At 39.6% G+C, this 72089-nt stretch overlaps 1 long non-coding RNA gene across 4 annotated transcripts; it reads right to left on the bottom strand.

The window, feature by feature from the left end:
• Positions 1-26662: 26662 nt before the first annotated feature.
• Positions 26663-70207, bottom strand: LOC116273390. 4 transcript variants are annotated; one of them, XR_004181736.1, is made up of 8 exons: positions 70086-70207; positions 66467-66515; positions 65845-65946; positions 61422-61516; positions 58137-58274; positions 52597-52648; positions 51431-51462; positions 26663-27125 (listed from the first exon to the last, which is right to left on the bottom strand). It is a non-coding gene; the product is annotated as an uncharacterized LOC116273390 (long non-coding RNA). The 4 variants fall into 4 exon arrangements; XR_004181734.1 differs by lacking the exon at positions 26663-27125 and having other exon boundaries at positions 51039-51462; XR_004181733.1 differs by lacking the exons at positions 51431-51462; positions 52597-52648 and having other exon boundaries at positions 70086-70202.
• Between the last annotated feature and the right edge of the window lie 1882 nt (positions 70208-72089).

The following is a 72089-nucleotide window of genomic DNA, read 5'->3' as shown; positions in this document are numbered from 1 at the left end:
CATCACTCCAAAAAATTCCCCCATGCTATTTTGTAGTCAGTGCTTCCCACCATTCTCAGCTTCTATTAACCAGTAAACTGTTGTCTGTCCCTCGAGTTTTACCTTTTCTGGAATGTCTTATAAATGAACTATGTGACCTTTGGCTTTTTTTTTTTTCACTAGCATAACGCATTTGAGATTCATTTGTGTTACTGTATATATCAGTAGTTTGTTCCCAATATAAGTTTGAATGTTTGTCTTCTCCAAATCCATGTTGAAATGTGATCCCCAATATTGGAGGCAGAGCCTACTAGGAGGTGTTTGGGTCGTAGAAACAGATCCCTCATGAATGTGTTGGTGCCCTCCCTACAATAATGAGTGAGTTCTTGCTCTACTAGTTACCACAATGTCTGATTGTTAAAAAGTCTGACACCTCCCTCTCTCCTCTCTCTCTTGTTCCCTCTTTCACCAGGTGACATGCCTCTTTCTATTATCAGTACACGTTTCCTGAGGCCTCACTAGAAGCCAAGCAGATGTTGGTGCCATACATCTTGTAGAGTTTGCAGAATTGTGAGCCAAATAAACCTCTTTTCTCCATAAGTTACCCAATCTCAGGTATTCCATTATAGCAATGCAAAGCAGACTAACACAATTTCTTTTTATTGTTGAGTTTTATTGTCTATTGTATGGATGTACCATGGTTTGTTTATTTGTTCCACAACTGAGGGATATTTTTTTCTCCCAGTTTCCAGCAATTACAGATAAAGCCTCTATAAACATTCATATATAGATTTTCATGTGAACATTCCCAGATATTTTTATGTTCACCAAGACTGAGAATGAATACTCTTATCAAATGCTCACTTCAGCTTTGAAATCTTCTTTAATTACAGTCCTTCCAAGTTTCACATCCCAGATGATCAACTTTTTTCTTTGCTTCTCTTTTCTCTATGTCCTCCTTCTTTCTATTTAGATGCTTATTTTGATGGTACTTAAGTAAAACAACCAATTAGTTTGATTCCAGTATCGCTAGTAAGCAGTCTAGTTAGTTTGAATTTGGAATTCTATTCCATTGTAGAAGGAAGGAGTCCCTTTCTCTTTCTCCACTTACCTTACAGTTCTTCAGAAAATAGAATTATGAATCTAATTGTGTGAGTTTCTAAGATGCTATCTGGGTTGCACCTCTCTCTTCTCCTTTATCAAACTGTATGTTAGAAGTAATGTCAAAATGACTTAGGAATCTAGGGCTCATCAGATCAAACTATGCAATGTCAGATCCCAGTCATGTTTTCTTGGCAAGGGAGCTCCTGGAAAGCTCATGGTAATTTCAGAGTATCCCAGATAAATCTCCCAAGACTGGGAATGATCTTAAAGTTCAGGTTATTGCTGGACTCTGAGATGTCTAGGGATGGGATTCTCAGATGACAGATGGAAGATAGAAATAGAGAGAGAGAGATAATTCATATGAATGGGAATGTATATATATTTGCAGGCTTCTCCCTGGTTCTCTTTCCTCCCAAACTGACTACTAAACACATCCCACAAACATACAAAGGTTGATTATCTCTGTAAATCTGAATCTTTTTCCAACTGATCTTACCTATCCTTCCATGTGACTAATCACTATCCAATCAGCATCTGGTAGACCATCATTAAACAGACATCTGGTTGACCTTGCTCATTATAGTGACTGTGTCTAAAATCCTGAATTCAGAGGTAGTTATTATACCAACTGGCCTGCTAGGCCTGGGAAAGACCATTCTTCAAGACTGCCCACCATTAGAAGGGCAATGACATGAAATAATAGTCCTACATCCAATGTGCCACTTCATCTCATTATAATTATCATCATTATTATTATTTAATGAATGAAAGCAAAAGAACAATAACATAAATGACTTTAATCCTTGTTGGAAAACAAACAAAAGAATAGAAAGTGAGAAATTTAATGAGCCAGCCACTTACCCATGTTATAGAAAACAGTGTAAACCACCAGTTTGATAGGAAATCTGGTGTGCTAAGTCCTGCGTGCTACCATCCTGCTCACTGATTTTAACTTAAATATTGTTGGTCAACCTTATGAGCCAGAAATTGAACCTGGGACTTTTGTCTGGCTTGCTAGCCAACCTATATTGGAGTAACCAAGTCAGTGCACACGATATGAAGTCAAACGCCTTGGATTTGAATCCCAGATCCAACTTAGTAGGCATATACTCCTCTCCATATTAGTTAACTTTTCAACCTCAGTTTATAAAATAAGTGAAAAAGTCACTTGTCATTATACAGTTGAGAAATATATCTCAACTCTTTGAATATATATCCCAACTGTGGAGTGGATAAGTACTTATTTTATTGTGGGAAATACTTGAAAAAGAGAAGCGGGGAACAAGTGTTATGGTTGCAGCAAACCAGTGGACAGAGTCTTTGGCGTTGGTCCCATTATGGAACAGAAAATTCATGATCAGACTTAGGTGGTGTGCAGCTCAGTTCAGATGGAGAAAGTAGAGGTAACAAAAGCACCACAGACAGATTCTGTGACTTCAAGTGGCAACATCACTTATAGCTATGTATCAAACTTGTATATGGCACCACTTTAAGAGCTCTTGATTTTGATGGTCTTAAGGTTACTGCTGATTTGATTTGAGCCAGTGCCTCGTGCCAACAAATATAGGTCCCTGTTGACCCCAGACTTAGGAATCGTCGCATCAGTGTGTTCCAAGTACTCATGAATTTCCATTAACAAAAGCAGCATCCTCTTTCAAAACCCAAGAGTCAAGACCTGGAGACTATCAATATTCCCAGTGGAAATAATCTTTCCATTTATCAACCTAAACTCCAGGATCGGGAATGTAGCTTTGACAGTTCTTTCAACAAAGCAGAAAGGAAGGATAAAAGATGACTGAGAACAGGATTAGAAAGATACAATGTAGTTGGTGCCCTCATAACATGCCTCTGAATATTAAAGCTGACAAGTAGATTTTGAGTCTTTTATTAAAGACATTAGTGAGGAAACATTCCCCATCTTACAATCTGTTCTGTTTTCAAGTTCCAGAAAAAAATAGCACAATATTTTCTCTAGTGTTTCTAGCCCCCTATATCTCCAAAGATAAATTCAAACTATTTTTGAGTAGGATGAAAGGTTCTGTTGGAGAGCATCTCCAAACATACATATTTCTCTCTCTTTTTTTTTTTTTTTAAATGTCACTTCCTCCATCTGACTCTTAGTTTGGAAGAAATGCCCCTCCTATATACTACCATAATTTACCCCATTAAACTATTTTAGGCATTTACATTTATCGCACTGTATTAGGGTTGCCTATTTACTTGTCTGTATCTCCCTCAAAGGCAGGCCATGACTCTTGCAGTGATACACTTGGTGCCTGCTCAAGGCTTCACACATAGTAGGTATTCAAAAAATATATGTTGAATAAAAGATTACTAATATTTTAAATTATTCATGCAAAAACTTTTCAGGTTAGGAACTGAAGCTGTGTTTGTTTTGCCGATGAGCTGAGAAAACAGTTCTTGGCAGAAAACCATGAAATGGCCTTATACCCGAGCTAGTGCCACACGCAAGACAGGAAGGCCTGGTATGAGATTGCTACAGCAATGGGTGAGAGATGATGAGGTCTGTGAACCACATGTCAGTGAGGGTAGAAAAGAAGAAATAGATTGAGATATTTAAAAGGTAGAATTGAAAGGATGTGGTGATGCTGTAGTATCATTACCGGATTTAGTTTACTGCTCATTCTGGAACCAGCATTCATTGAATGCAGTGTTCTAGTCACATTCATTTTCCCTGGGCCAACTAAACACAGCGTCTTGACACATAATAAAACTCAATGAATGTTGAAATGAATAAATTAATGAATAAAGAAACATTCTATTAAGTTCACCAATCCAATTTCTATCCCGCAGATAGGTCTTAAATCTGTCTCTTCTCACACCATCTCCCGTTCAGTAATTCAGTTGAGACCCTCATCATCTTCCTCTTGGAATTTGACAACGGTCTCCCAAGTGGTAGAAGCTTTATGGTGCTTTTAAGACATCTCCCTTCACCTCTGGAAACAGCATAATACCGTGGTAAGAGACAGACTTGGATTTAAATCCTGCATCAAAAATTCACTGACCGTGTGACCTCAAATGGTTTAATCTCTCTGGACCTCAGTGTCCTCCTGGGTAAAATGGACATATCAGTAATTGCCTCCACAGAGTTGTTCTAAGGATTTAATGAGATTATGCATATAAATAATTGGCATATTGCCTGTGAAATAGATATTCAGTAGGTGTGGATATGCCCTTCTCCTCCAGGATGAAAACCACCACATGTATAGATGGGTCAATAAAACTTTTCTGTGTCCTTTGAAGAACAGACGTGTGCCTGATTCACCATCCTCCTGCATTTGTGTGAGACGTGTCTCTACCTGCTGCAGGCCCCTGGCCTGGCTTTCACCTGAATAAATGAATGTAAAGTTTAGGCTCCGAATCTTAGACTACTTGGGCTGCTATAACAAAACACCTAGTACCAAAAAGTAGGTAGTTTACAAACAACAGAAATTTATTTCTAACTGTTCCAGAGGCTAGGAAGTCCAAGATCAAGAAACTAACAGATTTGGTGTCTGGTGAGGGCCCATTCTCTGGTTCATAGATGGTGCCTTCTCACTGTGTCTGCATGGCAGAAGGGCAAACAACTCTCTTGGCTCATTTTATAAGGACACTAATACCATTCATGAAGCTCAGTTCTCATGACCTAATGACCTCCCTAAAGATCCCACTTTCTAATACTATCACCTTGGCAGATAGGATTTTAACATATGCATTTTATGGGGACATAAACATTCAAACCACAGCATCCCACCATAAGCTTACCTGCCAACCTGGCCTTTAGTCATTCATTCCTTCATTTAACCATTTCTTCAACAAGTGAATGGACAAATATCTGTGGAGAACATGAGCAAGGCTGTGAGGGCACAGTTCCTTACCTTCACAGAGCTTTCAGTCTAGTGCAAGATACACAGAAGTAAGTAGAAATTTGCAATATCATGTCCTAATGCTATTATGGGGGAAATATAGGAAACTATGGAAGCAGGCAAAAGGGCAACTACCTAGGGTCGAAAGACCAAAGGGAGCATCCCTGAGCATTGTGATCAGATGGGAGGGGTAAGTAAGATGTCACCATTTGAAGAAGCAGGTGGGAGGAAGAGAGGAGAAAAGGGAACTCCATATGCCAAAGTGCAGAGCTGAGAGAAATGATGTGTGCAAGGAGATGGAAGGACTTCATAGTAGGTGGAGACTACAGAGCACTCCTTCAATGGAATATTGAAAGAAATGGATTCTTGTCAGTTGCTTTAAGCATGGAGCTGAAAGCCCATCTATGAGGATCTTTATGCTATGCCTATACTCTCCTGTGACGATGGGTAAAGTTTTGTGTGGAGTTATGGGCAGACTGCAGAGATCACCGGCTCATCCGTCTTGGCTGCCTCATGTCTGTGAAAGAAAAAAAGACCATTCAAAAACTTAGAAATCTTACATATACAATTCATTCTAAACTGTGTTGGCAAGACTCTGCATCAACAATGAACATGGCTTGGCCTTGTGAACAGGTCAGAGGGTCAGAGGGTGCCAAGCTCTCACTGGCGATCTATCCGCTAGAAGGCCTGCCCCTCTGAGTGCTCAGTGCATGGTCATGTTCCTGCCTACAGTGGCTTGGGTTAGTACAATAGACCTCCATTTTTAAAAAAATTAAACTGAGACACAACACTTGCATATTAGCCACATTTTTGTTTTTCTTATTTTACTTATTACCTGTTATCTGTAACTAAACCAAAACAGCATAACCACTCCACATATAACATGTATCAGTTGATATAAATTAAGGTTGTATTATTCATTTAATTACAGCTGTCTTAATGATAAGTAAATGGTGGAAAGTGTAAGTGTATTTGTGGTTTCCCTCTAAGTAATGTATATCACCTCATTAGTTCAACATGAATTCATCTACCATAAATTGAGTGCTTACTCTGTATAAAATGTGCTGCCAAACACAGGAGTGAATGTTCCATGGCATTTGACCTCAAAGAATATACAGTCTGGAGGGAGAGATGAACACATGCATAACTAGCCAATTTCCAAGTCATTCTGTGGTCACACCAACCTGCTTGTGGTTGGATTCCCAAATTACACCTCTGGGCCTTTCTGTCTCTCTTCTGTCACCTCAGAACCATCTCTGTGCCCTGCTTCCAGGCCTGCCCTAACATTTCTGCAGCCCAAGGCAAGAGCATAAATGGAAGCACACCTATCAAACATGCATACATTTAAGAGTTATAAATCAAGCCAACAAACTGTAATGTAAAATGCATTCTATCTTCCTGTGTGACAAATACATCTTCATAATGACCTGAAGGCCAAGCTCAGATTTAGAATTTTCAGGCTCCTTGGGTTTTTCCATGCTGGAACTTACTGGTGTAGAATATGCCAGTCCACCCCACTTCTCTCTGCTCCCTGGCTTTCTCCAATTCAACAAAGGCTTTTGGGTATAGATATATGGACCACTTAATCTAAGCCCCACCCACACCTCCCAACATCACCCCACAGCTTGGGCCTAGAGGACACACACTATCAGCACATTCTGGCCTTTAAGAGCATGGACTTGCGGAAAAGGCCAGTGCAGGCCTGGAAGGGAGTCTGGGGATGTTTGGGTAGGGAACTCTGGGGCACTGGGTGGTTGGAACCGGGTCTAGAAAGTGGAAACATAAGGTGATGCAGAGCTAGAGAAAGGCCACAGCAGGATCCTGAAAGCATGGGGTACTCTTCTTGGTCCATCTAAGGACAGTACTGCCAACCCCATTCTTTACTTGTGTGGTGAACTTGGGCTTATTCCTCAAGATCTAATGCAAATATTTCCTCCTGGCTAAATTCCTATCTTTGTGACATCACAGTCACTATACCTTACACATCCCTTTTGACTGAGGGTTCTGGAAAGCAGGGACTATTTCTTTTTTTTTCATCACATTTTTGCCTCCAGCACCTACACAGGGGTTAACATTGGAAGAGCTCAATAAACTTCTCTTGAATGAATGCATGAATGTAATCCCAAATAGTGATGTGGAATTGTAATGAAAGATGTCAAATGACCAGGAGGCTCCAGGAGGTCTTCCAAAAGGAGGTGTTATTGGAGCTGAGCTTAGAATGAATGAATAAGATTCTGGGAAAAAATATTCAAGGAAGGAAGTTAAAAACAGAAGGAAAGACATTTTCCATATACACATATACAACTCAAAATAAAGTGTGCAGACCAAGCATTTAATTCAGATATCTACCTAATATACATGGAGGATATAATCATTTACAGCTTGGCTTAAGGTTTTTATTCTGTTTTGCTTAAGTATGTTTTCAAAATCTATGCATTGCAAAAGTAGTTCTGGCTCTTTTAAGATCAAGGATGTTCTGCCAGACTGATGAGGCGGGGAAAACGGCTGGAAGCCTGCTAAATTGTTAGAAAGGAGATTAATGTTATGTAAATGTAAGTAATTAATCAGCAAGCACCTAGAAGCCAAATACCTGATGTGAAGAGACATTCTTTGAGAGGGGAAAATTGCTCTCCTCTGATTAAAAATGGACTATCAGACAGCATTCAGATTCATCTTTTGCTTCTAACTTTTCCCAAGCTGTCTGAAGTTGAATGTAATCTTCCCCCGCTCCTCAACATAAAGAAACAAAAGAGGAGCTGCAAGACTTGAGCTGAGAACTAGTTGAAGCGATGGCTAAAGAAAGAGGATAGAGAACAGCAATACCAACTGAGCTCTCCAGGGAGCTCAGGGTTTTGAACTGATGTCAGGCAATCATGTTACAACTGAAAGTACAGGACATTCAAAATTATAAAAACAATGATTTTGCAAACATCTCTTACCTGTTGCCTGCCTCAGTATTCAGCCTCTGGTCTTCTGAAACAAACCTTCCTATGTGATGGGCACCAGTCCAGGTGGCGGAGGAGAGCTGCCCCCATCTTCACCCTCATTACAGAGGTGTGAACATGCCCAGGCCTGGAATCTTAGAGCAGCTCATCCTCCCCGCCTCAGGAATTGAGTCAGAAATGGGCTGAATTGAGTCTTCCTAGTGGCTTTACTTGGGAAATATACTATTTCTTAGAATTGTTAGCTGGTTAAGTCCCATATGCTTGTAGCTACTATTGACATCTTTCCCGACATGAGCAGAGGGCCTTAAGAACTCTAACACAGAAGAAAGCAGATTCAAAAGATGGAGCAAGAACAATAGATCCTGAAAACATTGTTTGTGATCCTGTTGTGTTTGCCTGGGACCTGTCAACCCACATATTCCACCCTAAGTCCCCTCTATTTACTCAAACAAATTTGCATTTCTGTTGCCTGTAATAGCAACTGTTCAAATTAATAGAACACAGAGATTTCCAGTGGTTACTCAGATTCCTAAAGTAGATGATTATTTCTTGTCCTGAAAACGATATTTTCTATAGACTGCCTTTATGTGTTTAATAAAATTTATCCAAACCTATTATGTTCCTGTAACCATACAGGTCTTAGATAATAAAAAGATGAATAAAACTTAATTTATGTCTTAATAGAGAACACAATTAGTCAAAAAAAAATCAGTCTAGGAGGATAAAGACTCTTAAAAATAAAATTTAGGTTGGATATATTCCATTAATAAATATCTAGGCCTTAATTTTAATCACATAAATTTTAAAGTATTTCAAGTGACTGTGGTTATTATTCAAAGCCAGAAGACACACAGGCTTTGTATGAAAAGTTTTTTGTTAGCTTAAATGTATCTGTTTCTTTTGTGACACATAAAATGACTGAATATATTTTAAGCTTACAATAAAAATACAAACTATTTATAAAATAAAAACATAGAACATTACATATAAAAATATATGAAAATGCAGCCAGAGCAGTTACCAAAGATAAATTTTTTTGCTGTAAATACTGTCATTATTAAAGAAAACAATTACTATGGATTAATTAAGAAATTAGAAAATAAGTATAAAGACACAAGACAAATGTAAATAATAAGATCAGAAGCTAATATACTTAAAAATAGAGGGAAAGGCCGGGCACGGTGGCTCATGCCTGTAATCCCAGCACTTTGGGAGGCCGAGGCGGGTGGATCACGAGGTCAGGAGATCGAGACCATCCTGGCTAACACGGTGAAACATCAGCTCTACTAAAAATACAAAAAATTAGCTGGGCATGGTGGCAGGCGCCTGTGGTCCCAGCTACTCAGGAGGCTGAGGCAGGAGAATGGCGTGAACCCGGGAGGCGGAGCTTGCAGTGAGCCAAAATCGCACCACTGCACTCCAGCCTGGGTGACAGCGAGATTCTGTCTCAAAAAAAAAAAAAAAAATAGAGGGAAAAAGCAGAACTGAGATATTCAGGACAAATTCTCTGCATATAAGCAATAGAATATACAAATATGACAAGTCTAATCAAAAAGAAAAGTGAAAACACGAAAATCAAAATTAGAAGACATTCAAAAATTATAAAAGAAGATTATGCATAACTTCACTCAATTTGAATATCTCAATGAAACTCATGAATCTCTGGGACAAAATAATTACTTCAAACTGAATCAAGGATAAGTAGAAACTGAAACATACCTAATATGGTTTCTGGCAGAGGGCAGGCATTCAACAACTGGAGTGCATGAACAGAGAGGAATTGGAACAGGTGTCAAAGTACAACTTGTAAATGATTTTTCACGAGAAGTCAATTCAGACTTTCAAGGGCTTAACATCTACCACACTATTCGAATTGTTTCAGAGTTCAGAAAATGACAGTAAGGTGTACAATCTATTTTATGAAACCAGCATTATCTGGAACAAAACCATAGACAGCAAAAAAAGAAAATTACAAACAAATCTTACCTATGAATATATATTAAAGCGTATGAATATATTTTCATCTGTTTGTGATGATATCTCACAAAAGTGGATAATTGGATTTCCACAAATCTAGAGGCTCTGTTTGAATTGTCTGATTTTAAACTAAGACTTTTGGGTATAAAGAGCATTTGTTCTGGGTGTTCCAAGAATGCATCTCAAAGACATGAGCAGTGATTTTCTACATAAGCCAAGATGGGTGGGGGTGCATATGTGAATGTCAGGAGAAAAATCCTGTGGAGAGTACAATGACAGGCAGAGAGGAGCAAGATGCACACACACACAGGAAAACAGACAACATAATGGTGATGTCAAGAAATACTCCAAGTCAGAACTCATAGGGGAATCTTTCCAAACTGCAGACCCTAATTATGTTCAAACTGCTTCTCACATGGTCATTTCTATGTGAAATTATTTATTCATATAGAAGAATTTATTTACCATGGTTAACATTTCTCCTTAGCAATGATGGCAGTATAAAAAAGTAGACTGATTACTAAGAGAACAATTCAAATATAAAAATTATAATACTTAGAAATAAGCATAGTTAGAATTGTGTAGAACCTTTGTGAGTAACATTTAAAACAAAAACAAAGAAACAAAAAGACTTTGAATTAAAAGTCCAACATTTAACTGAATGAAAAAGATTTAATTTTTTAAAATTTACAATTTTCACCAAATTATATCTATTATACTTTTTAGTCAAAATTCTAAAGGGAGATTTTAGGAATTTGACATATATACTCAGACTTTCCTGAATGAATAAAAGGGCAAGAATGTCCAATAATATTTTGGAAAAGAAGACTAATAAAATTATTTGTCTTACAAGATAATAAAAATTATTTTGAAAATAATTATTTTTATTTTATGTATTTAAAAAACATTTAATTTACCAATAATCTGTGTGCACTCACTACAGAGAAGATCACTCAAACTTATTTTGGTTGAAAAGAATAACAAATTATGCATTTTTATATTTATACCAATATGATTGCTCGAAGTGGTATGTTCCTTGATTTATTAAAAAAAGAAAAAAAAAGACCAATCAATAAGTCTTGAAAATGTGTTTAAATTTTCACATCTTATATTGTATAACAGCTACACAGTCATTGTTTATTTATTTATTTATTTATTTTTATTTTTATTGTTTCTGAGACGGAGTCTCGCTCTGTCGCCCAGGCTGGAGTGCAGTGGCGCAATCTCGGCTTACTGCAAGCTCCGCCTTCTGGGTTCACGCCATTCTCCTGCCTCAGCCTCCTAAGTAGCTGGGACTACAGGCGCCCGCCACCTCGCCCGGCTAATTTTTTTTTATTTCTTTAGTGGAGACGGGGTTTCACCGTGTTAGCCAGGATGGTCTGGATCTCCTGACCTCGTGATCCACCCGCCTCGGCCTTCCAAAGTGCTGGGATTACAGGCGTAAGCCCCCGCGTCCGGCTCACAGTCATTGTTCTAAGATTTTTTCTTCCGATCTATTTTTTAAACCATAGAACAACAAACACCATGTATAAAAAATGTGGTTTTTTCCCCAGAAACAAAGTGCAAACCGAAACCATAGCCATGATTTTATTTTCTTTCTTAGTCACCAAATTACCCAATTTGCCCCAGTAATTTAAGGAAGTATTGGCAGCTCCCTCGTGGCTGGTAAGAACTTGAAGAGGGGACAGATTTATCAGATAAATGTAAATTGTCAGATACTCTTTCCACATGACCTCAAGATTAGTTTTGCCTGCTGGTAAGGGTTGCGCTTTTTGTTCAACTGCATTGAAGAGTCCATTTAGAAAACTTCAAAACTCTTTATTTCTGCCCGAGGATGCTGCCCTACTGACTGCCCCTCTGGAGATGATGCAAAAAATCTCCACTTCTTTTTAAGTATGGGGAATGATTTACCCAAGCAGAGCAATAAAGCGTGTTCAGAAGTAACTAAACTCAGCATGCCCTGTAGTTACTGCTTGGTTCTGCTATTTCAAACCTATAATTAGATACGTTATTAGGTTTTGCTAAGCTTTAATGACCTCCATTCTGTTTATGACAAATGCTGGAGAGCCACCCCCTGGGGGAATCCTATGGGGCAAATGCTGATGACTTGATGAGGGCTCACTTTATTTATTTAGTCTTGAGACACAATTTCCTCATTTTCAGATTGTTAAACATTCCAGCATGTCAGCATAACGTATGTGCATCATGCATGGTATGTGTGTGGTGGATAGTGTGGGTGGAGTATGTATTGGCAGCATGGGGAGTCATCAAAATTAATCACTAAATGTGTAAGGACTGGATTGGAAGTCATAGCCCTTTGGGTAATGCTCTCCGTGGCTGTACTTTTGATTCTCAAGAGGTGGTTAATGAAAAGTTGGGCAAAGTTGTATTTAGTTATGGTTATTCAGTAAGTAGATAAGCATTTATCGTGTAAGTAATACAAAATGACAGTTCAAAACCTATTTGGGAAGATAACACGACATAAACAAAACAGATAAGGATGAAGCAGGCAATGGAGAGCTCTTCAGGAAAGACTTCCCTGATCTTTCCAGGCAGAATCAAGCCCTTATCCAAGCCCCATTACTATACTCAGTGCATTGCAATAATTATTTGTTTACACATTTGCCTCATTCACATATAAGGTAAGTTCTCTGGGGACAGAAACTATTCTTATTGTTATTCCATTCTTAGTGCCTTACACGGTCCTGACATGAGACAGGGGCTCAGAAAATGGGACTGACCATGTGATTAATGAACATAGTACAAGGTCACCTCTATACTGGAGGAAAGATCCCAATGGTTGTTGGTAGAGAGAGTCAGTAAAGGAAGCCTTCAAGGGTGGCCTGAGATGCATAAGGAAGACTTTATACCCACTCTAGATGCAACCACACTGACTAAAGGATTGGTATAAACACAGGACACTTTCAGTTGCATGGGGTTATTAGAGGGTATCAGAAAAGGTGTCCTTGTCTTCCCCAAAAGAGGATTTCATTAATTGGCCTTAAACTCTTCTGGAGTAAGATAACTCTGTTGAAACTGAAACACCTTTGAGAGACTAAAGGCATCAACATCTTATAAATCATCACTATATCAGATGATATAGTTTCTGGAACATTTTTTCTGCTTAAATGGAGGACGGAGGACTAGGAATGACACACGGTATTCTGTATGAGGAAGTAGGTCTGGGCAGGATCCTCAGCACAACCAGAAGTGGCCTAAGAACATCACCTGGAAGTAGATTTCTAGAAGTAGTAGAAGGCAGCAAGTGAACCCCCAGCACAAGCTCAATACTTTGCCATTTTGTTTTGAGCTAATCCTTTTTACTGAATATACGGATGCAGGAAAGTAGGCTGCCTTTTGCATTATCCCTACTTTCTGTGTTTCCCTGTGTGAATGGAAAAGTGAACTGGAAGTTACAGCAGAGGAGGGCAGAACCTGGAATATTTTTATCTAACTTGAATAAGAAGTGTTCGGAGAATAAAGGATGATTTGCAGCTCCCGATAGCTACAGGGAATAATGGGTCTTAACTGTATAACAAAGAGAAGGAATCAAAGCACAAATTTGGAATTTTATTGTCAAATTTCTGAAAAACATTTGTTTAAATATGAAATTTTATTACCATTAATGGTTCTACTTAAGGCAGAAAAATTAGTCTATGGACAAGGTTGCAAGCCTCCATAGGTTATGAGTGTAAGTGGCTGCTAGAGGAGAGGAGAACTCAGGGAAAATTAGGATCTAAAAGTAGAAGGCACAGAGAATGGGGTCCAAAGCTTTCAAGCCCAGTAGAATCTGGGTGGAAGAGGGTGAATAAAAGAAGGGAAGAATCATGAGAAAAGTTAACACAGACTGCAATGAGACTTTTCACGAGGTGCCACAGGAGGGCTAATAATTTGGCACCCTTCAAACTGATATGTTTTCATTAGCTTTCCCTGATGTAAAATAACCCACTCAGACTGAACTGAGTAGCCATTGATAATATATTAGCAAATTATATTTAAGTTTATATATACATATGTCTAATTTCATTGTGCAGTCAAATAACCATTTTTTCTCAGTTATGACTGTTAAGGAAACCAATGACAGTGCTTGTCAAAACATCATAGAGTGGAGAGCAAATTACAAGTTTCAGCACCTTTCTTCAAAAGTCTGTCCTTGTGATGTGATAACCATTGAAAAAGCGAAGCAGATAGGAAACTCTTCTTTTGGATAAGAAAAGCATATTTCTATGAGATTTTGAAATGCAAAATACACACGATAGAATATTCTCCAGCTTCCCTCAAGGCTTGCTTTCCCAGCCCGTCTTTTCTTGTTTGCTTCTCCTGTGTTGATTACAGCTCCTTGTTGATTATTAATTTCTGGTTCTCTTTCTGATTAAGCGCTCCACGTTTGGTGATTCTTCTCATTCCAATTGTTCCTTAGCGTCTTCAGCCCATCTCAATTTTTTTTATTCTGATGAATTTGGTCTCCCCTTTACAGCTTATTACCATTCTTCTCTTACAGTTTCTAAAGGTTCTTACACACCGTCTTTCCATTTTCAGGGCCATTAAATTTTAAGTCTTTATTTGGTAAATCAATGCTCATACTCATAAACGATTCTAAAGATTGCCTTATTGTATTCTTCATTGGCTCATCATTTTCAGTGCTTAATAATGAACAGGCATGGGTTTGCCCGTGAGTGCTGAGGCCTTGAATGATTATTGGCTGGAGTGATCACATGAAACCACACTCAAACTTTGTGGAAGCATACCAAAGCACTTTTTACATATAAACATTTATTCAATTCTTAGTGAAGAAGAAAACAACCTAATTTACTACTAATAAAAGTGTTATACTCCATGTTTTATGTTACAATTAAGGAATGTATTACATGTTGTTTTTCAGACCAGACAGTTTCTGAGTAAAGCATATTAAACCAGTTAAAATTATGGCTAATTCAGCTTATTGCCTTTTTCAGGCAATCAGCTTTTTGTTATGCATCACTTAGTTTCAGAATTGTAGCTCGCCTGACCTCTGGCTTCACTGGTCTTGGAGGTAGCGTTTGTCCTTGGGATGCACCATGAAACTTACACAACTGCATTACAGAAATGGCCAACAAATAGAGATGGTGCTGGTGAGGAGCATGCTCCCAAAAATTTCCATGAGGGTTGGTGGAGAGAGGTTCCAATTTATATTTCACTACTGAGAAGACTGAATTAATTGACACCATTATTCAGATCTGCATCAGTAATATTTTTTAAAAAGATATTACCTGCCAAAGTATTGCTTAAGTGAATCAACCCATTCACCTAAAATATAAATTTTAATCAAGTCCCCACTAAAAACATTAATCTCAAGCCACCTACCTCTACCTTTCTAAGCCCACTTTTGCTTGACTCTGATTCTGAAAAGACTAAAAATTTCAGTAATTCCAACATCTTTTGTAAAAAGATTTTATTAAAGCATTTTAAAATTTATCTACTTTTCCTTTCTGACTCCCAGATCAGCAACCCTTTGATCCTGACCCAAATGTGAGTCAGTTGATTCCAAATAAGGCTGAAAACTCTTGGAAAAGTAAAAATGCAAACATTTTTTTTTTCTTTAGCCCAGACAGGAATTAGAAACTGCTGCCTGCATCCATTTTAAACTAAATTTAAGAAATAAACAACTTAGCCACCCCAGTGATTGTTGACAAGGGACCAGTTACATCCTACTCCCACATTTTCCCTGCTTAGGCTGCCTAACCACTAGGTTTTGTGAATTAAAGAGGGAAAGAAACAAGAGAGATTGAGTTCATTATTGAAAAGGAAGCTATGGGCAGATCTGTTTGGTATCTACTTTCTAAAGATAGCAAAGTTAAGTTCCACTACGGAAATGATGAACTGCGGATGGAGATGGAGGTTGGGTAGAGTTAATGTGGTCCTGCTCTTGGTGCGTGCTTGGTTAGAGAGCATTGTGGTACCCTTAGCATGAACTGGATCCTGTGCTAACACCTCATTTGCAGGCAGTGCTATAATGCCAAGGTTGCAAACCTGGTGGTTTGAGGCCTGTGTCTAGCCCATCAGACTTATTTGTTTGACCTTCACAGTCTTAAATAAAAATTAAGCCAACATTTAAAGATGAGACAATTACATTTTAAATCTCCTATTTCTGCCTTTTTTTTAAAAAAAAAAAAAAAAAAAAAAAAAAAAAAAAAGAAAAGGCAACAAACTCCAATTTCCCAGAGCTGAGTAGCAGCTGTCCAGCCTCCAGTAGGGCCCAGTCTCACCATTTACAGCTCTTCCTTTGATATTGAGTTTCCTTTGCCATTTAGCATCATGTTTTTTTGCTGCTGCTTTTCTCCGTAATCATTAAAAAATTATATCTCAAAAGTCAGAAAATGAAAGGCAGATTGAGAACTTTTTCCCCCAAGGTAAATGAGAGAACATGTTTTCTTGTGGAAGTGAAAAATATATCCATTTGCTTAATAAACAAACAAGTTAGGTCTGTGTCAAAAGAAGACAGCTTAAGGTTCCCAGCTATGCTACCCATTTATGTTACCCTCGTGGCTCATGTGGGTGTTGGAGTTTGTAACCCCTGAATTATTACATTCTCTACATCAGTGATTCTCAACGAAGGGGTACAGAGGAATATCACAGTCAACCAGGTGGCTTCTTCAAACTACACGTCCTTCCACGTGGATGATTCTGGGATGCCTGCCCCTCTGGAGGCCCTATCTGATTACAATTGTTGTCTAGGAAATTCTGATGTAATTATCTAGTAGAGAACTCCTCATTCATATTCAACTCCTTATTCATATTCTGGTCTTTAGATGAGATTTATTGAAAAGCATCTTGATGTCTTTATTTCAATTCTTCTCCCCTGTTTCCTCCCAAAGTAAGATCGCTGACAACCCTGGCATTCAGGTATCATACTGACCACCCATAGGGTATGTGTATAAATGGTGGGAAGCTGCCAAGAAGCCCCCTCTGATTGTGAAGTTCTCGTTTCAAATGGTGTGTGGTAATCAGAGTTGGAGTAAAAACTGCCTGACACCTTTGAAACTGCAGTAGGATGGTTAGCAAAAACTCAGGATATCTATAAACGGGTGGCCAGCCAATTTGAAAACCTGGGGAGTTTATTAAAATATTGGTGTCCAGGCCTCCTTACATTGTTTTTAATTAATAATTCTGGAGTAGATGTTGAGAGACTGAACATACAAATGGACAATGGCCAGAGCTACATAAAAATAGAATTCTGACCCGCAACCTCTATAGCAACCAATCCAGGAAAACAAACCATAACCTCTGTAGCAATCAGCCCAAAATGGCCAGGATTTAGTTAGCTTCCCTAATGTATGTCTTCCTTCCAACTTAGGACCAACTGGAGAAAGCCAAATATGTACCCCTAACCAATCGCATGGGATGCTCTGCTTTTAGTCAGATCATCTATGGCATGCCCCTGCCAACACCCTCCAGTCAGGGCACACTTGAACCCTTCCCTTTTTCTCACTATAAAGCTTTTACACTTCCCTGCCTGACTTTGTGTTACTGCCAAATGCAAGTGATAGTGGCTGGCTTCCTTGCTGTAATGAGCTCTGAATAAATAGCTTTCGCTTGTTCCTATTTGGGTAGTCTTCACTTATTTTCAAAGGTTCCAGGAATCAGTACATTTAGCAGCCTCCCCAGACAATGCCATTGCACAACAACATTGAAGAGTCACTGCTATAGACCACTCCTGTGTTTCCCAAATTTTTCAAGAATCACCGTATGTGTGCATATGTGTGTGGGGAGTAAATACAGATTCTGTGTCTCACCCCAAGCTCCAACTGAAATAGAATTTCTGGGAAGTGGCCTAGGGGTTTTTTCCTTCAACTTTTTAAGTTCAGGGGTACATGTGCAGGATGTGCAGGTTTGTTACATAGGTAAATGTGTGCCACCGTGGTTTGCTGCACAGATCAACCCGTCACCTAGATATTAAGCCCAGCATAGGATATTAAAAAAATAATAATAATAAGCCTCTTCCTCCAGGTTGTTCTCATTATTAAGGATATTTGGGAGACTCTGGTCCATGGTGCTCTCCATAGGCTTGTGTCAGGTCACAATATAAAGCACCTAGAACGTTTGTTTTAAATAGAGACTTCTAAGTTCTACCCTAATGTTGTAAGTCTAGGCTCTCCTAGTGATTCCAATAAGTCGCATGTTCTGGGAGGCCATACTCTACTTACATGATTCGCAAATGGTACGTTCATGCATATCCCCTGGGAATCTTTTAAGAAGGCAGATTTTGATTCAGAAAGTCTAGGTAGGGCTGAGATTCTGCATTTCTAACAAGCTCCCACATGCCACTTCTGCTGCTGGTCTGCTAACTAGGCTTGGAGTAGTTAGCATCGGCTGCGTAGTAGAACCACATGAGGAAACAACCTCAGGTGTCAGACCCAGTGGTCTCCCTCAGCCAAGATTTGGAAGCCTAGTTCATCTACACACCGCTCAGCCACGTGACTGGAACAGTGTTTTCACAGGAATGGCAGCACAAGTGATCTGAACAGAGCTCTGGTGAAATCAGCACTGACCTGTGCCTGACATCGTATATTCCTCAGCATGGCTTTGTGGTTCTTACAGTTTCCTGTGGGCGTGAAAATGCTCGGAAGTCCACTAAATGAGCTTTGCAGTGGTTGTTCCATAGGATTCCTGTTAAACTGCTTTGCCTTCAGCCGTGGGGAGATTTTGCTGAGGGGTAGGTGTAATGGTGAATATTCCAGCTGCCCAGCAGCTGGGAAATAGTTAGCTGAGCAAGATTCATCTTCAATGACAAAGGGGATTTCCACAAGGTAAATTTTTCTAACCTCAGACATGAGTGTGATTGGATGCTCCCAACTTAAAAAAGAAAAAAAAGAAAAAAAAAAAAAAAAAAAAAAAAAAAAGGTGCACAAAAAAAACCTGGCGGTCAGATTGGTTTATGTTTAATCTTTTGTCCCTAGGCTTTCACGACCAATTACAGGAGTAAGGTACACGACAGTGATGTTGCTGATGAGAAGGCAAATCTGGATGGGTTATAATCACAATCCACCCTTCACCAGATGGCTTCCTCTGTTGCCAGGCATTTGATGAGCCATTTCATGAAGTCTGTTGTGGGGTTAATGCCTGAAAGTCTGTGGATTTGAATGGACCAATGTGAAAGTGCTTAATAGATCCTTGGATGCCTGGCTCATTTTTACTTAGATGATAAATAAGCTGGTACATAATACAATCTAAGAGAGCTTTTCCAGAATAAAACTCCCTCACACCTGAGGATTATGTAGCTTTCAAATGACCATGCATGACACCGGAAAGGAGCAAATTTGTGATAATAGGCCTGGAACCATTTTACCATGAGTCCAGGGACACATGTTTTTAAAAATCATCTTTCCAAAATGTGTTACATCATAATAGATCAACTGCAAGGTCTCATAGCTGATAAACACCACAGTCTGCCTGTGCTCTGTAATTATCTAGAGCAAAACATTCTGTTTAGTGAATGGCCTTTGTTTTCTTTTCTATTTTCTTTTTATTTTCTTTTATGTTTTCGGAGACAGAGCCTTACTCTGTCATCCAGGCTGGAGCACAGAAGCACAATCTCAGCTCACTACAATCTCCCTCTCCCGGGTTCAAGAGCTTCTCATACCTCAGCCTCCCAAGTAGCTGGCACACTCCACCATGCCCGGCTAATATATTTTTTTCTTTTATGCATTTTAGTAGAAACGGAGTTTCGCCATGTTGCCTAGGCTGGTCTCAAATTCCTGAGCTCAGTTAATCTGCCTGCCTGAGCCTCACAAAGTGTTAGGATTACAGGCGCGAGGCACCGTGCCCGGTGGCCTTTGTTTTCAACCACATTGAAATAACGTATAAATAAAAGGTATCTCTAAGAACTATTCAGATATCTGAAGCCTGGATCATGTTAGAAGAGGCCAGGATAAGCTGGAGGCTGTCTGTAATTATCATGATGTGCTACCTAATTCTCAGGCAGAGGTTGGGAGGTTGGCAGGGAGAAGGCGGCAGAATGTACACGTGGAAAAAAAGTCTTTATCATCCACAAACCAGTGCGTGTTTGGTTTCTGAGAGACAAGATCTCTTTCAAATATTGATATCCAGAGGCTGGTCTAGTGGTCATGAATCACTGGACATGAGTCATTTCTCTCTCTATAGATATATATTTGTAAAAAATATACCAGGTACCTTTAACAACAAACTTGATGTGTGTTCAATGCTTTTCTGAACAGAGAGTTCTCAAAATAAACTAAGTAGCAGATTACCTTATATCGATGTTTAGCAGATGGTGATACAGAAACTGCAGACCAACCAAAAGAAAACAAATTTATAATAAAGTATTGCACCAGAAGATGGTAGTAGACTAATATTGCTTTCTTTATCTCGTCTCACCACTGTATTTTAATACCCAAGAATATATAGAACAAGAAAGAAAAACTGGCAAAAGTACTGAATTCAGAGATGCAAGAAACCTGCACGACACAGTCTGGAGAATTTTTAATGACTGCCTCGCCATTAGATTGAGAAACACATTGAACTGCAGATACCCTGCCTTACCTCATCCCCACCACCTGCTCCAGCAGACACACCCCGAGAGTGTGTCACTTGCCACACAAAGGGGACTTTCTTCTGAGCAGTCAGGGCCCTGTCACTCCCCCCACCTACCACACAGCAGCATCTCTATTTCCATTCAGGCACAACTTTAAAAAAAAAAAGACCCAGATGAGAGATCTGGCTGTGGCACACTGCGTTCCGGAATATGTTCCATGAAGGTTCATGTGCCACATCCATACAACAAGTAGCTGATACACCTCCATCATCAGAGAACTTGTGAGGCAGAAAGCGGGGAAGGCCCATCTGAGTCCAGCAGAGCTCCTCTGGGGGACATCAGGTCAGGCCCCAGTATCTGGGCCAGGTGCAGTACTCATCAAAATTGCCTCTCAGTCCAGGTTGGAAGAGGGAAGCTGCAGCACCCCGTGTGGCTAGAAACAGGGGAACGATATCACCTACAATTCTCGAGATGATAAATCTCAGGATAGCTCTCCATAAAGCATTAGTTAACTAAAAAAAAATATAAAATAAGCAAACATGGGTTCTAAGAAAAAAAATTCAGGTAAGACAATGATTTGAAGGCTCAGAAAGAGCACATCTTTGAAAGTTACTTGCTACATAGGAAATAGAATTTTAAAATAAAATGCATCTGGTTGACTCTTCATTGACAAAGCGGAAGCTCCCAGGGATGAGAGGTCGAACACTAAATTACACCTCTTTATACCACGTCAACTTGAACACTGTGGGAACCCAGAGGCCCCTGCTGGGTCCCTGTGAGTCAGATCTGTCTACCTGGGAGGCTGATGCAGTGACATGAAGATCTGGCAACTGGAGTGGACAGAGCCTTCAGGGAAATCAGCACTGACAGCAGTGGGAAGCCAGGGTGAGGAAAAGCAAAATAAAAGAGGTGGGGGTGGTCACACTGGAAGCAATTTCTCTTTTTTTCTTTCTTTTTTTTTTTTTTTTTTTTTTTGAGACAGAATCTTGCTCTACAGCCCAGGCCAGGCTGGAGTGCAGTGGCGCGATCTCGGCTCACTGCAAGCTCTGCCTCCCAGCTTCATGCCATTCTCCTGCCTCAGTCTCCTGAATAGTTAGGACTACAAGCACCCGCCACCACGCCCAGCTAATGTTTTGTATTTTTAGTAGAGACGGGGTTTCACCGTGTTAACCAGGATGGTCTTGATCTCCTGACCTCGTGATCCACCCACCTCGGCCTCCCAAAGTGCTGGGATCATAGGCATGAGCCACTACGCTCGGCTGCAATTTCCTTTCTTGTCACCTCATACTTGTCATGCTTTTGACACATTTTTACATAGAATATTAAACTTCCTGAATTTATTTGTATATGGTTTCCTATGCATGGATTCTTTATGCTACTACTTTGGAATATAGTGTGGCATTTCCTCAAACCTTCTCGTGTTTTGCTCAAGCATGGGTTTAAGAGCAAATAAACACATACACTCATTTCTGCTGTTGTGGGTGAGACAATAGTGTCACCATGTATTTATTATGCGTTAAGCATTGTCCTAGGCTTTTCAAATTAAGATACACATGTAATTCTTATAACAACCCACAAGATGGGTGTGATAATCCTTCCTTTGTGGACTGGGCAGCTGGCTCCCAGGAGGGTAATGTAACTTGCTCAAGGCCACACGGGGAAGGCAGGATTTGAACTCAGGTCCACTTGCCCTGTCTGCCATAGCCATACTCTCAAAACAGCATACTCACAGAAGTCACTACTTGTGACTTCCAAGTCACAAGTGGGGAAAGGTAAGGGTAGTTCAGAGACTGGAAAGAGGCTTAAGGCTATAGCTCTTTTAATATTTATAAAGTTTTGGGTCTACAGGTGTACTGGTTAAATATCACTTCTGGCCTGCAGGAAGACCTTGCAAGAAAGAAACAAGCCCTTGTCCAACTTCCCTATCTTATGGTTAAATTAGTCTCTTAGGTAGAATGGCAGTCTTTAGTTATTTCCCTTAATAGCTCCCTTCCCTTATTCCCTTGGGTCAGTTTGCAGCATCCAGTTGACTCTGGACTCTGAAAGTCACTCTTTTGGTCACACATTCCGTTGGCTGAAGATTGTCAGTCAATTACTAACCAATTGTCATCATTAACCTGTTAGTGAAAAGAGGAAGAACCTGTTTTCAACCAGGCAAAGGGAGGAAGAACCTTAGATAATATTAAAGAAAACATTTCACCCCTACTTTTCAGTCTCTGCTACAAAAAAAGACTTTACAAAAATTATTACCCAAACCACTGATAAGTCACCTCAGCCACAAAATGTGCTTTCAAATGATTTTCTAAGCAAATTAAATCCACCTTCAAAGGGCAAAAATCTGGCATAGTTTAAATATTCAATAGAATGCAATGTAGGTTTTGGGAAGCAATTCAAAGTCAGACAGTCCAAAACCGAGTCTGAGCAATGATGGTGAGGTTGGAATAAATGCAAAATCATTCAAAGTGACCACTTTCAAATACAACATTCTTTTGAATACAAAAATTCTGGTATGTTTGTTAAAAACTTAGTGTAATTTTCTTATTGTTCCATTGCCTGAAAACTATCAGTATGTTTCCAATAAATATTGTCTTACGCCTAAATTAGACAGAAGTTGGCTTATGTTACTAAAAGTCAGAGACTACTAATTAATTTAAAAAATTGGAGCCTGAAGTGTTCAAATAACAGATTTTAAAAGATGACCTTAAATACAAAACTTGGCTGGCTCAAGATATGGAGGCGTAGACTGTGGTCTATTCTGGCTCAGATACATTTATGCACTACAGGAAAAAAAAAAAAAAAAACCCAGCTAAACTGTTACCTGTTTATTGGCATTGAGATGATATGCCTACATGGAACTGCAGGGGATTTGGCAGAAAATTTCTGATTCTTAATGGATATTGACTACTTGTGGCTTTCAGCAGGAGTGATATTCAAAATACCTTCAACAACTCATACGGCTCTCAATCCACCAATCAGGATGTATGTGGGATGAGCAGCTGGGCCCTGAGGCCCTGACTGGCTCACACCAGCCCCTTAATTGCTAATTGTGATGTCCTCAGGAGGTCCTGGGGAAGGGCCAGGGCAGTGGGGAAGGGTAGAGGGTAGTTTAGATACTGGAAAGAAGCTTAAGGCTGTAGGTTTTTTAATATTTATAAACAGTTTTGGGCCTACAGGCGTACTAGTTACGTATCACTTCTGGCCTGCAGGAAGACCTTGCAAGAAAGAAACAAGCCCTTGTCCAACTTAACCCATGTAATAGAAGCAGAAAGAGAGCAGAATGCAGCTGATCTTTCTCCTGTGACCAGCAATCCAGGACCTGTGAGGGTAGGAGTTAAATTCTGTTTGTGAGTAAAAGCAAGGCGATAGTGGGAACAGAGCATCTGTAAGACAGGGGGATGGGAGTGTCCTCAGAAGTGGGCGAAGCCTGACCAGTCCCCTGTCCCCCTTCCCACACATGAGGCTGTTGCTGTGTCTTTATTTTCTGATACTTTCTGTAAGAGTGGGAGCTTGGTTCTGCCTCCCACCAGGGCTCACTGCTTCATCCTGCACCATAGCAGTGCCAGGCTGAGGTCTGGTCCAGTGGACAGAGCCCCCAGACCTGTTGCTAAGAGATGAAAACTGCAAAGGAATGAGTAAGATCTGGAGTTAAGGATCATGATTTTAAAAATTTATTGCTTTGGTTACTAGCTGTAAGTTTTCCCAGGAATTGAATAGACTGGCAGTTTAGTAGGTTTTAAGGAAGTTAAAGTGACAAAGAAAACCCAGCTTAGAAAGAAGCAGCCCATAATACTCCACTTCTGAAACAATTCCCAGGCTCCAAAATCATGTCAACAGGAAGGGCATTGCTAAAGCAGCTCCCTGATGAGGAAATATCCTTACATGTTTCTCAGTCATGGTCTTGGAGGTCAACAAGTAGGGAAAATTCTCCCAGCAGGAGAATCAGGGCAGCCAGACCAGCCAATCAAGCGCAGATGCAGAGGATCTGCAATAGACCGGGAGAGAACATCTCATATGTTTTCATGTTCCCCCTTTACAGATGAGAGTTCCTGTTGTGGTTTTCCTGTTTTCCCTTCACTATTGGTTATTCACTGTGCTGGGGATGGTTAGATTGACCAATTAGCCATAAATTGACAGACTATAAGAAGCTGTATCTGTACATGCTCATCAGCCAGCATCCGGGTCTCAGGCTAGATGAGGCTACCCCTTTTAGGGGTGGTGGGGCATGCATATATGATTTCACATGGGGTATCTGTGTTACACTAGGAATTCTAGAATTGTGGGTATGGAAAAAAAGACAGTGAGTGTAAGCCCTGGCAGCCATGAAGTGGAATGTAAGAGATTATGGTAGCTGCACTTATCTGCCTAAGAAACATTCCTTCCGCCTTCTAGTAAGAGCTTCACCTCTCACCAGGCCTGGCCAATCATGAGCCTCCATTGCCTAGGGAAGTGATTTCTTCTGGCATGGGCATGTGACTCATGCAGACTCTGGGAGAAATACACTTTCCCAGCTGATTGTGGCTTGGTGACCACACCAGTGACCATGGTTTCCACCCTGTGGAGAAGAGACGAGAACTGGACAAGGACAATACTAGTGGTACCGAATCCCCAATTTCAAATCCCAAGGTCCGAATTCCTAGTTTCCGCAATTTTTTCAACGTTTTTGTAAGCTACCTCTGCATCGTTCTTTACACACACACACACGCACACACACTCTATATATACTTACATAGAATTCTATGTGTAATTCTATGTATAGTTCATATATATGAATATGTAAGTACAGTTGACCTTTGAACAATACAGGGGTTGGGGCACCAACTTTCTGCACAGTCAAGAATTTATATATAACTTTTGACTCCCCCAAAAGTTAATAGCCTACTGTTGATTAAAAGCCTTATCAATAACATAAACAGTCATTAACACATATATTGTATATTTTATGTATTACATACTGTATTCTTACAGTAAAGTAAGCTAGAAAAAATAAAATGTTAATAATAAAAACCATAAGGAACGGAAAATTTATTTCCTATTTATTAACTGAAAGTGGTTCATCAGCATAAAGGTCTTCATCCTTGCTGTCTTTACCTTGAGTAGGCTGAGGAAGAGGAGGGAGAAGGTTTGGTCCTGCTGTCTGAGGGTTGGCAGAGGTAGAAGAACATTCATGAATAAGTGGACCTGCACAGTTCAAACCCATGTTGTTCAAGGGTCACTAGACACATATATTATACATATAATTCTGTGTGTGTGTGTGTGTGTGTGTGTGTGTAAAATACAGTGGTTCTTCCTTATTTGTGGTTTTGCTTTTCATGGTTTTAGTTACCCATGGTCAGATAAAGTTTGAAAATATTAAATGGAAAATTCCAGAAATAAACAATTCATGAGGTTTAAATTGTGCACCATTCTGAATAGCACCATAAAACCTCTCGCCACGGTGCTTTGTCTGGCCCCAGACATGAATCACCCCTGTGTCCACTGTATCTACCCTGTATACACCACCTGCCTATTAGTCACCTGATGTCTATTTTGGTTATCACATGGAAAAAACAGTGTATGTAGAATCTGGTACTAAACATGATTTCAGGCAATCAATAGGAGTTCTAGGTGTTTCCCCACAGATAAGGGGGGACCACTGTATAGGAAATTAGTTTCCTTCACTTGAAACCAAAAATGTACTATATAATATAGCCTAGAAGCTATAACTAGTTATAGAATGATCAAAATGATTCATAAAAATGTACAGTTCCCCTATAACATGTGTTATTTAAATCAATATAGCACTGCATTTAAAAAAGTTTACATAGGATGTCATGAGAGACTAAAAGTTGTTATAATGCATGTAACATTATTATATGTAAAAAGTAGGCAATTTTTTTTTTTGAGACAGAGTCTCACTCCATCACCCAGGCTGAAGTGCAATGGCACGATCTTGGCTCACTGTAACCTCCCACTCCTGGGCTCAAGTGATTCTCCTGCCTCAGCCTCCCAAGTACCTGAGATTACAGGTGCGCAGCACCACACCCAACTAACTTTTGTATTTTTTGTAGAGATGGGATTTCGTCATGTTGGCCAGGTTGGTCTCGAACTCCTGACCTCAAGGCATCTACCTGCCTTAGCCTCCCAAAGTGCTGGGATTACAGACATGAGCCACCACATCTGGCCAAAAGTAGGCAAATATTTTAAAACTTATTTATCAATGTATTCAATGTACTTTCACATCTCATTTAGTTTTCACCAAAAAAAGGAATATAACACAAATCAGCTGGTGATGGTAATAGCAATGATGTTAAGCACCATGCATACATTGTCGCTGAAAGATGACTCGGCATTGTAATGACTTGTTTCCCAGTTTACAAATAAGGGAACAGAGGTTCAGAGAGGTTCAATGACTTTACCAAGTCTTCAGTTACTGAATGGCAGGGCCAGGCCTGAAGACTGCATTTGATGTTTCCTAAATGTGTGTGCATTACCCTCGACCACACTATTTCCTCTTTAAACACTGGAATCCCTTTTTACAAATAAGTAGCAAAGGCAATTAGCTGATGATGTATTTTGCCCAGAATTTTAGAGAAACAGGGAGATGTGGAAAGAGGTGGAAAAGGGGCTAAGATGGAATGCAGAGCAGTAGGAAAGATTACACGTTGTCTAGGATAACATCAGCTGTATAGTGGTCCAGCTTTTCAGTTTACCACGTCCTTCTGTGTTGTCTCAACACCAAGGCATCTGAGAAAAGACGGCAAACAGCAAAGAGGATTCACTCTAGAGTTAAGGGAAAGTAAACCTAAAGAATAAACACAGCAAGCACTATATTATACTATCTTTGAAGTAGTTTCTCGGGACCCAAATGGCAGGACAAGGTGGCACAACCAGTGTGACCTAGGTCAATCAAGGGCAGCTGTCTCTTGTCATTAGTGGGAACACTGCATTGATTAGTGCCACTAAATGCTCAAGGGACTGGAGGACCACCTGTGTGGCCTGCGGGCTGCTATTGATTATATGCTGGTGATGTCCTGGGCTGCAGAGCAAGGAAAGGCTGCAGGGAGGCTGAGGGAGGAGGGCAACGTCCCCTCTCATTGACAGCAGGCACAGTAGCCTGATAACCAGAGATGCAGGCTGCAAGCTGCAAATTTTTCTTTGCTGTTTTCTTTACTCACACTGGCTCTGCTCCCTGTTGCTGCTCAAAGCGAATCTGGGAAGTAATATATTCATGTATTTACCACCTGATCCCACCCCAAGGCCTGCAAAGTCAGGGTCCTCAACATAAGGAGACCTCCCCCTTTCTTCTGGATTACATCCAGAGTGTTATTAAGGCTTTTGGCATGTCTCCTAAATCTTGCTTTTCCAAACAAGAACAAGACGCACTTGGGCTAATTATTTTTACCTAATGAAAAGTGTCTGCTTGAACTAGGCTGATTTCCCCCAGGGGTTCAGGTCTTTCTAGGAAATAAAGGAAAATCTTGACATTTTTCTCTTTTCAGCGGCTGGAGCCATATTTATTTTGTGGTTGACACAAAGGGATTCTTGCTTGAGGACACATTTCTAGCTCCAACCTTGTTATTAGCCATACCCTTTGGAGAATGTGTAACACATAACTGGGAAGGGAGTGGAAATACTAATTCAATAAGCTGAGCTCATAAAACATGGCCAAGTCAGAAATAAGAAGGAACATGAAGTGTCAGGCTCCTGACAGGGTTAGGGAGAGCAACTAGCGAGCCAGAGGGAAATCGCATTTCAGGCTGGACTGGCCACCTCATGTCTCTTGGCATCCTCTGGGTATCAAGGCTGCATCCTAAAAAAGTAGTGGCTTTAATAAGAATGGGTGAACCGATTTGGTTAAAAAAAAATTCAGTGGCCTCAACTTCCAGCTCAAAATGGCATTTGGGCAGCAGTTCCTCTATGGCTCCTTCAAACTTTGCCATAAATAATGCAATAAGGAAATGTAAAGAAATACACAACACCGGCTGGCCGCGATGGCTCACGCCTGTAATCCCAGCACTTTGGGAGTCTGAGGCAGGTGGATCACGAGGTCAGCAGATCGAGACCATCCTGGCTAACACGATGAAACCCCATTTCTACTAAAAGTACCAAAAATTATCTGGGCCTGGTGGCAGGCGCCTGTAGTCCCTGCTACTCGGGAGGCTGAGGCAGGAGAATGGCGTGAACCCAGGAGGCAGAGCTTGCAGTGACCCGAGATTGCAGCACTGCTCTCCAGCCTGGGTGACAGAGCGAGATTCTGTCTCAAAAAAAAAAAAAAAAAGAAATACACACCACCAAAGTAACAGGCAGACTAATGCCAGAATGTTAGTGGAAGTTTTGCAGATTATAAGGGAAATGCCACTGAATTAATGTTTAAAACAAAGCAAAAACAGAAAAGACTTCACTTAGTTATACAGACACACCCTGAAAATAGAAAAGCAGACTCTTTGTCCTATGTTCACTCTCTGTCCCCAGTCTCTGTAACCCATAGGTGTGGATTTTGAGGTAGCCTGAGCACTTTTGCCCTCTTGTCCCTCCCACCCTTTATTCTTCCACCATCATGATAAACTTTCATAGTCTGCAATTTCTAGAACATAAACAGAAATAGCAGGTGGGGCTGGGCTGGCTCAGATAATTCTGAGACGTACGGCCCGTTTTTCAAGAACCTGTGACACTCTGGCTCATCTGTGTTCTTGATGTAGCCCCATAGGTCTAGAGCCAGCAACCCAAGGAGTATGACTTGAAGAAGACACCACTTTGGTCCAGAAAGGACTGCTATAATGATATCAGATCACTCTTTTATTGAAATTTTTAAATGTGTTAATGTAGGGGACGTGGCTTGTGTATTTTCTTTTGTGTGTGTGTTATAGTTTTCAGGTTTCAGTAGCAGAAATTATCCTATCTTAATATAATGAAGTAAGTAGCTTTTATCTTAGTATATTTTCAGGAGATTTTATATATGGTATGGGAATTGCCTGTTCCTTAAAGGATTGAATGGATTTTAAAAATTACAATTATTTGGCTCAGAGCATTTTTGGGGTATAATTCTCAAACTTAAAAAATTTTTTCTGTCATTACTACTCAATACAATTCAAGTTCTACTATTTCTTAGCCAGTTATCATCATTTATATTTTAAATAACCCGACTCATCAAGATTTTAAAGTTTATGACTATAGAATTGATACACAATATGTCCTGCCTGCCTGAATTGTTTGGGAACGGTTCTTGGATTAACATGTTCCTCAGCAGTGGACACACACCTCCAATAAATATCCACTTGGTCTAAGTTGACGTATAGAATCCTCTGGATCAAGACTTTATCCTTAAAAATATCTGATGTCTTGAAATCCATTGAGCATAAATCCAGAAGCAAGTTCCTGTCACTTTCAGTTCAGCAGGCAGGCAGAAAATTCTTTTCTTTTTATTGAAAGTTAATTTTCTATGGTTTCCATTTCCTCATCATTCCTGGGTATTGGTTTTTCTGACGCTGCTCTGCCTGGACATTAACATGTAAAGTGACCTCTCATTTTACAATTCAAAGCCCCTGCGAACATCGAGTATAAGGTATGAGGGAACCAGTAAGGAAGTGGTGGAGGCCGTGCCCTCTGATGATGCAAACTCTCACCCGGTTATCTGCCTGCTTGCGTCCTCTTCGTGCTGTATAACAGGGTCCTCTGTTTTGTGGGAGATAAGAACTCAATATGGAATGTTATTGGCCATTTGAGGTAGCAAAAACTGCTGCACCTCTTGTTAAGGAGTTAGTCAACCTATAAAGGCTGTGGGTCTGCACAGGGATTACAAATGAGAAACAGCTAAAACTAAGGTGTCCAACCTAGATAGGAAGATAAAGGAGTAGGTTGGGCAAAACAGGAGTTGTTTCTATGGAGACCGCTCTGAACAGTGCACTCGCTGTGGTGGGAGCGTGCTTTGAAAATATGTCAGGCTGAAGTCAGAATAGAAATCACTCAGCACCAGCTCCACTCCAGTTCCCAATCAGCACTTTGAGGAATGATGAGTCCCCTAAGAAAATGATAGGAAATCCTTCAATGCAAAGAATTCCAACAGCTTCCTTCAGCCCCCAGCTGGTGATGGGAAGTTGTCACGTAAATGGAGGAACTGTCTCCATTTATAGAAAAACTCTCTCCATTTATGTGGCACCACTCCTCAACTCCAGCCACTCCTCAACTCCTTTGTTGCTTCTTCCCCATCTCCCGGCTTCCAAATATCCCAGTATCCCTAGCCTGCTTCTTCCCCATCTCCCCGGCTTCCAAATATCCCAGTATCCCTAGCCTCGTGTCTCATATCTCTTTTTTCTATATATTCTCACGCACTAGGTGATCTCATCCAGGCCCAGAGCTTCAAAGACATTTATACATCAATGATTCCCCAATTTTTCTTTCTCTCCCCATCCTCCCCTCTGAACTCAGTTCTTTTATACCCAACTACTTACTTGAAATCTTTACTTTGATATCTAATATCTATCTCAAAATTAATATGTGCAAAATTGAGTATGTGCAAAAATAATTCTTCATTTCCTTGCCCAAAGTGTGTTCTTCCTCCAATCTTCCCTATGTCAGGAAATGACAACTCTTTTAAGAATTGCTTAACATAAAAAGCTGTCTTAGTTCACTTGGTGATTCTTTTGTCTGGTATTATTTGCATATTTTTCAATTACCTCTTACATGACAACTTTTAGAGTATATATTTTTAATAGACAGGAAAGATAATAAGTCTTTCCTCTGTCTCAGTTGATAAACCACATGTCTTCACACAGAGATATACTCTCTGTTGGTAGTATCAGTACAGATATTGTTTCTCCTTCTCTACCCGTGTATTTCCAGTACTTCTGAGTACCATGGTACATATTTATATTACCATATGACCTTTGACTCTTTGTCCTCCTCTTATTACTCTAGACAATTTAGCATAGTTTAAAGGAGTAGTATTATTCCTGGAGGCTCTTCCTACACAGGATTGGTGACACAAGAAGCATCTGCAAGCTACATACATGTATCGCAACATATTCAACTGGGATGTGTCCTCAACACAGGTTTTTTTTATACAGATCCCAAGCACTTTATGCCACTCCAGTGCCACCCAACATGAAGGGAAGATGGATGGAGGGGCAGGTGGAGAAGAAAGAAACAGTTGTCTTCACTGATTGCACCCGAGATTTGCTCTTTGTGAGCACACAGCTGGGCCCATCCCCGGGCTTTGTGAGAGGCCCTGAACATAAGCCTCATTAGCTTCTCAGTTGCACCCAGCTCTTGTAAATCAGTAGTATACTGGCCTTCAAGACTGTGCTCTCAAACAAAGATTTGCAAGTCTGTTTAACAACCCCAAAGTCAAGAAAATGACCGTTAGTTGTCTTTGTGTTGGCTTCCTCTGGTTATCATTTGAAAATAATGTTATCCTTCATGCTTGAAAAGGGAGGTAAGGTAGAGTACAGAGCAGAGAAAAACAAACTATTAATATTTCAACATATATTTCTGGTTTAGGAAGTATTGATTTTTGCTTCCAGGCACCAGAAAGATTAACCGGAATACCTGGTCAAATGAGAGGGCTCTGGTAGCAGTCAGGGTCCCCTTGACTATAAATAGAAAGGAATTTAGTATAGGAAATTAGGCACTTCCAAGTTTCTGGAAGAGTTAGAGAAGCAGGGTCTAGGGTGGTCTCCAGAAATGACTTTTGGAAGAAAACTGACTAAAAGCATAGGGACTTTTTCTATAATTAGAATGTTGGCGGATGAGGAAGCTAGTGTACCCCTGTTGGCTCCAGGATCACACATCACTCCATGTCTAACTGGGGGTCAAGAAGCCACCACCGGGGGAGCTGGTTCCAGAGCCATCACATGCTGACTAGAACCACATCCACAAAAAAGATGCCTCGCATTTTGCCACTTCCCTCCTTGCAGAACTTGATTCTACATTCAGGTCTCACACGAGTGCCTCTGGTTATCTTGGTGCAAGGAAGTCTGGGATATATAGTTTTCAGCTTTCCATACTCTGTAATAGAGAAAGGCACACCAGGAGGAGGTTGTAAGAGATGTTCATTCCTTGATCTACCATTTAGCTGCCGGAACTATGGACATTAGTCAACCTTCTGGGAGCAAAGTTTCTACTCAATCCAGCTCCTGTTCCAGCAAGATACCCCGGGCCACATGTAAGAGGAACAGCCACCATGGGCTTAGTGTCTGTGAATTTATATCCTGAGCTGCCTACCTTAACCACCAAATCCCACTGCTTCTGCCATCCACACCCTTGCCTCATCCCTTCTGTTTGGCATGTAGTTCATCCAACCCTGGCCCTTCTCCCAGGTAAGCATATGTCTTCTGTGGCTTGATGGAATTTCCGCAGATGGCCTACACAGCCCTAGGACTGTCCCTTCCCATGAGGGGTCCTGAAAGTATGTGTCTTCTTCCACTTCCATCCAATTTTTCTCACTTTCTAGGGTGTGACTTATTTACAGTCAAACTCCAATGCTGGGAACAATTTAGTTTTTCAATTCTTCAACAGCAAGCTTGAAAAAAAGTCTCATTTTGGTGCACCTTCACAAAATGCTGCTATCCTACAAGGATCCTAATATCAATATGTATCGTGAAGATACAACAGGACAGATGTGGGTCACATTGGTGGTTCACACTGTAAGAATCATTTTTCTCAACAAAAAGTGCATCTTGGCTACAAAACATTTTGTGGGGTCATGACCCCGTTAATTTCTTTAAATGAAATTTCAATTCAGGTAATTATATTATGCTAAATGATGTCAGACCAGTATTAAATAAGCCTGTGGAAATAATCATCCTTCGATCACGGAGAAATTGAAAGCTGCATTTTATTCACGACTGAGCACAAATAACATGTCTAGACTTCATTGTTTAGTAAAAAATGATGCATAAATTAACTCTTCCCCTTAGTTCTATTCAGACATGCCATTTTAATTCCTCTTAATATACTCATTCATAGATTTAGTACCAACCTGTATAAAAGACACTAGTCTTCATCTAGTAATAATTTTAGCAAAGATCCCTTTGAATCTACATGTATAGATCATATTTTCCTTCCTTTCGATGCAACACTAAATTAAACTCAGTATGTTGCTCAGACATGTGTTGGGAGAAATAGACAAAGGTTATACTGATACATGTGATTACCTGGTGTTTTCTAGGGCATGATCCTATATTATCACCCTCCACCACCTGGCCTCAGCAATCAGTGAGAGGGCTGTGTTCCTATGAGCAGTTTCACATCCTCTTCCTGCCTTTCACACTGGCCATACAGGGAACCCCTGTGGCTGTCCCCAGATACTGCAGGCTGCTGCCTCCTGCACACCTACTATTGGCCAGATCGCTCTGCCCCCTGGTCCCTGATGCCTGACTGTGTCCTTGGGTGAGATGCACCTGAGAAACTGTAGCAGTGCCGCTTGGAACGAGGACATCCCAGTTAGCTATGGATCAGGACTCTTACTCATTTTCACCACCTTTGGCCAGAGCACAGTCAAATGTCCAGTTCTCTACTGTGTTTCTCTGCCTTGGCTGGAACAAGGACATAAGCCTCTGCGGGCCCTGGGATGCCCCACCTTGCCTCACTGAAAATGGGAACCTCTCTTGGGGATGTGCAGAGCTCTGAGAGGTCGCTATCCCAATTCAACCAGAATTTCATGAATTGTGCTTTCCAATTTCATTTAGAGAAACAGTTGCTATGATTAAAATACAGGTATACTTCCTCAGAGATACTGTAGATTTCGTTCCAGACCACTGATGTAATGGTCACAGTAAAGTGAGTCACATAAATGTTTTTGTTTTCTGTTACATATAAAAGTTATGCTTACACTAGCCTCTCAAATGTGCAATAGCATTATATCTAAGAAAAATGTATGCAGCATAAATTTTTTATTGCTAAAGATAGAGCAAAGAGGATACTAAAAGAATCTGTCTTCCACTTCAGGGGTGAAGGGGGCAACTAGACATTCATCTGCTTATTTATTTTGGAGCCTCTAAGCCCCCTCTGAATTCCCTCTGGCCCACCCCCCAACCACACACAACAGCAACAACAACAACAACAACAACAACACACACAGCCTGTGGAATGGCAGAGAACACACAGAAGGACACACACACCCCCAAGCTTATGGGAACAGATAATTTTGAGACTTCATGTACCACCAACCTGAGAGCAGAGTTCTTGGGCAGTGGGAGCTGCTGCCTCTGCAACCTGAGGACAGAAAACTTCTATCCTGCTATTTGAAAGCAGTCCATTCCCTGCTTCCAGCAACCTCTGCTGATGTTTACAGATGGCTTCACCATTACTCATCTCCCTCTTGGGACACTAGTTTAGTTTCATTTTTTTGTGAAAAATTGAGTTTAGTTTCCTTTTGTGAAGAAATCGCTCCACCCTTCTTAAATCTGTCTAGAGTCTTATGTCCAGACAGCTTATCTCTTCAGCCCAGAAGAGTAACACATGTCTTCTAAAAACTGTATTATGGAATCATCTAGACACTCGAGGAGGTACCTACCATCTATCTGACTTAATATGTATAATGCTATGCATGCATTTGAAGACCCATGTGTTCCTCCTGATTATTCATTCTTCCAGAGGGAAACCACTATTCTGATTTTGTTGACACATATTTCTTAATTTTTCTTATTCTTCTTCTTCCACTTACTTTCAAATCATCTCAGTCAAATTTTGGATGTTTTTCCTGGTCCTCCTTTACCCCAGTGATATCTTGGTCCCTCCATTACATAATGCCAGATAATGGAGGAATGTGTATGGTCTTGATTTACAACTGAATACCTGGCTTCTAAGCCTCTCATCTGATCCTGAGACCTGGCCAGCCTTCATGATGGAGGACTTTCAGATGTCTAGCCAGCCCACACCAATTCACGTCTACTGCTGGTTATGAGCCTCTGTGGGCCTCGGGGCTCCTCACCTTGTTTCACTGAAAATGGGAACCTCTCTTGGGGATGTACGAAGCTCTAGGAGTTTACTATTCCAATTCATCCAGAATTTCATAAATCGTGCTTTCTAGTTTCATCTGGAGAAACAGTTGCTTTGATAAAAATACAGGTATACTTCCTCAGAGATACTGTAGATTTGGTTCCAGACCACTGCCATAATGCAAGTATCACAGTAACTTGAGTTGCATAAATGTTTTTGTTTTCTGGTACATGTAAAAGTTATGTTTACACTAAATTCTAGTCTCTTAAATGTGCAATAGCATTATATCTAAGAAAAAAGTATGTATCATAATTAAATTTTTTATTGCTAAAAAATGCTAACAATCATCTGAACCTTCAGTGAGTCATACTCTTTTTGCTAATGGAGGGTCTTGCTTGATATTGATGGCTGCTGACTAATCAGGGTGGTGGTTTCTGAAGTTTGGGGTGGCTGTAGCCATTTTCTAAAAGAAGACAACAATGAAATTTGTTGTATCAATGGACTCTTCCTTTTGCAAAAGATTTATCTGTAACATGTGATGCTGTTTGATAGCATTTTACCCACACTAGAACTCCTTTCAAAATTGGAGTAAATTCTCTCAGACTGTGCCAATGCTTTATCAACTTAGGGTTTATGTACTATTCTAAATTCTTTGTTGTCATTTCACCAATGTGCACAGCATCTTCCCCAGTAATAGATTCCATCTCAAGAAACCACTTTCTTTGGAGCAACTCCTTATCCACTCAAGTTTTATCATGAGATTGCAGCAATTCAGTTGCATCTTCAGGCCCCACTTCTAATTGTAGTTCTCTATTTATTCCATATCCGCGGTGACTTCCTCCACTGAAGTCTTGAACTTCTCCAAGTCATCCATGAGGGTTGAAATTAACTTCTTCCAAACTCCTATTAATGTTAACATTTTGACCTCCTCTTATGAATCACAGATATTTTAAATGGCATCAAGAATTATAAATTCCCGGCTGAGTGCATGGCTCACGCCTGTAATCCCAGCACTTCTGGAGGCTGAGGAGGATGGATCACTTGAGGTCAGGAGTTCAAGACCAGCCTGGACAACATATGAAACCCCATCTCTACTAAAAATACAAAAATTTGCTGGGTGAGGTTGTTCATGCCTGTAGTCCCAGCTACTCAGGAGGCTGAGGCAGGAGAATCGCTTGAACCCAGGAGAGGGAGGTTGCAGTGAACCAAGATTGCGCCACTGCACTCCAGCCTGGGTGACAGAGCAAGAGACTCTGTCTCAAAAAAATATATATATATAATTTTTTTCCAGAAGGGTTTCCATTTCCTTTGCCTAGATCCATCGGAGGGATCATTATCTATGGCATCTGCAGCCTTACAAAATGTATTTCTTAAATAGTAGATTTGAAAGTCTAAATCATTCCTTGATCCATGGGCCGTGAAATGGATATTGTGTTAGGCATGAAAACGTTAATTCCCTTGTATATCTCAGGGTTCTTAAGTTACCAGATGCACTGTCAGTGAGCAGTAATATTTCAAAAGGATTTTTTTTCTGAGCAATAGATCTCAATAGTGGGCTCAATATATTTAGTAAACCATGCCATAAACAAACATGCTGTCATACAGGCTTTGTTTCTTCATTTATAGCAGACAGGAGTAGTAGCTTTGGCATAATTCTTAAACACCCCAGAATTTTCCAAATGGCAAATGAGCATTGGCTTCAACTTAAAGTCTCCAACCGCATTAGCCCCTAACGAAAGAGTCAGCGTGTTCTTTGAAGCTTTGAAACTAGGCATTGACTTTTCCTCTCTAGCTATGAAAGCCTTAGATGGCATCTTCTAATAGAAGGTTGTTTTGTCTACATTGAAAATCTGTTGTTAATGTGACCATCTTCATCAATGTCTCAGCTAGGTCTTCTGGATAACTTGCTGCAGCTTTTCTACATCAGCACTTGCTGCTTCACTGTGCACTTTTATGTTCTGGAGGTAGCTTCTTTCGCTAAACCTCAGAAACCAACCTCAGCTAGCCACCAACTTTTCTTTTGCAGCTTTGTCACCTCTCTCAGTCTTCACAGAACTGGAGAGAGTTAGAACTTTGCTCTGTATTAGGTTTTGAATGAAGAGAATTTTGTTGCTGGTTTGACCTTCTATTCAGACCACTAAAACCTTCTTCATATCAGCAACAAGGCTGTTTTGCATTCTTATCACTTGTGTATTCATTGGAAAAGCTCTTTTAATTTCCTTCAAGAACTTTTCCTTTGCATTTATAACTTGGCTGACTGGTCCAAGAGGCCTAGCTATTGGCCTGTCTTTACTCTTGACCAGCCTTTCTTGTTGGGCTTAGTCATTTCCAGCTTTTGATTTAAAGTGGGAGATGTGTAACTCTTGCTTTCATTTGAACACTTAGAGGCCATTGTAGAACTATTAATTGGCCTTTATTGTCTTATATGGGTGCAGTCCGTGGCACTCCAAAACAAATACAACGGTTATATCAAAGATCACTGGTCACAGATCATCATCACAGATATAATAATAATGAAAACATTTGAAATGTTATGGGAATTACTAAAATGTTACACATGTGAGCACATGCTATTGGAAAAATGGTGCTGATAGACTTGCTCAACACAGGGTTGCCACAAACCTTCAATTTGTAGAAAATGCAATACCTACGAAGCTCAAAAAAATTAAAGCACAATAAAATGAGGTATGCCTGTATGCCAAAGGCACTGATTTATTTGAGGAGTCCCCCATTTTTGGGACTTGTATATGTTTCAGCTGCCACCTTTGTGCATACATCTTTCTCCATAGTAAAAATTCTCAGGTATAAAATTTCAAGATTAAAGATACTCACATTTCAAAGATTTTGGATACACACTACCAAATTTCCCTCTGGAAAAACTGCGCCTATTTACACTATCAATGTTTGAGGACACACATAGATCATCTGTTTTAGGTTATATGCTTTGCCATGTATCTAGTAACTCCAACCTATTGGTCACATTATTAAAGTTCTCTAACATTAAGTTTTATCTACTTAGTTTACCAGATTGATTGATGGTATGTCAAAATATATATTGTCTTTCTGCTTGCACGTATATTACTAACAGCATAGGCTATTTGCACAGAAAGTATAATGACTGTTATATCTTCAGGTTATCAATATTAAATTACCCTATATATTCTATGTAACGTATTTTGGCTTGAATTTTTTATATATAGGTGTTCAGTAAATGTTGCTGAAGTAATGAATGTCACTGCCTAGCGGAGTTCTTGACATGAGGTACATTTGAAATAAATCTTGCCTTCCTTTCAGAATTCCTTGCGGTTATGAGACTGGGCTGTCTCCTTTCATAATTGGCTCTTTGAAAACTGCCCTCATTTCAAACATGATTTTCTAATTCTCATATGAGTGGTTCCTCTTCCCTTGTATTCTTTTATCCTATTTATTATTAGTCTCTTTTATCTGACCAAAAGGTGAGACAAGACTAACCTCCATCCTGCTTTGCCAGCCTGGAATCTGAGGCTTTGGTGGCTGCTTAGAAATCAGAAATAAAGGCCCTGTAGCGGTGGGTCTTCTAATGCATTGTGCATGAGAACGATGTGGGGAGCTTGTTAAAGTTGAGTCCTGGGCCTTCCGATTACATAATGTGATTCAATAGGTTGAGAGTTAGGCCCGTGAATCTGTATTTTTATTTTTATTTATTTATTTATTTTTTTGAGACAGCGTTTCGCACTTGTTGCCCAGGCTGGAGTGCAATGGCATGATCTTGGCTCACCACAACCTCTGCCTGCCGGATTCAGGTGGTTCTCCTGCCTCAGCCTCCCAAGTAGCTGGGATTACAGTCATGCACCACCTTGCCCAGCTAATTTTTGTATGTTTAGTAGAGACAAGGTTTCTCCATGTTGGTCAGGTTGGTCTTGAACTCCCAACCTCAGGTGATCCTCCCGCCTCGGCCTCCCAAAGTACCGGGACTACAGCCACCGTGCCCAGCCTTGAAGCTGTATTTTTTAAATACCTCCTGAAATGCTTCATTTGATGCAAGTGAGCTTCAGATGAGACTTTCAGAAGCACTGTCCTTGGGACCTTCCTAACTTCTCACACTATTTGGGCATTTCGGTGCTGCTAGAACTCGGTAGTTCAGTGCTGGGTGGATTCCCCCTTCACTGATATGCCAGAAGGCTTATATGTGTTAATTTACAAAAGCTACTTTAATCTACAAAACAAAAATTAATTTCTGAGTCACTAATCAGGAGTCGTAGAATGTGCCCTTAGACACCAACAGCTCTAGGGACTTGCTCTTCCCCATTAGTAAGCCCCAGCCAAGGTTGTTCCCCTTCGTTGTGTCTAGATAGAGTATTGGTTTTAAAGGCCAAATAGGAGCCCAGGGAATTTGATTCTGCAGCAGGAATTTCTAAACTGCAAGATACTAATAATGAACCCATAAGTTTGAACTTTTCTAATTGCTCTAATGCCATGTGCCACCTTAGAGAGAAATGGCCAGTTCAATATTCAAAGTTGGTTGGGTGAGGGAGAGATGAGGAAGAAGCAAAGAAACAAATCAAAGAAGATCTCTCCCATTTACTATGCCCAGTACTTGGATGGGGGGAGTTGGGGGGAGGTGGAGTGACTTGCACACCTGGAGAGAAAAGGAGAGAGAGAACCAGAATGCAAAGCAGCTGACGCCGAATGGCAAGTCTTGTGGATATTCTCTGATCCTCACTCCAGGTCTCTTCTATACCACATGGTGAACGCTTAATTAGTGTAACTGAGACACACATCTTACTTTTGCAGAGAGCATGCATCACAGTTACTCACAGACGTGAGTTGAGAAACACTGCACAGTGCTTACACGTTTTCGAATTGGTCTTCCACGTTGAAAAGTTGCAATATCACATACAAATTCTGGTTACTGGCTTCCCCTAAAAAATGGGAAGATCTACCAAACTAGATCCTGTTTCCAACTTGAGATCTCAGTGGGAGCTGAGGATCACCTGCCCTCAGAGAGGCTTCTTAGGTTGCTATGATCTCTACCACTCCCTCTGTCCATTTGAGTTCCCAACCACTACTTCAGGCCCCTGAAGCTTTTGGTCTTGCATGTAATATTTAAAAGCTGCCCCCTGTGTCAGCTGACCTTTCCTTCACTTCTCATTTAAGGAAAGGTAATTTCTCACTCTCATGGAGAGGGCTCTGTCTTCCACCCACTGTCCCTCTGGAAAAAGTTAAGGGGACAGAGAGTGTTCACAGGTAGGCCTTGGTCACCTAGCAGAGACACCCATTGATCCCCTCCTCTACAGCCCCAGTGGATGACAGTTACATCTTATCCAATAATAATCCACAGCTAGGGTGACCTCCAGCTAGGGTGACCAACTCATCCTAGTTTGCCCAAGATGGATTTGGGCACTGAAAATCTCATATCCTGGAAACTCTCTTTCCACCCAGGCCCAAGCAAGAGCGAGATGGGACCGTTGGTCAGCCTATCTTCATCCGGATAAAGGGGCTCTGGCATTGGACACTGTGGGCATCTGGCTCTGGAGCAGACTTTTGGGCTCAGAAAGGTCAAAGGGTCATGAAGAGAAGTTATAGGCAGCCTGCAGTAAGAACTCATATATGCTGGCAGACAGGGGAGCAATTTAAGATGTAACTTGTCTTTCTGTTGGGCTGGGAAAATTAAACAAATTAGACCACTTCTTGCCCTGCTCTGTATATCTAATACAGCTGAACAAGGATTTAATGATTGAGAGTGGCCAACCGTCTAACCCGGCCTAGGACTATTGGCTCCTCCCTCCTATCTGACCGGGCACTCATGAAAGCTGTCATCTGTCTACCTGGCCTCCTGGGTCCAAAGGAGGTTGTCTTTTCCTATAATCGTAAGGGTGATAAATAGAGATTTTTAATTAGTTTAAATTATCTAGGCTGAAGATCCCTTTCATAACACTTATGTCCATACTTTGATGCAAACATTTGCCTTTCAAATGATTTCAGGGGCTATTTATGAAAGTGAGGATTGGCCTGTACCAGCTTCTGTAATGCAGAGGCATAGTTAGGCACATTATGGATCAATGACTTTACCCATCTATGAGTTTCATTTTGTACTTTTTGTTACATTTGTTGTCAGTCTTAAAATTAATCTGTGCTTTTTATGTGAAATACTTCTAAAATCCAGACAAGTATAAAGAGTAAAACAATATATTATTTCCCACATAAACCCATTTTTATTGACTTTATAGACGTAATTTGTATCTTCTTTTTTCATTTAATGTAATTTCATAAGCAAGGATAATATTAAGAAATATTTAACAACTAGGAGGACATAAGCACAGACCCAATGGGGATGAGGTCCATGCCAGGCTGGCTGTGGAGTAGAGGGAGTCCTGGAGTCCCAGGCTCTAAGACACCTGCACCCTTTAGATTGTGGGGTTGTAGGTAGGTTTGAGAGGCAGGGGAGGTTCCAGACAGCGAGAAGAGCAGAGGTGCACTCAGGTCCACAGGCTATTAACCATGACCAAGACTTTTAAAAATCTTTGTCAGCATGAAATATACATAGATATAGATACATTATAGGTATAGATATGTATGTGTGTGTAATATACGCACATAGTTTTAAATTAAAAATCAAATGCTGCTAAGTCGCTACTAGAAGCTATTACTCTCAATTTTTTTCTTCCAATATTTTCCTCCATATTATTCACATACACACATATATACATATATATACACATATATCACCTGCAATAACAGGAAGTTCATAAATACGTAAATACACACATGAACACATATGTACATATATATGCACACATATGTGTGTGTTTAGGTGTTATTTATTGACTTTTATTGCAGGCAGAGTTTTTTGTTAGTTTTTTCCACTCCCTCATCCTCCTGATATGATTACATGACAGTTTTGGTTCAATCTGTACTCAGTGGTTTTATCATTTTGACTATGCAAATATTGCTCACTGCCAAATGAAATTGAAAGCTGTGATTACATTTGCTTTCTTAGAGAGGCAGTTCAGAGCCTAACAGGCTGCTTGAATCCCATTCTGGCACCTCAGGCCAGTCTTCCTATTTTTTCCCTCCTGAATAATGGGGATATCAATAGTACCAACTTGCTAAGGTGATATTTACAATTAAATGAGATAATATGTGTAAAAGGGCTGAGAACATTAAGTCATACGATGGAAGTAGTCAATAAAATATAAAAAAAAATAGCAACGGTTATTACTACCTTTTTCTTTATCTTGGAGTTAATGTTGCCTCATTGAAATTTTTTCTTCATTTCTTTTAATCTCTTAGTCTTCTGATACTCTTCAACAATTACATAAAACACCTCTTACCACAATGTTCTTCACGTTCAAATCTATTAGGTAGCCGATCACAGTTGGGAAATTTATAAGGAGTAGTGGTGATTATGATAAATGGAAAGAGATATCCATCGAGAGTTTCTCTGTCTGCCCAATGTTATTAAGACAGGCTTCCCTTTTGCCTACTGCACAGCTGACCTGTGGCAGCTACCTTGCCATCATTCTTGGATTTTGCTTGCCTCCCTCCTGTTAGAGACCTTTGCTTCCTGAACTCTATGCTTTTCTCTTACTATAAATCCTAGCTTTGGTACAAAACAGCCTCTCGTAGTTTCTTGAGAGGATTTCAATGAAGATAAATGTAGGTATATTTTTTGAAATTTTGCTGGCCAAAAAAATGCCATTACTCTACTATTCTGTATGATTGATAGTTTGGCTGGATACAGAACTCTAGATCGAAGATTCTTTTCTCTCAGATTTTCCAAGGCATTTTTGTCTTCTAGAATCCAGTGTTGTTGTTGTTGAGAAAAATCTGCTGCCTTCTTGTTCCAGGCAAAGGGGCTCTCTGGAAATATTTACGATCTTTATCTCCAGAGTGTTCTGAAATGTCATGATTATGTTGGTGTGGGTCTCTTCCCCACATACCCCTCCCATTCATTATGATGGCCATGAGGGCCCAGAAATCTGGAAACAAATATCTTTTAGTTCTGGAAAATGTCCTTGCATTTTTTACTCCTTGGTGATTTCCTTTCCCACTAATTTACTTATTCTTCCTTTTGGAAATCTATTAATTGAATGTTAGCCTTCCCAAACAGATTCCAGGATTTCCATATATTTGTCTCCTTTTTCTTCTACTTTCGAGGGATATCCACAGTTTTATCTTTCAACATTTTACTGAATGTTTTCTCAGCTGTCCTATTTTGATTTCCAAAATGATAGTCTCACTCATTAGCAGCATGAAATTTCACTTTATAAACAGATTTACTTCATATTTCACTTTATAAACATAATTTACTTAAATCATCTCTTTATATTACACATGTAGACTGCTTACAGATCATGATGCAATAAACATGCCTATGTCATGTCTCTGATTCAATACAATTTTCCAAAACTACACTTACTGAAACAAAAATGAGAATATTTTGAAGTTCTTAATATATAGCATATTACCAAAATGCTTTCCCAAAATTTGCATACATCTGTATCACCATGCAGACAGTAGTATTATCATTTATTTTAATATTTGATAATATGATAGATGAAATTTCATCGTTGATGTTTTGTTTTGATTTATTTCATTGCTATAGAGATTAAACTGTTTCTTGGATTCATTATGTGTTTTTGTTCTTTCAGGACCTATTTATTGCATTTTGGTATTTTAATAGATTTGTTTGAAGTGTTAAATATTAGGCATGTTAATATTTTGTTGGAAACATTTGATTCGATGTCTCAAAGGTTTATGCATTTTGTTTTGATATTATTTTATAATATTCACTAAATCTTATTTTTCATCATCAAATTTATCAATATTTTTCTCTTCTATGTAAACATAATAATCAAAACCAAAGAAGGAAAACAAGGAAGAAAAATTGCCACAAAGACATAATAAAGATTTAAAAAGTAATATTCTTACTGTATAGAGAGTATATTCAAATCAATGGGAAAATTCTACACCCCCATTGGAAAACTTGTGCATAAGAAAACTTACAGAAAAGACAAGTAGTTAATAAGCATCTGAAGTACATGTTCAACCTCATTAGTCATCTAAGCAGAGTAAATTAAAATGTAACACTAATTTTTGCCCATGAAATTAGAAAAGATTAAAAAAAATAATGTTGGCTAAGAGTGAGGTGAGGTTGGAATTCTCAAGCTAATAGGTGTGTAAATGGGTTTAATATTTCTGAAATTAATTTTATAACTTACATCTAAAATCTTAAAAAATCCCATAGCTTTTTGCATAGTAATTACACTTTCCTAACTCTGTTCCAAGTAAATAATAAGATGAGAGCACAGTGAGCACAAAGATACCACAGAATCATTTAGGACCAAATAAATTAAAACATCATAAATTTCCAGTGCCAGAGGAATGGTTTAAACATCCATGGCACATATGATATAATATTGTTCCATCATTAATATGATATTCACAGAGAACTTTAAGTGTTATGGAAATACTTATAATGTTTAGTAAAAAGGAACATAAAGCTATGTCAGAGGAAGATCTCAACCATCTAATATGTAAATAGAGTTATAGGATTAGTCGTGTGTGTGTGTGTGTGTAAGGAGACACATATTTAGAGAAAGGGGGAGAAATAATGACTACTACAAAGTTATTGAATTAAGGGTGATTTTTATTTCTTTTTGTACTTCTACTTTTCTAAAATGTGCATATAAAACGCCTTTAGGAAAGATTAAATGTATGGCTTCCTATTTTTCCTAACAAGTCTAGTAAAAGAGAACTTACTATGTCAAAATAATTCATTTTTCTTAGAAAGCTGTTAAGGATTTTGTTAGTTTTTAAATATTAAAATTAGATTTTCCCAAAGCTCCTAATCATTATAACATCTTCTCCTTCGATCCATCCAGAATACATCTTATATCTCTTCTACATAGCAGTTATTAGCTATTACTCCTTTCTAGAATCTCATCCTTTTATGAGCAATTTTTTCCCACTGTAGCTCCTGGGCCTATAAAGACACCTGACACAAACTAATCATACAGCAAATATTTGTTGAATGAATTAAACCTAACCTAGGTCTTCCATATCTTAGATGTGTTTTTCAGTCTCTCTCTCGGTTAAACTTTATTTCCATTTGTCGATGTTCTTAAGTTGTGACTTCAAAGAGATTAAATGTGGTCTGACTGGTGTATATATATATATCCTGGATAATATATCATGCATACCACCTGGGATTGCATTAATTTATTTGGCAGCCATATCACACTGCAGGCTAATATTGGCCTCTCTGAATGCTAAAACTGCTATGTCTTTTATGGCTGTGTCTGTCCACTCATGACTCTCCACACTTGCATTTGTTCAGTTGTTTGTGGGGCTTTTTTGGACCATGTACAAGACCTTACATAAATCCTCATTAAATTAAACTTTTTAGATATAAATGCAAATGGTTTGGGGTCATGATTTTGTCTTTTATGTATTCATGTCTCTTTGCAGCTTCATATCATACACAAATTTAATGAGCAAGCCCTCTATGTTCTCATCTAAGCTACGGGCAGGTTTCTATAGTTGTAAGAAAGGTACTTCTAAGCTGCAGTTGAGTTATTTGTCATTTGGAGCAAATTTTCTCAATAAATTACAAATCTTTATATTGTCTATGCTATACTTTTCCATTTTATCCACTACAATATCACAGGAGATCATGGCATAACTCTTGCTGTGGCTGACATGTACAATTACTGCATAGCTATGAAGAGTGCAACCCAGTTTATCCCTATAGTCAGTCTCTCCCTCTTCAGGAATTAAATATACTTGGAAAATCACATTCTAATTCCATTTTAAGGAAGATAACTATTTTCCTAGTTTCTCCACAATCTGCCCAGTAGCCCCAGTCTTCAGTCCTGATCTTCAGTGGAGGGGGCACTCTGCATTATTATCTCCTTTGGGCATCTCATGCCAAATCAGCTCTCAAAATAGGTTCTCTAGGGCTTTTTCTACAAGCTTGAGTTTTTTCTTTTTCTTCACACCCCAATTTAAATTTAGTAGTAAGCCCCTTCAGATCACCTTCAAAATACATTACAAATATGACCATTGAATACCACTACACTGTTATGACTTTGGTGTAAACCATCTCTTCCCCCCATCTGAAGAAACACAGTAGCCTCATAGACAGTCTCCTAGATGCTCTTTTACCACTCCACCCCAAGTTCATCAGCCACACTGTGGCAATCAGATAAAATTTTATTTTCTGCATAAAATAAAAACCTAAAGTCCTTACCATGTCCTGCAAAGCCCCACATGATTTTTCCCTATTAATAAAAAATTACCTTCCTACCCTCCTCCCTCTTGTCCCATGTCCAGTTAGAGAGATCTTCTCTCTGCTCCTCAACTCTACTAAGCATCTTCTCCTTCTCAGGACCTTTGCACTTGTGTTTCTTTCTGCTCAGAGCACTCCAACTATGGAGGCAGGCATTGCTGGATGGTTTGTAGTTAGGCCTTCACTTTATTTGTTCCATTTTAGTAATTGTCTCTTTCAAACTGTACTTACTACAATGTTATCTGATATGTACTCTCAGTACCAAACATAGTATCTGGAAGATTGTCTTATCCAGCACATGCTGATTCCTGATGTTACAGAATAATTGTGTTCCTCTCAAATATATAGGTTGAAGCCTAACTCCCAAAGTAGCTGTGTTTGGAGAAAAGGCCCTTGAGATAATTCATGTTAAATGAGATCATGTAGGTGGGGCTTTAATCCAATGGGAATGGTGTCCCTTTAAAAAAAAAAAAAAAAGGGAAGAGACATCAAAGAAAAGACCATATGAGGACATAGCAAGAAAGCAGCTATTTGCAAGCCAAGGGGAGAGACCTCAGGAGAAACCAAAACTGACACCTTGATCTTGAACTTCCAGCCTCTAGAACTGTGAGAAATAAATTTCTCTCATTTAAGTTACCCAGTCTGTGCTATTTTGTTATGACAGCCCTAGAAGACTAATACACCTGGCTAATATTTTTATTTTTATTTTAGGGTTCTTAGGGTCTAAATGTTTGCATACACTCAGAATAAACAAATATTATAAAAATTATTCATCGTTAAAAGGCACATTTATAAATATTAAGAATATATGTACCCACAGGAAAAAAAACACCGAAACAGTCCTTATTCCTGCATTTCTCTGTGATTTTTTCACTTTTCTAAAGCTTTCAGCAGGTTGTAGATAGAAGGTTCCATCCACTAATTTGTCAGCTGTTGAAGAGTACCTTCTGTCTTAGTCCATTTTCTGTTGCTATAATAGAATACCACAGATGGGATAGCATATAAAGAAAAGAAATGTATTTAGTGTACAGTTATGGAGGCTGGGGAGTCCAAAAGCATAGCACTGGCATCTGATGAGGGCCTTCTTGCTGTGTCATAACATGGCACAGGGCATCATATGACAAGAGGGCAAGAACAAGAAAGTCAGAGCCCACTTTTGAAACAAAGCTACTCTCTCAACAAGGAACCCACTTCTGTGATAGTGACATTAATTTATTCACGAGGGAAGAGCCCTCATTAATTTGTTAAACTATTCATAAGGTAGAGGGCTTATGTTTCCAACACAAAAACTTTTAGGAGACACATTCAAGCCATAGCACTTTTCTACAAGTCAGACACCTAGGGATGCTTCTCTTGCTTCTCTGCACCAACTTGCTGCAAACCTGTGGTCATCTCTCCACCAGCTGCCTCCCTCTGTTTTTCTTGCTTGCTTTATCCTTCCTTTTCACTTTTTCTCTATCCCTAAGCTGGCTGAGTGTGGTAGGCTGAATAATGGTCTCCCAAAGATGTCTATACTCAAATCCCCAAAATCTATGAAATGTTTTCTTACATTTAAAAGAAAAGAAGGCCAGATGCAGTGGCTTATGCCTGTAATCCCAGCACTTTGGGAGGCTGAGGTGGATGGATCACCTGAGGTCAGGAGTTCCAGACCAGCCTGGCCAGCATGGGGAAACCCTGTCACTACTAAAAATACAAAAATTAGCCAGGTGTGGTGGTGCACGCCTGTAGTCCCAGCTATTCGGGAGGCTGAGGCATGAGAATCGCTTGAACCTGGGAGATGGAGGCTGTAGTGAGTGGAGATCACACCACTGCACTCCAGCCTTGGGGATAGAGAGAGACTCTGTCTCAAGAAAAAAAAAGGAAAAAGAAAAGAAAAGAGCTTTGTAGGTGTGATTAAATCAAATATCTTGAGATGAAGAGATTATTCTGGATTATCTGAGTGGGTTCAATGTAACCACCAGGGTCCTCATAAAAGGGAGGAAGGAAGATAAAAGACAGAAGGCAATGTGATAAACAGAAACAGAGACAGAAGATGCTATGCTGCTGCTTTGATGATGGAGGAAGAGGCCAACAGCCAAGAAATGTATGTGGCTTCTAGAAAAGCCAAGTAAACAGATTCTCCTCTAGACCTACCAGAAGGATCCCAGTCCTGCCAACCCACTTTAAACTCTGACCTTCTGTACCATAAGATAATAAATTTGTGTTGTTTCAAGCCACTGTATTTGTGACAGTTTGTTACAGCAGCAGTAAGAAGCTAATGCACTAGCTCTCTGGGAAGCAGAAGAGAGTGTCTTAATTTGTTCTGTACCCTGCAGTTTGTGAAACAACATGCATACAAATAAGCTTTCTATTTTAATAGGAGTTTTACTGCTAGTAATTAGAGAGAAATCAACCACATATAAAATGTTTAATAACCCAGCAGGTATAGAAATTGACTCTATTGGCGTTTCTGTTGACAATGCTTAGCATGAAGAAATAATGCTAGAGTGACAATTACTAGAAATTACGGAATGCCCAAAGAGCACTGACACTAGTGCTATGTGTTCAGGTGACATAGGTGATAATCTATTAACTCTCTGCTCAATTCATTTCTAGAGTCTCTGATGAGAAGAAAGAAAGAAAGACTTTTGAAAAACTGCCAAATGTCAGACCTAAGATCTATGCCAAAGGCAAACTCTAAAATATGTTAATTCTTATGTAGTAAAAAGACTTCCTGAAATAAAAAAGTATACTTATTAATTTAATAACACAACATCTGAAATTTGCTTCAAAATTCTCCATAGGAAAGGAGAGGACTAGAGGAGTATAGGTAAGTCATTCAAAACTTATTCTACTATTTTTTACCCTTTTGTGTGTGTTTGAAATATTCTTTCCTGTTTTAGCACTACAGGGCAAAGAGCCAGAAAATGCCCATCAGGTAAACAAGCACACACAGTGTTTGCCACAAATTGCTTCTGGGATTGGCTATTAATCCAACTATCAAAATGCAATATTTTCTTCTGTTCTGTGTGCTTTTACATGTCATCTTATTTAGTAGCACTTGATTACCATGTAGATGAAGAAATTGATGTTCTAAGTGAGTTATTGTGTCTAAGATCACAAAGGAAGTAACTAATGAGGCTGGGACATAGACCTGAGACTTGTAACACCAGGTCCTCACCCCTTTTCATTACAGAGCCACTGTTCTAACAAGCTACCATTAGGTGAAGGAATCCCCAAATCTGATTCTTCTGGGATCTAAATAATGTATATTTCACACCCAGAGTGTGACTTGTTTGTGATGATCTCTTCAAAAATTATATGTGGAGCCCTGGGCTTCATATCATCATACTGAAAAATCCTGTAGATAGAAGGCCAGTGGAGAAGCTGTCCTAATATTTCAAAGGCCGAGGGCAAGAGTACAAATGGAGGAACATATATTTTGTTTAAATATGTAAAAGTTATAAACCAATCATTGAATAAAATGTTACTTCTAATCTTGACAAATGTATCTTCATAAAGATAAAATCAAAAAATACGTATAAAGTTATGATTTTAATTTAAATGAATCAAATATCAAAAGTGATTACATTTAGTTATTGCTGCATCTGGGTGCCTGTGAATAGTCTGGCAATGTTTGGATAAACAACAATATTAAGACATACATAATTTAAAATTTACTATGTATGTATTTCATTACATTCATTTTTTTTTGTCTCCATTCTGGAAAAATCCTGTTCTATTGATAGCAATGATTTGAGAATGTAAAGCTGAGACATATATTTGAACTCTAAAAATCTGTGTAAATTTTAGTTAAAAATCTTAATTAAAGCAAATGTAAAAAATTAATTAAAACTATATTATGTGCTCTCAGATTAAATTTTCTCCTAAAATATAAGAAATACAACTACAACTGGTGAATATCAACTTTTATTTTACTTTTTGAAATTAATCTTATCAAACTTTTTTACATGAAAGAATTCACAATTATCATATACCATATCCATCTAATTGTCAAAGTAAAAATTTGTGTTATGCACTACAAAAGTTATGTATAGACCTACATATATAAAAATTTAAGTGATGTGAATTATTTGATATTATAAAATATTCCTCAGCTGCCATTTGCATTTGTTGGGATTTCATACTAATATATGAGAAACTCTGAAAACATGAAATCAAACAGAAGCAAAAATGTAGACACTCAGCATTATAGAGAAATGATAGTTCGTTGCACAAGAAATCATTGTATGCATGCTATCTGAGAGCAGAGATTTGATAAGTCAATTAATTTATCCTTTCACTTAACTAGCCACTTTCACTGCTCCAGTTCTCTTGACTTCAAAGCCATTTGTGTCCAATATCAACAGCAGCATAACCCATAAACCTTACAGTATTATTGAAACAGTTACTTTGTACTTTGAGCACATAGAACAAGAAATGTACTGAAGCATTTCCTTGGGGCCTGAGTGGTGTTACCACAAGAGCAAATGTTGAGTTATGGGTAACAATGAACAAGCACTGACTAGTTGCCAAAAGTATTACGTGTTATTTACCACATTCATTGGTGTTTGTGATATGTACAGCCTCAGTTTGAGCAGGAGTCCCTATTTTTCAGGAGTTAAGGTAGCACTGAACAGGCAGCCTGACTTATATACCAAGGCAAAGTCCAGATTCTAGCACATTCTTGTGATAAAGTCAATTTGCATCTTTCTGTAAACACTTTGATCTATTTAAATGTTATTTCAATGTTTTGATATAAAAGATAAGCAATTAAGGCTTTATAATTACTCCTTTAGTGAAACAATTTGAAAACATTGTACATTATCACAGAGTTCATAAAGTCAGATTTCATGCTTACAAATAACATGTTGATTAGGCAGAAAGAAGATCCTGGAAAAAGAGAAAAGGAGACAATAGTTTGAGTGAGAAGTGGCAGAGTTCATACTACTGTTCTCAGGTCCAGTCCTAGTCTCAGCCTCTGCATTCCCCACTTCTCCTTATAGCTACTGGATATTGACTCCTGCCTTGCTGGCTCTGTTCATATCAGTTCCCAAAATCTATCCCGACCTCAAAGAGAGGAAATAAACTGCTCCAACCTCTTGTTTGGATGCATGAACTAGGCCTTGTGCCCAAAGCACGTTCTTGCCTCAGGGTCTTTTCACTGGCTGTTATCTCTGCCTGCAAAACTCTTTCCCAAGATATTCACAATGTTTCCTTATCATTAAACTCTTTGCTCAAATGTCACCTTCTAAGTGAAGCCTACCCTGACTATCCCATTTAAAATTTCCATACTCCTTCCACACTTACAATTGTTTGTTTTTTCCATACTAATTATTACTTGCTAATATAACATAATTTATTTATTTATCATAATTTTTTTCTTTCTTTCCACTGGAATATGAGCAACATAAGAGCAATAAGATTTGTCTTATTTTTTATTGATGTATCTCCAGCACCTAAAATTGCCTAACAGAATAGGTGCATGATAAACATTTGTTTAATGAATAATTGAATCCCCAAGTTGTTGGTCTATCGTAAAGAATCAATTATTAGAGCAACTACTCTTGTTAAGGTGACTTGTAGGCCTAATCTTAGAGGCTACAACCCTATTCTTGCCATCTCCATCATAAAAATCAGATCCTGAAGCCAATGTGCCTGCTCAAGCCCTACTGTAGGTTTGAGATGGCAGTGGGCCTACTGTAAACAGCTGGTACTGCATTTTTAGTCTTTTGACTTCCACAATTCTGAGGCCTCTTTTTCCCAGCTTGACATTGTTTCTTTGAAGGCTTGGTCCCAGTGTCTTTTAGTTAGGATCCCAAGAAGCCTATACATTGCCTCTTCTACTTCTCCTAATATCTTAACCTAGTCAAAGCTTGTCTACATTGATCATTGTGATCGCCTTTCCATAAGCAAGCATCTGATTACTGGAGAGGGAGGTCTTAGTAGACATTTACATTAACTAGACCTGTCTTGACCAGCCCAGTCTTTTATGTTGTAGGCCACTGTATTATATTCTGATTTTACCTGGCTGTTTTAATGGTTTATTCAGTCACCTATAGGTTGACCCATTGTTCTCCTGAAAGCAAAAAAAGTCACCTGTTAAGCATATTTGAAATTCTTGTTCATGTATTGGTGAGTGGCACAGACAGACTTTTGCCTATGCCTAGGAGCAGAAGTTCCAAGTACTCCCACTATACATGAATATGTCTCTAGTAAGGCCGGGCCTTGCTTGGTTACTTTTACTTGGGGCTTTTAGGAACCTCTTTGTTCCACTTCACTCAAGGGCACTTGTGCCCAGCAAAGAAGCTCTGCTCAACCTATGTTCCTGCTTTATTCCTTCTAGCTCTGCCCCCAAGGTAGACCGTGACTCATCCTCTCCTAACTGGTTTTAAGGTAGATTTCCAGGATGACCTTACTTTGGTACAGAGGAGTGGATTGATGTATTATTCTGTCCTCACATTGCTAGAATGAACTACCTGAGACAGGGTAATTTATAAAGAAAATAGATTTAATTGGCTCACAATTCTACAGGCTGTACAGAAAGCATGACTGGGGAGGCCTCAGGAAATTTGCAATCATGGCAGAAGGTGAAGAAGAAGCAGGCACATCTTACATGGCTGGAACAGGAGGAAGAGAGAGAGAAGGGGAAAGTTATGTACAATTTTAAACAACCAGATCTCATGAGAACCACTCACTATCATGAGAACAGCAGGGGGGATGTCCACTTCCATGATTCAATCACCTCCTACCAGGCCATTCCTCCAACACTGAGAATTACAATTTGACATGAGATTTAGGTGGGAACACAGAGCCCAAACATATCATTCCACCCATGGCCCCTCTCAATTCTCAAGTTCTTCTCACATTTCAAAACACAATTATGTCTTCCCAACCATCCCTCAAAGTCTTAACTCATTCCAGCACTAACTCAAAAGTTCAAGTCCAAAGGCTCATCTGAGACAAGGCAAGTCCCTTCCACCTATGAGCCTGTAAAAAACAAGTTGATCACTTCCAAGATACAATCAAGGTACAGGCATTGAGTAAATGCTGCCATTCCAAAAGGGAGAAATTGGCCAAAGCAAAGGGTCCACAGGCTTCATGCAAGTCCAAAATCCAGCAGGTCAATCATTAAATCTCAGAGTTCCAAAACAATCTCCTTTGACTTCATGTCTCACATCCAGGCAACACTGATGCAAGGGGTGGACTTGCAAGGCCTTGGGTAGCTCTGCCCCTGTGACTGCAGTGTACAGCCCCCACAGCTGCTTTCATAGACTCGTGTTGAGTGTCTGTAGCTTTTCCAGGTGCACAGTGCAAGCTGTCAGTAGCTCTACCACCTGTATTCTGGAGAACAGTGGTCCTCTCCTCACTCACAGTTCCACTGGGCAGTGTTCCAGTGGGGACTCTGTGTGGAGACTTCAAACCCACATCTCTCCTCTGTACTGCCCTAGTAGAGGCTCGCCACGAGGGCTCCACCCCTGCAGCAGACTTCTGCCTGGACATCCAGGTGTTTTTGTACATCCTCCAAAATCTAGGCAGAGGCCACTAAGCCTCATATCTTGCCCTCTGTGTACCCACAGGCTTAACATCATATGGAAACCACCAAGGCTCACAGCTTGCACCCTCTGGAGCAGTGACCTGAAACACATCTGGGACCCTTTTAGCCATGGCTGCAGCTAGAGTGGCTGGAACAAAAGGAGTGGTGTCCTGAGGTTGTACAGGACAGTGGGACCCCGGGCCCAGCCCAGGGAGCTATTTTTCCCTCCTAGGTCTCCAGGCTTGTGATGGGAGGGGCTAGCTAGAAGGTCTCTAAAATGCCTTTGAGACATTTTCCCCATTGTCTTGGCTGTTAACATTCAGCTCCTCTTTACTTATGTAAATTTCTGTAGCTGGCTTGAATTTGGGGTTTTCTTTTCTACCACATAGTCAGGCTGCAAATTTTCCAAACTTTTATACTTTACTTCTCTATTAAATAGAAGTTCCATTTTAAAATCATCTCTTTGTTCATGCATAGCATATGAACATATGCTGTTAGAAGTAGCCAGGCCACTTCTTGAACACTTTGCTGCTTAACAATTTCTTTCACCAGATACCCTAAATCATCTCTCTCAACTTCAAAGTTCCATGGATTCCTAAAGCAGGGACACAATACTGCCAGTCTCTTTGCTAAAGCATAGCAACAGTGACCTTTACTTAGTTCTCCATAAGTTCCTCATCTCCATCTGAGACCACATCAGCCTGGACTTCACTGTCGCTATCATTATCAGCATTTTGGTCACAATCAGTCAACAAGTCTGCAGGAAGTTCCAAACTTTCTCTCATCTTCCTACCTTCTTCTGAGCTCTCCAAAGAGTTTCAACATCTGCCCATTACCAAATTCTGAAGCTGCTTCCACATTTTCAGGTATTTTTATAGCAATGTCCCACTACAGGTACCAATTTTCTGTTCTAGCATTGCTATAAAGAATACCTGAGACTGGGTAAGTTATAAAGAAAAGAAGTTTAATTGGCTCACAGTTCCATAGGCTGTACAGGAAGCAAGGCTGGGGAGGCCTCAGGAAACTTACAATCATGATAGAAGGTGAAGGGGAAGCAGGCATGTCTTACATGGCTGAAGTAGTGGGGAGAGAGAGAGAGAAGGAGGAAGTGCTACACACTTTCAAACAACCAGATCTTGTGAGAGCTCATTCACTATCATGAGAATAGCAAGGAGGGAGTCTACCCTCATGGTCAACCACCTCCCACCAGGCCCCCCCACCAATATTGTGAATTACAATTTGACATGAAATTTGAGTGGAGACATAGAGCCAAACAATATGAATTGAGCATTGACTCTGGAGTTATATGGACCTGGGTTTGACTCCCATCTCTGCTGCTTGTAGGCTTATACTTCTCTGAGACTGTTTTCTCATTTTTGAAGATGGAATAATAGTAAAGCATTATTATGAAACTTAAATGAGATAATATATGAAGGGTCTAGAATAAATCTCTGCTTATGGTGAAATTTTTTTTTTTTTTTTTGAGGCAGAGTCTCACTCTGTCACCCAGACTGGAGTGCAGTGGCACAATCTCGGCTCACTACCTACAAGTTCTGCCTCCCAGGTTCACACCATTCTCCTGCCTCAGCCTCCCGAGTAGCTGGGACTACAGGTACCCGCCATCATGCCAGGCTAATTTTTTATATTTTTAGTAGAGACGGGGTTTCACTGTGTTAGCCAGGATGGTCTCAATCTCCTGACATCGTGATTCACCCACCTTGACCTCCCAAACTGCTGAGATTACAGGCGTGAGCCACCATGCCCGGCCAGTGAAATCTTAATAGTTGTTTTCTTTAGCACAAATATTAAAAGCGTTATTTTAAAAGTTGCCTGCAATTTGAGCTAGTTGGCAGCGGTTCTCAAATATGAATATACCTAAGATCCCCAACAGGACACAATACAACTTATATTGTATGACTACCAAGAATGTATAGCCTGAATCTCATTCTAAGAAAACAATCAGACAAACCCAAATGGAGGGACATTCTACAAAACGAATGGCCAATGCTCCTCAAAAAAATCAAGTTATTAAAAAGGAAAAGTACTGTTTCAAATTAAAGGAGACTAAGGAGACATAACAACTAAATGCAATGCATAATTCTGATTGTATCTTGAATTTTTTAAAAATGTGTACAAAGGCCTTATTGGAACAGCAGGCAAAATATAAATATAAGCTCTATATTAAATAATACTGTTATATCAATATTATATTTCCTGAGTTTAATAGTTGTATTGTAGTTAAGAGACAGCCTTATTTTATATATGCTGAAATGCCTAGGATGAAATGTCCTGATGTCTGCAATTTACTCCCACATGATTCCAAAAGTGTGTCTGTGTGTGTGTGTGTGTGTGTGTGTGTGTGTGTGAGAGAGAGAGAGAGAGAGAGAATAAAAGAGACAAAGCTAATGTGACAAGATGTTAACGATTGGTAAATTGGTAAATCTGGAAGAGTTGTGGATGTTTGTTGTTTGTTCTTGCACCTTTTGTATAAGCTTTGATTACTTTCAGTTTTACCAGTTTGTGTAAAATTTATTCTCTATTATCTTGAGTAAAGCTGTTTCTTACAATAGCCTTGAGTTAGTGGCACTTAGGTATATGAATAAAAAAGGGATCGGTTCCACCCTTGAAGTTATGAGAGAAGGAGAGAGGATAGCGGCTGTTGCAGGTGAGATAGCGAATAAATGCCAATGATTCAGTAAGAGCAGCAGGAATTTGGAAGAAAAGCTGACCATGAGTTCACAAACACTCTTGGAATGGGATTTAAGTTGTTTTATTTGAATATTAAAAGGAGGATGAGTGCAGAAGGCTAGATAACTTGGGCACATCTGGGTTACACAGTGTCTTCATTATCTGCCTGTCTTTTATTCCATCAGTGCACTACATTTCTATGTTTACTCCCATTTAGTCCTCTGGATTACATCTCTCTTTAGATTTACCTATCTAGAAATGGACTGGAACTACTATGTCCCTTTCCAAGCCTAGAATTTTATTGTCCACCCTTAAGAGATTGCTCATTTGTTCTAATATTTCCATAATGAGTAAGAAACCTGGCCCTAGTCTCTATAATGACACTTTGTGTGGGTGATTAGAGCAGATTTCTATCTATTAGCTATAGCTTATAATATGACTGAGATATGAGTCATAGCATAGGTTTTGCCAGGAAAGCACTGATTGTTTTCAATTCTTTATCGTTTCTGATAAGAAGCCAACCAAGATCTGCATCCATTTTCCACTGTGTGTAATACATCATTGTTTCTCTGGTTGCTTTCAAAATTTCTTTTTTATCTTTCCATTTTATCCGTATGACTGTGATATGTCTTCATGTGATTTTCTTTGCATTTATATTTATTGGGGTTTGTGGGAGTATTTTGGATCTTTAATTGATTTCTGTCATAAGTTTCATTCAGTATTTCTTCAAGTATTTTTTCTGCTCAATTTTTTATCTCTTCTGTTTCCAGGACTCCAATTGCATATACATTAAGCTGCTTGATAAATGGTTTGATAGTTCTCTGAGAGACTGTTCATTTTAATTCCATCATTTTTTCTCTATTCTTCAGATTAGATCATTTCTATTGATCTATTTTCAAATTCACTGATTCTTTTGCTATTTTCAATCTATAGTTGTCAATAAATTTTTATTTCAATAATTTTATTTTTTCAGTTCTAGAATTCAAATTTGTTCTTTAATATAGTTTTTTTTTTTGCTATGGATATTCTCCATTTGCTTATTAATTTTACATATATTTTCCTTTAAGTCCTTGACCATATTTATAACAGCTGCATTAAAGTCCTTGTCTGCTAATTACAGCATTTAGACAATGTTGGGTCTCATTTGTATTTTTCTCCTCATCCTTGTCTTCCTTCTTCTTGAGTATCACCATCATTTTCATGTTTCTACATGTCTCATTTTTTAATTGAAAACTGTACATTATGAATATATAGAGTAGATGTTAAGAGCTATGAGGTGTCAAGATGATCAATTAAGAAAACAGCCAAACCAAAAGCAACAATCAAGCCTTTATTCACTTACTGTGTTAGTCTAAGCAAGAGGCCAAAAGGAGAAGAGTAGTACCAGTTCTCTCAATGCTCCATTTTTCCTCATGGAGTGGCACCAAGTAAGGGTCAGATGGATCACTGCAGCTGGGAAACAAAAGGTTCCTGCCATTTTCTGGACTCGGGGAATGGAATGAGAGAAACAGGAAAAAGATAAGCATGAAAAAGACTGAGTCAGAGTGGTGAAAATTGCCCTCAAGGGTAAGGAGATCTTGGCAGAGGTGCCTGCATGGTATCTAAGATGAACTCTACCCAACCCTACCCATAAGGAGGCTGCTGAACAGAGGTGGCTTGGCTGGAAATGTAGATATGCACGAGAGCATGGCTAACTCGGGTTGGCGGAGAGGGTGCTAGAGTCCTCTACTTCAGAGTCTTCAGTCTCTGAAGGAGTCTCAACTTCCTTCAGAGACTGCAATGTACTAACTATGCATCAAGTCTGGCATGGGGCAGGGGAGGGCAACTTTTCCCCCTTGCCAGGCTGCCAGGTAAAGCTTTGTAATTGCTTATGGTTATACAATTTTCACCTGAAGCCACCTCCTCCATAGAGGCTTTAGATTCTGTTATTTCTCTGGAGCATGATTTTTTTTTTTTTCTAGCAGAGAGTTAACTTAAGTAGAATCAAACTCCAAATGGGCTCTCTTTCCATTGGCAGCAGCTGGAATCTCCACTCGGTTTTTTTCAGTTTTCAGCTGCTGCTTTTTGATCAGGCTGTCTTAGGTCCCACCCTTATAGTATAGTTTGACAACTAGCCAAAGTTTTGTGCATATTTTAAATGCATATCTTGGGGCTCAATCCCTCTGAAGAACCCTTCCTCCCAGGATTTCCACTATGCAGTAGCTTTAATGGTAGCCCCCTGCACCCACCAAGATATGTTTCTGCATCTTAATCCCTGCAACCTATGAATGTTACCTTCAAAATGAATAAATGAAATGAATGGGGCAAAAATGTGATTAAGAATCTTGAGAGCAGGAATTTATCCTGGATTATCTGGGTGTGCCCTAAATGCAATCACATGTATTCTAATAAGAGAAAGACAAAGAGAGTGTTGGGACAGAGAAACAGAAAAGAAGACATACAGAAGAGTAGGAGGCGATGTGATTTTGGAAGCAGGGAGTGTAGTGATACATTTGCAAGCCAAAGAATGCCTAGAGTCACCAGAAACTTAAAAAGGCAAGGAATGGATTTTCCCTAGAGCCTCCAGAGGGAGCATGACTCTGCTGACTCCCTGATTTCAGGCTGCTGGCAGCCAGAACTGTGAGAGAATAAATTTCTGCTGTTGCAATCCACCTAGTTTATGGCCACTTGTTACAGCAGCCATAGGAAACCAACACACTTTCAAACATTCTGGTTGCTCTGATACTGTGACCTTTGCCCTCTGACACCTCAGGACAGGAAATTTGTGGATTTCTGTGCTCAGAGTAGTGGGTGAATTGGGGAAAGTACTCAGGCAAAAAGCCTCAAACTATAAATCCGAGTCCTCTGTAATTATGCCCTTAGATTCAGGTTGTTTCAACACAGCTCCTGGGTGAAGGGCTAGGATTGCAAATTGTAAATACATTTGCTAATCTCACTTTTTACCAGAGTCTGGAAATAACATTTCAGTTTACTGGCCATGAGGCAGTGCTCCTAGCATAACGCGTGGTAATGCCTATGGTACCTGAATGAACTTTAAGAAGTATGCTGCAATGCAAAATGATCAGTTCATACTGCCTAATACTTTGCTTTTCCTGTTATAAAATCAGGAAAGCAAATTAGTGCTGCTCCATCATGAACCGTGGCTCACTCTTTCTTCCTAGGAGCCCATATGGAGGAGCCCATCAAGGTTATCTGTGAATTTCTCCACATGTGGCGGCAAGGGGGATCATTGTGCTGGAATCTGATTTAATCTGATTATCAGCTACCTCAAACAAATATAATACAAATATAATACGTTAAATGCTTAACGTTCTTTTTAAAAAAAAACTTTTCACACCTTCAGAACAAATTCCAAACTGTATGGCATACAACATTTTTCGCTGGTAGTTTCCAACCTAAGATTTCATGTTTTCACTATGCCTCAAACATGCCAGGCTCTTTTATGCCTTTCTTCTTAGCCACATGCCTCAGGATAGTTATTAAGGCTATTCACAAATATTCTGCTTCCTACCCTCTGGGAACATGGAAGAATGACTCTCCCATCCACTTGAAGTTAGGCATGGCCATGTGCCTTGTGTTCCCCAGCGGAAGTTGAGTAGAGGTGTTGTGTGTCACTTTTGGGGCCAGTATGTTTTGATATATTTAATTTTGTCTCTGGCATGGTAACAAGCAACTTTGAACCTTGGTTCCTGAATGACAATAATACACAGTGTGCCTGCAAACCCAGAAAGGACACACAGTATAAAGAAATAAACCTTTACCATTTTAAGCTGTTAATGTTTGTTGGCTGTTTATTACAGAAACAACTGTAATGTTTTGTTATTCTTAGTGTTACAGGAAAGAGAAATATGTTACAGGAAAGGGGTCCCTATCCAGACCCCTAGAGAGGGTTCTTGGATCTCGCACAAGAAAGAATTCAGGGCGAGTCCGCAGTGCAAAGTGAAAGCAAGTTCATTAAGAAAGCAAAGGAATGAAAGAATGGCTACTCCATAAACAGCATACCCGAGGGCTGCTGGTTGCCTATTGTTATGGTTATTTCTTGATGATATGCTAAATAGGGGGTGGATTATTCATGCCTCCCTTTTTTAGACCATATAGGGTAACTTCCTGACATCGCCATGGCATTTGTAAACTGTCATGGCACTGGTGGAAGTGTAGCAGTGACGATGACCAGAGGTCACTCTCCTGGCCATCTTGGTTTTGGTAGGATTTAGTCAGCTTCTTTACGGCAACGTGTTTTATCAGCAACATCTTTATGACCTGTATCTTGTGCCGACCTCCTATCTCATCCTGTGACTTAGAATGCCTTAACTGTCTGGGAATGCAGCCCAGTAGGTTTCAGCCTCATTTTGCCCAGCTCCTATTCAAGATGGAGTTGTTCTGGTTCACATGCCTCTGATACTTGTATGTCTATAAAAGTTCTACTTTTCCAGCATTCAATGACTGGGTAAAATGGCCCCTCTGGGAAACCTTCTCTAACTCCACTATGCAAGCAGGCACTTCCTTTTCTGTACACCTTGGTTGTTTTTTCTTTTCAAGACCAATATACCTCTACAGTTGATGGTTTTAGGCCAAACCAAGTGTGCCAAAAGAAAGTGAAAATAACTGTTGCTTTTTTCCTACTTACTCCAGGATGAAAAAATGGTCTCCACATTTATTTCCACTTCACAGAACAGAGTCCCAATTCTGGTAGTCATAACTTTGTGGGCAATTTATCCTTCCCTATAGGAAACCCAGGTTTTAGTAAGATGTTGGGGGTGAGTGAAATCTTGATTTGAACTTAGAAAACTGTAGTAGTTTAGCTGTTTTCTATCACAATGCTAAGTTGACTAAAAGTTGACATAAAAGAAGTCTTCACAACGGTAAGGAGTAACAGTGATAGAAGATCTTGCTCATCATATAATGAGGCCAATTCAGTGTGCACCAGGGTCTCTGCTCCAGGAATTTAGTCACCATGTGTGGAATTACAACAAATACTATGAAAAAGAGAGCAATTCTGCCTTTGCCCACTGCATTCGATGATCTCCTTGCCAGTTATGGATTGGCAAATGGAAAGCAAGTATCATCAGGAAGGGAGAAATAGAGACACAAAAAGATGAAGTTTCATGGCCAATGTCCCACGGGAAGTTAATGATCAAGCAATGGCATCATTATTTATTTATAGATATGATGTGATTTTTAGGGCCAGTCAGAGGCTTTCTCTGTCCACAGTTGCCTTTGTGGTGCCTAAAATCCTGCCACCAAGGAGTAATTTTCTTTGGATTGTAAAGTCTGTCTGACTTCTAGGGTTCTCCATGGTCATGTAACTATCATGGGAGGAGGTAACAACTTCCTCCATGAGATAACATGACAATTGTGAAAACAAGGCTCTGTCAAAAAGGAACAAGGCTAGGCATCTGTTGAGAGGGTAGGGATATGAATCATGTCCACTGATTTCTACTTCAATGTTTAACTTCTAGAATATTTAGCTTTGAGAGCCAGATCTAGGAAGAGAAAGGGCAAGAGGTGGCCTACAGAGGGAAGGAGAAGCAGCTAGATATGTAAAATAGCTGATCTGAAATTATCCACTAATTTAAATTAAGGTACATACATTTCTCCAGAGCCTGCTGGGATGCTTTTTCTTGGTGGAATGAGCTAAATGAAACTGTTCTGTAATTCATCACTGAAGTTACTGCCCTTTGTCCCCACGTAGGTCACTGGCCCTTTACCTCAAGGTTCGGTGGGCTTGGTGTTAGGTAGGGGATCCACCTCTGCTAAAGGTATCATCATTCATACTGATCTCATTAATTCTGATTCCATTGATGAGGTTAAATTAATCGTGTCTGCCAAGGTTCCTGTCTCCATTCTGGCCAGTGAGTCAATTGCTCAATTGCTTTTACTACCTACTATCGTTTTAAACAAAGGAGACAAGACACGTGGCCCTGGGATGGGCTCAGGCAGTGAAAAGGCCGCTTATTGGATTAATGTAATTTCTAAACAACGGCCCACCTGCACCATACACATTCAAGGAAAAAAGTTTGAGGGTCTAGTAGATACTGGGGCTGATGTTTCTATTATTTACTCTAGTTTATGGCCTTCCTCCTAGCTTAAACATCCCACTAACATGGGACTAGTAGGTGTTGGAAAAGCCGAGGAAGTTTATGAGAGCACCTTTATCTTGCCTTGCACCGGCCCTGATGGTCAAAAGGGTACAATTCAGCCCTATATAATGCCAATTCCCATTAATCTTGGGATGGAGATTTACTGGCACAATGGGGGGCTGAAATTAATATTCCACATAACTCTTATAGTGCTCCCAGTCAGCATATGATGGGAAACATGGGGTTTGTTCCTGGACTCAGTCTCCATCCAAAACATGAAGGGATTACTAAACCCCTCCCAATTACTGTAAAAGAAGGCAGGGCTGGTTTAGGTTATCCTTTTTAATGGCAGCCGCTGCCACGCCCCCTGTTCCTATCCCTTTACAATGGAAATCTGACATACTCATTTGGATTCAGCAGTGGCGGCTTTCTAAAGAAAAACTGGAGGCTTTAACCCACTTGGTTTCTGAACAGTTACAACTTGGAAATGTGGAACCTTCTCTTTCCCCCAGGAATTCTCCTGTGTTTCTAGTAAAAAAGAAATCAGGCAAGTGGTGGATGGTAACCAATTTAAGGGCTCTTAACGCTGTAATTAAACCTATGGGGGCTATCCAACCTGGCAGGCCTGCCCCTGCTTTAATACCTAAAAACTGGCCTCTCATAGTTATTGATCTTAAAGATTATTTTTTCATATTGCTTTACATAAATCAGATTGTGAAAAATTTGCTTTTACTGTACCATCTATCAATAATCAGGAGCCTGCAGCTCATTATCAATGGAAAGTACTTCCTCAGGGAATGCTAAATAGCCCTACAATCTGCCAGTTTTATGTTGGGCGAGTGCTTTCACCAGTTAGAGCCCAATTTCCCCAGGCCTATGTTCTTCATTATATTGATGATATTTTTTTTTATTCTTTTTATATTGGTTCTTTAGTTTTTGAAATGTTCATTTCTAATTTTGCAAACTGCATAATTACAAAAGAGTGAGACTCTTGTCTTTCAGTGTGACAAGAATTTAGGAAAACATTACCCCTTGAGAACTCTAAGTGAAATTATTAATAACAAAACATTTTCTGAATCTAAGTCTATGCTGTTTTTTAACGCTGAAATGCCATTCCTAACCTCCCTTCTAAATCTATATTGCAAGACCCAGCTATGCTACAACCGCCAATGTGAAGCTTCTCCAATTTCCATGCCACCTCCACCTCCTGTCTGCTTCCACCAGACAGAATTAATTACAACTTCTTTTTCCTTCTCACAATATGTAACTAGCCCTTCCACTTAGTTCTATTTAACTGTGACTTGTATTATAGACAGTTGTGAGTTTGCTTTCTGTGCTAAAGTGTAGCTTCCTTGAAAGCATCTTTCTATCCAACTCCACCCATCTGACTACAAGCACTGAGTGTCTGACATAGAGTGGGTGCACAATCTTTGCTACCTTTAAACTGAATTGAAAGTTAATTTATATTGACGATATTTTAATCGCTGCCCCCACTGATAAAGAATTAATTGACTGTTAGCAAATTTTGAGCCACATTGTTACAGAGGCTGGATCACACATAGCTCAGAATAAAATTCAAGAGACCACTCCTGTTCAATATTTAGGAATGGTGGTCGATAATGTATTCAACCTCAAAAAGTTCAAATTAGGAAAGATTCTTTGAAAACTTTAAATGACTTCCAAAAACTTTTGGGTAACATTAACTATTTAAGACCTACTTTAGGTATTCCGGACCTATGTACTGTCTAACTTGTTTCCACGCTGCAGGGAGATTCCAATCTCCGCAGTCCCAGTCCCAGGACTTTGACCCCTGAGGCTTCACTAGAACTGGAATTCATAGAGAAAAGAATCCAGACCACCCAGTTATCTAGAGTACAGCCATTTCAGCCTTTTCAGCTTCTGGTTTTCACTTCATTTCACTCCCCTACTGGCCTAGTGGTTCAACATAATGGAGTGGTGTTTTCTTCCTCATTCTGGATATGTTAGTAAAGTTTTTTATTTATTTATGCAACAGTGGGGAATTTCCCATATTACTGGAATCCCTTACAATCCTCAGGGACAGGCTATGGTGGAACAGGCCAATCACACTTTAAAAACCCAATTGTCCAAAGAGTCTGAAAAACAAAAACATAATTTAACTACCCCTACTCCCAATTGCATTTGGCACTGTTTAAATTTTTTAAATGTTCCTAAAGATAATAATCTAACTGCAGCCGAACACCATCATACAGGCAAAAAATTCTCCCTAAACGAAGGCAAACCAGTGTTATGGAAAAACTCCCAAACCAATACCTGGGAACCTGGCACAATTATAACATTGGGAAGAGGATATGCTTGTGTTTCACCAGGAGATCATCAATCCCCTGTCTGGGTAGCCACCAGGAGACTCAAGCTTTGGGTGAACAATGACAATGAAAACCACAGAGAAAAGACGTCCGTGTCAGAGACCATCCTCAGATGTGGTGAGATCTGTGCCAACTCCTTAGAAGCTGGCACACCAAATCACAATGAGTCTGATTCAATTCTCCCTGATGGCAATGGAGACCCATCTAACTAATTCCATTTCTCCTGATTACCTTTCTTTTTCTCCTTACAAACCTAAAAATCTCACCATTTCTATTAGCCTGAAGATAACATCCCTCTGTTCTTCTCTTCCTCCTTCAGCACTGAATCTTGCTTACACTAGGTTTTATTTAATGATTCTCCTCCTCATACTTTCTGTCTCACCAGTTTCCTCTCACACTGATTTACCTGCTACACAAAATTATTCTTATTGGGTTTATATGCCTTTTCCTCCACTTACTCGACCTCTCACCTGGATGGATACTTCTGTGGAAATCTACACTAACGATAGTGTGTGGATGCCTGGAGCTACAGATGATCATTGCCCTGCTCAACCAGGAGAAAAAGGCACTGCATTTAATGTTACCATGAGTTATGAATACCCCCCTCTGTGCCTTGGACATGTACCTGGTTATATCCATCTAGAAACTCAAGTCTGGGCTGCTTATCTTCTGGAGAGATCAGCTACAAAGGAACCGGGACATTTGGTCTCCGGCCTCTCCTTTTCTCCTTTAAAACAAATGAAAGGGGGAGTAATAGGAGATACCCCATATTTTCAATATAAACCTGCAGGAAAACCATGCCCTAAAAATTTTGAGGGCACATCTAAAACTTTAATTTGGGAAGATTGTGTTAACTCACATGCAGTAATACTAAAAAATGACTCATATGGTTTAGTAATAGACTGGGCACCAAAGGGCTATTTAAAAAACAATTGCTCCTGTAGTGGAAGGGAATGCCTGGAGGCTACTTATATTATTTCTTATTGGGAGAATGAGAATCATCATTCTACTTTGCATAGGAGGTTCAGCTCATTCTTTCCCTTAAAATGGGAAGATAAAGGCATTACCCCCCCGAGACCTCGTATGATAATCCCCATTCTGAGCCCAGAACACCCAGAACTTTGGAAATTGGCTATTGCCATATCTGGACTGTGAGTATGGGAAGTGGAAACTATTCTGTCTGTTGTCCCTGATACCGTCCCTCTCCCTCGGTATCAACATAAATCCAGATATTCTGCTTTGCTTACCTCCAACCTGATTATTCCCATGCAGAGTTGTGTTAAGCCTCCTTACATGCTGTTAGTGGGAAATATCAAAATTTGGATGAACAATCAAACAGTCCAATGCATTAATTGTCATTTATACACTTGTATTAACTCCCATTTTGACTCCAGGAAAAGTGTAATGTTGGTTCGAGCTCAAGAAGGAATCTGGATTCTGGTAACTTTGCCCAGATCTTTGGAATCCTCCCCCTCAATACATTTAATTAAAGAAGTGTTACAGCGAATTCTAAAAAGATCTAAGAGATTTGTTTTCACTTTAATCACTGTGATCATGGGTCTAATTACAGTCACTGCAATGGTCACCACTGCTGGAATGGCGTTACATCAATCTATTCAAATGGTTCATTTTGTTAATGATTGGCAAGCCAATTCTACCCAAATGTGGAATTCTCAACAAGGCATTGATAAAAAATTGGCTAATCTAAATTAATAATTTAAGACAGTCTGTTATTTGGCTTGGAGATCAGGTAGTAAGTCTTGAACATCACATGCAAATGCAGTGTGATTGGAATACTTCGGATTTCTGTATCACCCTGTATTCCTATAATGAGACTGATCATTCATGGGAAGTGGTCAAAGGACACCTTCTGGGTAAGGAAGATAATTTATCATTGGACCTAACTAAATTAAAGAAACAAATTTTTGAAGCCTCTCAAGCTCATTTATCCATTGTGCCTGGAGCTGAGGCATTAGATCAGGTGGCAGAAAATCTTTCTGTACTAAACCCCACAACTTGGATTATGTCTATTGTGGGCTCCACTGTAGTAAATTTTGGAATTATGTTTCTCTGTTTAATTGGCTTGTCTTTAGTGTGCTGGACCAGTAAGAGAATCCTGTGTCAAAATCGAGAGAACAAACAAGCCTTCATCACTATGGCACATTTATATAAAAAGAAAAGGAGAGATGTTGCAGGAAGTCAGGGACCCTGAATGGAGGGACCAGCTGAAGCAGTGGCAGAAGGACATAAATTGTGAAGATTTCTTGGACATTTATTAGTTCCCCAAATTAATACTTTCATAATTTCTTACACCTGTCTTTACTGCAATCTCTGAACATAAATTGTGACAATTTCATGGACATTTATCACTTCCCCAATCAATACTCTTGTGATTTCCTATGCCTATCTTTACTTTAATCTCTTAATCCTGTCATCTTCATAAACTGAGAAGGATGTATGTTGCCTCAGGACCCTGTGATGATTGCATTAAGTGCACAAATTTTTCGTAAAGCATGTGTGTTTAAACAATGTGAAATCTGGGCACCTTGAAAAAAGAACAGGATAACAGCAATGTTCAGGGAACAATGGAGATAACCATTAGGTCTGAGTGCCTGGGAGTTGGGCAGAACAGAGCCATATTTCTCTTCTTACAAGAGTGAATAGGAGAAATATCGCTGAATTCTTTTTCTTAGCCCTGAGAAAGAGAATGCATTCCCAGGGATAGGTCTCTAAAATGGCTGCTGTGGGAGAGTCTGTCTTATACAGTTGCAGATAAGGGTTGAAATAAGCCCCGGTCTCCCTTAGCGCTCCCAGGCCTATAAGGATGAGGAAATTCCTGCCTAATAAATTTTAGTCAGATCAGTTGTCTGCTCTCAAACCCTGTCTCCTTATAAGATGTTATCAATGAAAATGCATGCCCAGTGGGACATGAAACTTCATTAGCAATTTTAATTTCACCCTGATCCTATGATCTCACTCTGCCCCCATTTGCCTTGTGATATTTTATTGCTTTGTGAAGCATATGATCTCTGTGACCCACATCCTATTTGTACACTCCCTCCCCTTTAAAAATCACTAATAAAAACTTGCTGGTTTTGTGGCTCAAGGGACATCACAGAACCTGCCAACATGTGATGTCTGCCCCAGACACCCAGCTTTAAAATTTCTCTCTTTTGTACTCTTTCCCTTTATTTCTCAGACCAGCCAACACTTAGAGAAATAGAAAAGAACCCACATTGAAATATCGAGGGCTGGTTTTCCCTGATACTGTGCATTTGGGATGTTTGGCAGCATCCCTAGCCTCTACTCACTAGACACCATTAGCAGTCCCCAGTCCCACACTTATGACAATTAAAAGTGTCTTTAGACATTACCAAATGTCCTTTAGAGGTCAGAATTACCCCCAGTTGAGAACTCTTGCTCTAAATGTTCTTCTACATCTCTCCATTGACTCAGAAAGATGTCCTTGGGCTGTGAGTCTATGACTGCAATCATGAACTTCTGACTTCTTACTTTTCTTTCTCCTTCCACTGGTGTCATAAGCCCTATGAAGGCATGGTGCTTGTCTTCCCTATCTCAGTTCTAGGTCAACACTTGACAGAGGAAAGACACTTGAGGTTTATTTTTAAATGCCTGACAGCCCGGTTACCTCCATCCTGGAATCAAGGGAGAGATTGGGAGATTTAATTTTTCAGTACATTGAAACATGTTCAAGTTGCACTGACTGCATTGAGCGACTGCATTGGGTGTGAAAGGCATGACCATTTAGCCCTGGGGATAGATGCTGGCTAGAATCAGGCTCAGGTTGGCAGCACACTTCACTGTTGACAATTTGGAGAGTTAGCTGTCAGGCCACACCTATTACACAAGTTGATCTGTCCATTCCACCCCATTCCATCACCACCCCATAGAACAGGTTTGCCCACCCTCATCAGTTCTTACTAAGAACCCTTGAGATAGAGCCATGCTTTTCATAGCAAACGTGAAATCACAGGAAGGCTCATAACATTATCAAGCAGCACACAATAAATTCAGACTGAAAAGATGCCTGCTATTGACTAGGATAATGGTGGAGCATTTGAAACATGAATTAGGCTTTAAAGAAAGGGGTAATTTGAAGAAGTGGAAGTGGGAGGGTAAGGGAATGGTTAATTCCAAATGTTTAATGTAGGGAAAATAATATAAGCACTGAAGAGTTGAGGAAAAAACACGGTACACTTTAGAGGGCAAATGTTATAAGGAAACAACCCAGGGAGGAAGGAACTAATGAAGAGACTAAGGTAGGAAAATACATGGGGCATTTTTCCCTACTAGTGTGACAATCTGCCTATCTGGATTGACTACTATGTAAAAAAATAACTGTCCCTTAGAAGAATCTCCTCTGGCAGAGAGAACCTGGAAAGAGAATATACTTGATCAGGTAATTACTCATTCAGCCAAATACATTGACAAACTAATACTAAGGTAATAGGGAGAACTAGACAAGGGTATCTATGAAGTTCTTGACAAAAGATTAATAAGGGGGCATAGCAGGTTGGGCACAGTCCAATGTCAAGAGTGTAGGTTAAGGATCTGACAGCCACATAATGGCTTTGTGATCTTAAGTTCCTTAAGCCTCAGCTTTAAAATGGGGAAAATAGTAACCTTGCATGTGTGTGGTGAGGGTTGTATGAGATAATGTATGATCCTGTATACAGTACACCCTTACCAAATGGAAACTATTTTTTTAATCTGCCAAATATTAAAGCATCATTGAAAGTTACAATGGACATCACAATATACTTCTGGCATATAGATGAAGAGACAGATAATAGGACATAGATGAAAACCCATGAATAAGAAATAGTACTAATATATGTAACTGACCTGAACTAAGTGTGTAAACAGAATGCCACTGTATTTTTCACCATCCTCTGGCAAAATGACTCTCTTTAATCTTCCTTCTGTGGCACTGGATGGAACCTCAGGCAAATTCCAGAACTTTTCCATTAGTTCAAAATTCTAAAACTTCAATACCATATACCCAAACTTCAGTCTTTTACCCAATCCAAAACTTCCCCCGTTCCTAAGCTCTGCTGTGAATCATGTTTTGAGACCAGCAATAGGGAAAGGGACTGTGATAATTCCTTCATTATTTCTCCCTTCCTTGATCTTCTACCCATCTTCCCCACTGACTCTGCCTTTGGCTTCTCCAGGGTTGCAGATTCCCAGCTGTAGACCTCCAACTGCAGCTCCCTGTTATGGACAGTATCTCCTCATTGGCCACCAATGACTCCTCTGTCAAGCCCTGGCTTCCAGTGGCTCTTGCTCCAGGATAACCCAGAGTCCTCACCTGTCTGTCCCACAGGAAACACACACTCTTATCCACTAGAAGTCAGGCTCAGTCTCTATGCTGTCAGAACAGACCTCTTTGGACTCTTTGAAAAGCTCTCATCTCCCCTGTGGTTGGGGAATGTCCCAGCACTCCAACTCCCTCTGGACCTCTTGGGAAATCCTTAGCTTGTTCTTACATAGCCTGGAGGCAATAGGAGGTATAAAGACAGATTAGTTTCGGGTCATTCTCTGTGCAAGTCCTGCCGAGATAGTCAAGTAACTTGCTTTTGAATGAGGGGATACTCAATACCTATTTTCCCCGGGTTTGAGATCTTAATTAAAAGTCCACAAAAGAAAACATCCTTTTTACATCTTTTAACATCCTTTAACATGTGTACTTAGTAATGAATGTTTAGGCACAAACAATATGATGTAGTAACATATTGATAGATTTTCTGTTGTTAGTCACTGTACAAAGAGCAACACAGCATATATATATATATGCATACATATGCAATATTACATATGCACTGTATGAAGAGCAACACAGCATATATATATGCAAATATATATGCAATATTATTCAGCCACAAAAAGAAATGAAGTTCTGATACATACTAAAATATAGTTGAACCTTGAAGACATCAGGCTGAGTGAAAAAAGCCAGTCACAAAAAGACAAATACTGTATAACTCTACTTCTATGAAGTACCTAAAGTAGTCAAATCTAAAGAGACAAAAAGTGAAATTGTGGTTGCCAGCGTGGGGCCAAAGGATAATGAGGAGTTATTGTTCAATGGGTATAGAGTTTCCATTGCAGATAGTGAAAAGATCTGGAGATGGATAGTGGTAATTGTTGCACGACAATGTGAATGTACTTAACGTCACTGAAATGTACTCTTTAAAACTGTTAAAATGATCAATTTTCTGTTATGTATATTTTATGACAATTTTAAAAACCAAAGAGAAAAAGTAGATGGAAGGATGACCAGAAAATGCACAACTTTGTGTGAGTGCCTGAGGACAAAAATAGCCTAAAGCAGCAGGCTGCTTGTCTCGCCAAACTCTAGAAAGACTCGGGCCCAATTACTGGGGTGAAGCTTGGGACTGAGAGCAGAAGAAATCAACTAAAATCAAGATCTTTGTGCCCACCCCACTGACAGGCTTTCCCATATTCTGGGTTTTCCTGATGACTTTTCCAGATGGAGTGACAACCCCACAGGTTTGCCTAGGATTAGGGGTTTTCTGAGACATAGGATTTTCAGGGCTAAACTGGAAGTAATGTTCATGCCAAGTTTAACATGCACCTCTGTCCTCTGTATTTCTTTTAAGTTGAGAGTGGGAAATGAAGGCTGATCAGATTCAGATTTTTTTGTGTGGCAAACTACTTCTTAGATGGTGTCGGATTCTCTCATCAGAAGGTACATGGTGTTTCATTGAGTCTTTTTTGAATGGTGTTAGCAGCCACTGATGCTCAATACCTAGATTCATTTATTTTGCAAAACTGCTATATTGTAACTCTATTATTTTGTCTTTATTTATTAGGTAAACTACTTTT

The sequence above is a fragment of the Papio anubis genome, unplaced genomic scaffold (assembly GCF_008728515.1).
Source record: "Papio anubis isolate 15944 unplaced genomic scaffold, Panubis1.0 scaffold63, whole genome shotgun sequence".
Classification (NCBI taxonomy): domain Eukaryota; kingdom Metazoa; phylum Chordata; class Mammalia; order Primates; family Cercopithecidae; genus Papio; species Papio anubis.
The sequence above is the reverse complement of the archived record's forward strand: the minus strand, read 5'-3'. Positions and strand labels throughout refer to the sequence as shown.